Here is a 71,926-nt window from a genome sequence, read left to right as displayed (position 1 = left end):
TCAAGACAAAACACCGGTTTCTAAAAATTTTTTTCCTAGCAATGTTTTTTTGTTCTCTTTCACTGGAAAAGTCTTACGCAAACTTCCGTCAAACAGATTATCTTACCCGAAATCAAGCACTTTTCCTGTCTTTCTTTTGTGACCTACATGGTCTTGGACTCTTGGAGGACAGTAGCTTTGTTTCACCATTCTCCAATGTCAGCGGTCCTCCTGGGCCACCGACTTTGAATGTCACTATCAGTGGCCCGAGAGGCCAGTCACAGCTGGCCAGTACTGTCCCAAGCCACGTACGTTTTGGTGCTTCCCGCGCCCAGTGCAAATGTTGAGCGGGCACTCAAATTGCGCGTCGTCAACTGGAAGGAGCAGGCGGCAATGTCAGACACGAGCCTAGGAATGTATACATGCATGTACTACAATAATCAGGTGTGAGAGATTGTTTAAAAGATGTCAATCAAATTTGAACTGTTTTTTGTCTTCAGTGGTCATTTACATTCGTAATTTCTTCCCCCAATGATCACCGTATTTAGCATCTGCACGAAAGAATTCACAAAAAAGCACCAGTGTTTTGTTTTTTTTAAAAACTTGTTTATTTTATTTGAAGCAAGATTTGGCGCGTTATCAAAGAGAAGATTTTTTTCGGTAGGGCAAAAGTATGGAAAAGAGTGCGTAGAACGTCAATGACGCGTTTGGACATCGCGGCAGGCATCGTGTAAACTTCCAACCACTTAGAGTATGTATCGACCACGACTCCGCAGATGCGAATACGTTTTGCCACGCACCGACTGAATAGTGGATCGTTTTCAGTTTCTGTTCATGATGACGTTGGACTCAAGGAAGACTTCGAGTCTTTCCAGAAAGTTAGCCCAGGTGCCAGGACTTTTGTCGAAAGTGGTAAGTGTTCGAAACGTCGGTAGCCATGTGCTGTGCTTGACACTGGACGCTTACCATTTGCTGAGAAGAAACTTGCTTGTTCGCCTGCCACAAGTCGTCCGATATCAGGTCGTCACCACAACTCCACTCCCGACAAAACAGGTCTTCATTGTCCGCATGTCCATAGTTAGCAATCATGTGAACTTCTAAATTCCCGAACGCTCATAACTTGCCGTCTCTAAACGCCGTTCATTCATAGCGTCTTCATTGCAAATAAACTTCCTATTTCTTCTGATGGTTTTCATCATATTCCTCTTAAGCTGTACTTGCAACATTATGTGTGTCGGTACTTCCAAAAATATTTCAACGGCGTTTGTTTTCTGGAAACTATAATGTAACCTTTACAACATCTTCCAGATCCCGTGAAACACAATATTTCATGACATCACTTTTCAGTCATTATAATGGTGAGGTAAGTACCGTAAATCGCGAAGCAGTTTACTTGACATCTGCTTCCACTGGTGTCTTGGAAGATTGAGTCTACTGAGCGTGCATTCCAGCTGCAGAAGTTTTCATTGATAGAATATTGACACGTCAATCAACAATTGATTCCTTCTTGGTGAGATTTATTGCGAAAGCCCGTGACAACTGCCAACCACAATTTCTACCCAGCTTGACATTCTCGCATACATGAGTTTGCTGGGCCACGCTACTTGAGCCAACTGAGCACAGCTGGCAGCGGCACGAGCAAGGCCTCGAGGGGAACGTGATGGTGCTCAAGCCATCCCACCATGAACCAGTGTTTCGGCCACTCCGCGGGTGCATGTCGCCATCTATTGGTTGAACTAACGCCTTGTTCAAGATAACTTGCAATGGGAAGGAGCTGAGCTAGTTGGTTGTACATACTTAGATTGTGAAAACCAGCTGAACTTACAGAAAAGGGTGAGGAGAGAAAGGAGGAAAAAGCATCCGATCGCTGGACTACCAACTATTTATTAACCCTCGGCTTCTTCTACTGGTCTGGTGGCTGTCCTTTTTACGTCTTCTTCTTTTTCCTTTTTCTTGATCTTCCTCTATCTTCATGGGCATTTTCGTCTCGCAGGAACTTCTTTTCACTTGTTTGTAGGGCAATGGATGGTGAACTAACGCAGTTGTCTTTTTGTTGATCTATGGCTAAGGCCTCAAGTAGTTCTCGGGCGAACCGATCTTTGTGGTGAGCTAGGATGCTTACCGTTTCAAGCTTAGCCTCACACATGCATTCTCTACAATGAGCTGCTAGATGTCCAGGTGCAGCCAGGTTTCTTAAGTTTGCGGCATGTTCTCGCGTGCGGTCATTTATACAACGTCCCGTTTGCCCGATGTAGCTACGTCCACATGACAATGGTATGTTGTAAACTACTCCTTTGTCGCATGGAACGTATTCTGTCTTGTGTTTGGTGGTACACCTGCCTGTATTGTTAACCTGGGCTAGGTTGACCTTCCTGCACATTGCGTGTGCCTTGTTGGGTGCCGAGCATATGATATTTATGCTGCGTCTGCTTGTGATCTTTTTTAACCTGTGAGTTACCCCATGTATGTATGGGACCACCGCAAAAGGTGAACGGGAGATCTGCTTCGGTGGATCAAGGTCAGTGCGTTGACAAGTTCTTTTTATGTTGCGGCAAATCTTTTCACAAATGGAGGCCAGGAAGGGTTTCGGATATCCGGCCTCTTGAAGCCCGGACATTTGGGTTTCAAAACTTTTTACCATCTGATGGGGGCAGGTCTTCCTGAGGCTGGCTGAAAGAGCTGCAGTAGCGACCCCTTGTTTTACAATTTTGGAATGTTCGGATTCAAAGGGAAGGAACCCTTTCCCCGATCGCACTTCATATCTCCAACACAAATGTTCTGTTTGGAAGTTCAAGGCCAAATCAAGAAACCGTATGGAATTATCAACAGGGGGCTCGTAGGTGAATGTGAGCCCCATGCAGCTTGTCTGGAAATGCCTGAGGGTGGTGTGGAGGCATCCGTCTAGTGATTCATCAACTCCAGTTGTGCATAAAATAAGAAAATCGTCAGCATACCTGAAAATAGCGGCAACTCGCGGGTCTTTTAAAACTTGCTGTATGGCTACCCCACATGCAGCGAGAAAGATGTCGCACAAGTATGGGGCCACTTTTGAACCAATGCACACACCACTCTTCTGGACATACGTACGGCCGATTTTGATGGGTTACTACCGTTGCGGACAAATAATATCTTAAAACCTCCAAGAAGGTGTCTAGGCTAACACCTGCTGCATTTTGGAACTGCGCGAGCCCTTGGTTTTCGATGGAACTTCGGAGGACCGAAGTTCTCTAAACGCTGTTCATTCATAGCGTCTTCATTGCAAATAAACTTCCTATTTCTTCTGATGGTTTTCATCATATTCCTCTTAAGCTGTACTTGCAACATTATGTGTGTCGGTACTTCCAAAAATATTTCAACGGCGTTTGTTTTCTGGAAACTATAATGTAACCTTTACAACATCTTCCAGATCCCGTGAAACACAATATTTCATGACATCACTTTTCAGTCATTATAATGGTGAGGTAAGTACCGTAAATCGCGAAGCAGTTTACTTGACATCTGCTTCCACTGGTGTCTTGGAAGATTGAGTCTACTGAGCGTGCATTCCAGCTGCAGAAGTTTTCATTGATAGAATATTGACACATCAATCAACAATTGATTCCTTGGTGAGATTTATTGCGAAAGCCCGTGACAACTGCCAACCACAATTTCTGCCCAGCTTGACATTCTCGCATACATGAGTTTGCTGGGCCACGCTACTTGAGCCAACTGAGCACAGCTGGCAGCGGCACGAGCAAGGCCTCGAGGGGAACGTGATGGTGCTCAAGCCATCCCACCATGAACCAGTGTTTCGGCCACTCCGCGGGTGCATGTCGCCATCTATTGGTTGAACTAACGCCTTGTCCAAGATAACTTGCAATGGGAAGGAGCTGAGCTAGTTGGTTGCACATACTTAGATTGTGAAAACCAGCTGAACTTACAGAAAAGGGTGAGGAGAGAAAGGAGGAAAAAGCATCCGATCGCTGGACTACCAACTATTTATTAACCCTCGGCTTCTTCTACTGGTCTGGTGGCTGTCCTTTTTACGTCTTCTTCTTTTTCCTTTTTCTTGATCTTCCTCTATCTTCATGGGCATTTTCGTCTCGCAGGAACTTCTTTTCACTTGTTTGTAGGGCAATGGATGGTGAACTAACGCAGTTGTCTTTTTGTTGATCTATGGCTAAAGGCCCGTTCACACTCTTGCGACTGCTTGCGACCTCTTAAACCTGGGTTCCTTAAAATTTCTTAAACCAGAGAACACACTGGCGCCATCTATTGGGAAGCAGTGTAAACTCGGCGGTCCGGCATATCTTTTTTTTATTTCTCGCGCAATATCCTTTGTTTTTTGGCTCGAAAAACTTTTGTTAATGTTATAAACGAGGCTTTCTATGGGTATTACGCACATTTGACCTCGGAAATCCCGCAAAACCTTCGCTTTTGTGAAATGCAGTTCTAGGGTCACCGCATAGATGGCGCCACAATGTCAGTGTGTTCCCTCATTCTAGAAACATTTAAGAAGTTGTAAGAGATCTCGTCTCTCTCAGTCGTACTCGGTCGCAAGAGTGTGAACGGGCCTTAAGACCTCAAGTAGTTCTCGGGCGAACCGATCTTTGTGGTGAGCTAGGATGCTTACCGTTTCAAGCTTAGCCTCACACATGCATTCTCTACAATGAGCTGCTAGATGTCCAGGTGCAGCCAGGTTTCTTAAGTTTGCGGCATGTTCTCGCGTGCGGTCATTTATACAACGTCCCGTTTGCCCGATGTAGCTACGTCCACATGACAATGGTATGTTGTAAACTACTCCTTTGTCGCATGGAACGTATTCTGTCTTGTGTTTGGTGGTACACCTGCCTGTATTGTTAACCTGGGCTAGGTTGACCTTCCTGCACATTGCGTGTGCCTTGTTGGGTGCCGAGCATATGATATTTATGCCGTGTCTGCTTGCGATCTCTTTTAACCTGTGAGTTACCCCATGTATGTATGGGACCACCGCAAAAGGTGAACGGGAGATCTGCTTCGGTGGATCAAGGTCAGTGCATTGACAAGTTCTTTTTATGTTGCGGCAAATCTTTTCACAAATGGAGGCCAGGAAGGGTTTCGGATATCCGGCCTCTTGAAGCCTGGACATTTGGGTTTCAAAACTTTTTACCATCTGATGGGGTCAGGTCTTCTTGAGGCTGGCTGAAATTGCGAAGCAAAGATCTTAAGTTATGCGTCTCAGACAAAGAGGGAGGTTTTGTTGTTCTTGGTTCAGATGCATATGGAGAAAAGGCTCATCAAGCTGTCACCAAGAATTTTATAAATGTTGACGAACAACGAACCAAAACAGCAAAAAAACACATCTTAGACCTCTTTGAAAAAAATCAACAAACCAGCCTTTGCACCAAGATCAAAGCCGCAAAAAATGACAAACTTATGATGTTTTTCTCCGCCAAGACACACAAAGAAGGGGTACCTTTCCGGGTTATAGTGTCGGAAAGAACAACGTGGCAAGCATGTGTTTCAAGGTATTTGGCCTAACATCTTTCCACAATACACCCTGCGGACCCATTCCACATACCAAACTCTGAGCGAGTGATATCATATCTAGAGGAACAAGGAAACAACATCGTCTCGGGGTTTTCCTTGGACGTACAGGACATGTATTACTCCATCCCTCAAGCAAGGCTTCTACAGGTCCTCCGTAGTTCCATCGAAAACCAAGGGCTCGCGCAGTTCCAAAATGCAGCAGGTGTTAGCCTAGACACCTTCTTGGAGGTTTTAAGATATTATTTGTCTGCAACGGTAGTAACCCATCAAAATCGGCCGTATGTCCAGAAGAGTGGTGTGTGCATTGGTTCAAAAGTGGTCCCATACTTGTGCGACATCTTTCTCGCCGCATGTGGGGTAGCCATACAGCAAGTTTTAAACGACCCGCGAGTTGCCGCTATTTTCAGGTATGTTGACGATTTTCTTATTTTATGCACAACTGGAGTTGATGAATCACTAGACGGATGCCTCCACACCACCCTCAGGCATTTCCAGACAAGCTGCATGGGGCTCACATTCACCTACGAGCCCCCTGTTGATAATTCCATACGGTTTCTTGATTTGGCCTTGAACTTCCAAACAGAACATTTGTGTTGGAGATATGAAGTGCGATCGGGGAAAGGGTTCCTTCCCTTTGAATCCGAACATTCCAAAATTGTAAAACAAGGGGTCGCTACTACAGCTCTTTCAGCCAGCCTCAGGAAGACCTGCCCCCATCAGATGGTAAAAAGTTTTGAAACCCAAATGTCCAGGCTTCAAGAGGCCGGATATCCGAAACCCTTCCTGGCCTCCATTTGTGAAAAGATTTGCCGCAACATAAAAAGAACTTGTCAATGCACTGACCTTGATCCACCGAAGCAGATCTCCCGTTCACCTTTTGCGGTGGTCCCATACATACATGGGGTAACTCACAGGTTAAAAGAGATCGCAAGCAGACACGGCATAAATATCATATGCTCGGCACCCAACAAGGCACACGCAATGTGCAGGAAGGTCAACCTAGCCCAGGTTAACAATACAGGCAGGTGTACCACCAAACACAAGACAGAATACATTCCATGCGACAAAGGAGTAGTTTACAACATACCATTGTCATGTGGACGTTGCTACATCGGGCAAACGGGACGTTGTATAAATGACCGCACGCGAGAACATGCCGCAAACTTAAGAAACCTGGCTGCACCTGGACATCTAGCAGCTCATTGTAGAGAATGCATGTGTGAGGCTAAGCTTGAAACGGTAAGCATCCTAGCTCACCACAAAGATTGGTTCGCCCGAGAACTACTTGAGGCCTTAGCCATAGATCAACAAAAAGACAACTGCGTTAGTTCACCATCCATTGCCCTACAAACAAGTGAAAAGAAGTTCCTGCGAGACGAAAATGCCCATGAAGATAGAGGAAGATCAAGAAAAAGGAAAAAGAAGAAGACGTAAAAAGGACAGCCACCAGACCAGTAGAAGAAGAAGCCGAGGGTTAATAAATAGTTGGTAGTCCAGCGATCGGATGCTTTTTCCTCCTTTCTCTCCTCACCCTTTTCTGTAAGTTCAGCTGGTTTTCACAATCTAAGTTTGTTCAAGATGGTTGCCGCGGAACCGCAGCCTTAAAAGAGCCCTGCAATCCTATTTAAGCGACTACTTTCTGGCGGTTTCCACAGGTTACAGCGCTTGAAACGAGGAAACGACGCACACGAAGAGACGAACAAGCGCTATGCTTGTCTCTTGCTGTGTCTCGTTTTGTCGTCGTCTCGTGCGCTGTAACCTATTAAATAAGCCAAACAACCCAGAACACACTTTGCAGCTCGAGGTTTGTTTTCTTTCGCCTGAAAACAGCTGGCCATGAATGAACAATATGCAAAATAGCAGCGCGGCGCCTAGCAATTCAGGTGCACACTGAGAGCAGAAGACTGCCAACGGCTAGTTTCGGTTTATCCGGGTTGTGCATTACTATCGTCTCTGCACTGCATTGCTCACGTCGTAGAGGGTTGCTCTACACTTGCGCGCGAGGCAGCAAGTACCCTTTTCTTCTCGTCATCGACACAATATCAATTTTGCTGGCACTGAGACCGAGTGAAAACGCCGGATGGATGAATGCATGGGTTCTGGGGACGCCTCACCTATCCATTTATCAGTCCAAAGGACCCTCTTTCAGTGGTGCGCTTAGCGGCGAAACATTGCACTTGCGAGAACAGTGTTGCCAGGTGTACTGATTTATCAGTAGATCTACTGATTCACAGATAAAAATGAAAATCTGACTTTTTTTTTAGTAAACACATTAAAATTTATTATTTGGCCCTGTAATGTGACTTTATATACATTATGCACATAGCAAGCGTAGCGGTCCATAGCCGACCTGGCTGGGTCGGATCCACTAGAGTGTTCGAGAGCCCGAGCGCGTGCTCATGTCCCGCTTCGTGGCAGTCTTCACTGTTGCCAGCACATAACATCCCTCCCCCCTAGGTCACGTAGTCCTTAAGGTAGGATGTCGACGTTGTCGCTGGGGACGACTCGACCGTTCTTGCACGGGCACTGAAGTTGGCAACACTGCTTGGCGCCTTAATTCTGAAGCAGGCGGAAGTTGTGAAGAGGGTGTTGCCTCTGGTGTTTCTTCGAGAGTGGTTGGCTGCGCGGAAAAGTTTGCCCTACTCGCTGAGAGTGAACGCTCTTCCACTGGCTCATCCAAAAGTCGTGGCTCGCATGACAATAAGGGACGCTGCTGTTGTGGCAGCTCTGTTGCGGGCTCCTCCTCCAGATACGTGCTCCACTCCCGACTTCGGATTTGGTCTACGTGTCGCTTCCAAAAACGCCCGTCGATGGTGCGAACCTTGTACGACACCGGGCCAGTGATCTCAGTGACGACACCGGGCAGCCACTTGGGGCCTGCTAGATAATTGCGGATGAAGACGGTGTCTTGCGGTTCAAATTCGCGCACACCTTGTCTTCCCCGCAGCGCTTGTTTTTCTTGCTTGTCTACCATCTCTGTTTGTTGGTCCGGGTGAAGCCGGTCTAGAGCTGTATGGAGTCTTCGACCCATCAACCATTCTGCTAGACTTTTTCTGGTTGTAGAGTGCAGCAGAATATGTTGGCTCAAAAGGAAACGTGCCAGCTTGGTGGCCATGTCACCTCTTTCCATGCGCCTAAGAACCTGTTTGGTCTCTTGGACCATACGCTCTACTTGACCGTTAGATGACGGATGGTATGGCGCCACCTTGACGTGCCGGATTTGGTTTCTCAGCGTGAATTCTTCAAATTCTTGCGAGACGAACGCCGTTCCATTGTCGGAGACTATAGTGTCCGGAACATTATGCGTTGCAAACAACGCTCGAAGCTTTTGACACACTGTTGCTGAAGACATAGATGCCATCTGGATGACTTCCAGCCACTTTGAGTGTGCGTCCACCACCAAAAGGAAAACTTTTCCTTGGAATGGCCCTGCATAATCTATATGGATCCAGGACCAAGGGTTTCCGGCAAAGTCCTGCGGGTGCAGCTTTGCGCGTGCAAGTTCCGGCTTAGTCTTCTGGCAGGGTAGGCAGGTTTGGACCTTCCTTTCGATATCTTGATCGATGCCTGGCCACGAAACTGCTCCTAGCCAGCGCCTTCATGCGGACGATGCCGGGATGCATGGTATGCAACAACTCCAAGACCTGGTCTCTGGCTTGCCCCAGAACGATAACTCTACTCCCCCAGAGTAGGCAACCCCGATACTTTGACAACTCCGCTGCCCTCAAACGAAAGGCTTGAACTGGTCCGGCAGTTTCTTTTGAGGCCATCCGACCACCTTCCAATATAGAACTCTGGCCAAGGTTGGGTCTTTGCGGGTGCATCGTGCAATTTTTGGGCATCCCAAGGAATCTCCGGCGCAGTCTCTAGCATCCGGACTTCAAAAAGTTTCTGGCCAGGTGGGCTGTTCTTCTCAGTTAGAGGCAGTCGACTCAGTGCATCTGCGTTCCTGAGCTGGTGAGCAGGCCTGTACTTTAGCTCGTAGTCGTAAGCAGATAGCATTAACGACCAACGCAACATCCTCGGTGACAGGACCTGAGGCATTGGTTTTGTGTGATGCAAGAGTTCCAGAAGAGGTTTGTGATCTGTCCCAATCCGAAAATGCCGGCCATAGACAAACTTGTGGAACTTCCATATTCCGAAACCTATTGCCAAGGCTTCACGGTCTGTCTGTGCATAGTTCCGTTCGGCAGGTGTCATTGTTCGAGATCCATATGCTACTGGTACCTCTCGGCCTTCGCTGTCGACGTGGCTCAGCACCACCCCAAGTCTATACGGAGATGCATCACAGGCCATAACTAGTGGCTTGTGGACACTGTGGTGGCCGAGGACGTCCGAAGACTGCGGTAACTTCTTGGCCCGCTGAAAACCTGCTTCCCGCATTGTCCATTTCCACTTATGGCCGTCATCCAACAGCCTGTGCAAGGGCTCCAAAATGTGTGACAATCCCCGCAGGAACCTGTTGTAGAAGTTAAGTGCTCCTAGGAAAGCTTGCAACTCCATCTTACACTTCGGCTTGGGTGCTTCATGGATAGCCTTGACCTTGTCATCCGTCGGCTGTATTCCTGCCTTGCTGTCTCTATAACCCAGGAATACGACTTCATCCGCTCCCAAAGTACACTTGTCACGTTTCAGCCGGACACCGTCTTCTTTAATTCATTGAAGCACTGCTTGCAGACGGGTGTTGTGCTTGGCGTCATCTTGACCGCCTACGAGAATGTCATCTAGAAAAACTTGCACCCCTTCCAGTCCTCGCAGCAGCTGTTCCATGTATCTCTGAAAAATGGCGACGGCAACAGCTACTCCGAACGGCAGGCGCGTGACCCGGAAAAGTCCACGGTGTGTGGTGATGGTGAGAAGGTCAGCTGTCTCACTATCGACGGTCATTTGCAGGTAAGCTTGGTCTAAATCAAGCTTGGAAAACTTTGCACAGCCCGTGCCAGTTTCGCAAAAAGGCTTCAATTGTGAGCTGTGTGTGTGTAGGCGTTGTAAAGAGAGCTCCTCGGTGTGAACGCTCTTACCTTCACAGTGTGCAAACTCTTCGAATGGTTATTCAACAGGCGGCGCCAATGTAATGTATTTAGACTTCATATACATTATGTACATAGCAAGCGTAGTGGTCCATAGCCGACCTGGCAGGGCTGGAATATGAGAGTCCGTTCGAGAGCACGTGCTCGTGTCCCGCTTCGTGGCAGTCTTCACTGTTGCCAGCACATAACATGCCTCCCCCCTAGGCCTCTTCAGTCCCCAGGGTCACCCATCAAAGGAAACTCATATTCTCCCAGAATTAAAAATGAAGCACTGGCTAGATATGGCCCAGAAGCCCGTCGACGGCGACATCGGTGACATCCGGGCCAGAGCCATGGGCTCTGGGCAGGGTTCCAGAGAGCGCCACCGTCGGTTGATCATCAGCGCCACCGTGGCCAAATCAGTCAACACTAAGACGGCTAAAATCAACAGCGCCACCGATGTACCCTTGCGCCCTTGCGAGATTACGTTAGTACCAACTCCGAGCTTTGTGTTGTCGCGCTTTACACTACCGACTGTTTTAAGAAGCTATTTATGCGAGGTTGTGTCGTTCTAGCATTAGGAAGTTTTAGTAGGTGCCTTCCTTGATAGGAAGAGGCAACCCAAAGCGGGAGCTAGCAAAACAAAATTGAACGTCCTGATAATACGGCCAAATATTTTTTTGCTTGTTTTTTACGTTGTTTGCGTGCGGTTAAAGATAACAAAAGCGAAGATTTTGTCGAGCTTCCCACCTCCACAAAAGCGCACTGCAAAAGCGGAACTAAAAGTGCCCCCCCGCAATCCCTCTCACCCTTGCCCAACCTTTTTTCCCAAGTGAACTCTTTCCGCATGAATAGCTGACCTCATTTTTGTGATCAGCTTGTTTTCAGTTGCCTCGTCGCCGTGTTAAATACGAATTTGGTGTCCTGGGAATGTGTTTTTCGTGCACGCTGGCTCGTGCACGCTGTCGTTTGGACGGTGCCCTATGCAGTTGCTCGGCGCAAGCTGATGCTCGTTCTCATCGATTGAATATGCTGTTCACTTTTACGTAGAACAGATATAAACACCGCATAGATAACCATTTCTCGTGGGGTGAGTACATTTTTTTTATTATTGTTTCTTGGGTAGATGTTTCTAGCAGCTGGGACGAAGTTAGAACCATATAGACAGGGGTCGAAATAGAGCAACCATCTTGGGCAGCTACGCGATCATGCCAAAGGTGCAAACGACAGTTTGTTCTGCAATCGTCGAAGCGGAGAAAATGCTCGCTTCAGTTTTTGGTAACTACGATCAAATGTCCACAAAGCGTTGTTCGATCAAGATATGTCTGCGGAGCAGAGAGCAATGAGAGTGTCAAAAGACTGATCTGAATTCTAGAGTCATCGCATCGAATCCAAAGACAACGCCGGGCTTCGAGTGCAATAATTCCAAATATCGAGAAAAATAGCGCATTTAGAAATCTATCTCAGTGTAAACGGAATGCTTATGTTACACGTTTTACGGCATTTATTTGTCTCCGACGGCGTTGTATTTTCCACGGCCTCAACGGGAAGTTGCGGAGCTTCACGCCTGCTAAGCTTCCGGGGTTGCAACAGTCGGGTACGCAACAGCGCCTAAAGCTTCGGCGTTTACTCTTCTGCGACATCCGATATCAATGTTAATAAAATACCAAAAACGCACGCATCAACACCTTCAAATTGATGCGTGAACAGCCCCAAGAGCAAGCAGGCTGGCGAAAGGGCCTTCCCAGTATTGCAAATATTTTGAGCTAGATAGCGCAACGTGTCGCACCAAAAACGTTTATTAAGAGCTCCGATGACCGAAGTAATTACAACACGGTGACCGTGTGGGAGAGTTTCTCCCGAGTGAGCCAATCAGCCCGCGGCGCAAAGCGAGAGGCGTGAGCGCATGCGCGCGAACTCTCCGCTACTCCTAGCTGAGGGGGGAGGGCCGCCATTTTCATTCATTCGCCCAGCGGAATGCATGTGATCGACATCCAAATTTCGGTTCTTTACTTTTATTTGGCAGGCTTGGCAAGAAAATAATATAACATTGTTCCTCGGTGGCTTAAAAAGCTAACGAATTACTTTTCTCCACGTTTGAACGCCAACTTTGGGTAAGGCTAAAAAGAAATAAGCCTGTAACGGTCGACGCGTAGCCTGAACAGTGCTCCGCGCCTGCAGCGTTGCGTCAAATACCTTCCACAGCCCAATAAGGAAAGATGGCAGCTTGCAGAGGCCTTCCATTGGACATGTACGCGCGCACTTGCCAAAATGTCTTGTGTTGGTTTCGTTTCAATAATGTCGACAGGTGGATGTCGCACTGTCGCACTCATCTGTTGATCTCAAAAGTGGCTCAGTCTCGATTTCACAGAATAACCCTCGAAATCGCAACACTAACCAATGCTAATAAAAAAAAATTATTTACAGTGTTATTTTATTTTGTCCTCCATAAAACACGTAAACTTTTGCCAAGTCTCGAAAACTGTTTTTTTTTTTTTTTTTTTCATTTTTATTTGTGTATATTAAAAAGGTATTTGTTACTCTGCTCTTTCTTCAAGTGTGGTTTAATCGAAAAACCAAAACATGGCAATATATAGATTTCTTAGACTCTACTGATTTTTGTGCAAATCTCAACGTTGGCAAATCTACACCTCGTTGAAATCTACTGACTTTTTGGAGATCAATCTGCTGACTTTTTTTTTCTCCGTCTGGCAACACTGGCGAGAATGCTGGAGACGTTAGGGAGATCGGCACTAACAAGGAAATAATTATCCTGGGGGACATGAATGCACATTTGGAAGACTTTGATGGACGTACCGATACAACAGGAAGGAGATCTGCGAAGCTCTTGATCTGGTATTGGTTAACGCCCAGCTAAATGTGATGGAAAAATAATGTGGGAGAGAAAGAACTCTCACTCGACTATCGACTACTGTTTAATGTCACGGAAGATGTACAACAGACTTGGGGGTATGGAAATAGATGAGGAAAGCACAAAAAGTCTGGGGAGCGACCATAAGAGAATCAAGATCAGATTTGGCTCAGTAAAATCAGAAATGCAAAATCAAAAACAAGAGGGTAGAAATAACTTAAATGATAAACAATTACAGGAGGTATCTAAACGGATCGAGAACATAGTATCCAAGCAACCGGAAAGAGAATGGGCATATGAAGACTTAATAAGTGTTTTCAAAAAAAAATTAGAGAAACATCAAACCAGACAAGGAGGAAGAAAACATAAACGCGAGCCCAAAAGCTGGTGGGATAAAGAGGTTAAGGCAGCAATATTGAGACGCCAAGCGGCATCTAAAGAACACAGATGGGCAAAAAATAGGGGGGCCACACCAGCCGAAGTGACATCAAAATGGGGGGACTTTCAGGAACGAAAGCGGGAGGCATCAGCATTAGTACAGGCCAAAATTGGGAGGGCAGGGGTCCAGTGGATGATAGAGATAAACCAAAAGGATAGGAATGCGGCAAAAAGGTTCTGGGAACACATCAGTGCACAGGGAAAAAAGACCGAGGGGTACCAGCAGGCGCTAATCACACAGGAAGGGACAAAGGTAGAGGGGGAAGAGGCAAGGGAATACATTAGACATACAATCGAAGCAGCATTTTCGGAGTTAGAATCAGGTGAGGCCATAGGGAATAATAGCATCTACACAACACAAGAGGAGGATCATAGTGAAGGAGAGGAAATGACCATAGGGGAATGGAAGAAAGCAGAAGGAAGGGTTCCGTCTTGAACTGTGACAGGTCGAGACGCCATACCAATGAGACCGATAAAAGTTATAGGCCAAACAAGCAAATTGAAACTAAGGCAGGTAATTGACCAGATACTTATGGGAGGGGAGCTACCCAGTGACTGGAAATTGAGCAGGATGAGATTATTATATAAGAGCAGGGGAAACAAAGACGGTATCAAATCATACCGACTAATCACAGTAACTTCAGTAATATACAGACTAGCTATGCAAATCGTAAAATGAAGAATGGACAGAGAGAAAGCAGATTCTAGGGGAGCTCCAAAACGGTTTCAGGATGGATAGACGATTACCGTATTTACTCGCACAATGAACGCACTCGCGTAATGAACGCACCCCCCAAGTCGGCTCTCAAAATTACGACTTTTTTTTTCACTCGCGTAATAAACGCACCTCCAACTCGGACGTCAAAATTTTAACCCCCTCCCCCCACGCGTGCGAAATGAACGCACTTTTCTATCCTGGTGCAGCGAGGTCGCGAATGCATGGGCAGCGTGGGCGAACAAAACGCCTTGCGAAAGGCGTTAAAAAAATTCGCAAAGATCCAACAGAAGCAAAAAAAAAAAAACATGGAGCTTTTTTTTTTCTTTTTTTTTTTTGCACAGCGCAGTCTGGACTTTGGGTTCGCGCGCTGCCGCTCGCAAGGAGGTAAAAGAAAAGCGGAGAAGCGCTCTAAGCGAACGAAACAGCTTACGAAAGGCGGCAAAAAGAAAAAAAACACGAAACTAAGAAAAAACAAAAAGTGTTTTTTTTTTTTTTTTTGCATAGCGCAGTTTCGTTACGGAGGGTCGCGCGCCGCGCGCAAGGAGACAAGAAAGAGGAGCGGAGAAGCCCTCTAAGCAAACGAAACAGCTTGGGAAAGGCGGCAAAAAGAAAAAAAGACCCACGGAACTGAAAAAAAAAAAAAGATAACTTTTTTTTCTTTTGCACAGCGCAGTTTGGTTACGGGGGGTCGTGCGTCGCGCGCAAGGAGATAAGAAAGATAAGCGGAGAGCCCTCGCTTAAGCAACGCCTAAGCAAACAAAACAACTTGCGAAAGGCGGCAAGAAAAAAAAACCCCAAGAAATAAAGGAAAGTTGTTTTTTTTTTTTGCGCAGCTTAGTTTCGTTACGGGGTCGGGCGCCGCGCGCAAAGAGATAAGAAGTTACTTCGATTTTTCAGGATAAAAGGTCCGTTCATTATGCGAGTAAATACGGACGCAAAAATTTTACTTCGCGTAATGAACGCCCCCCCTAACTTTGCATGGATTTTTCGGAAAAAAAAGTGCGTTCATTCTGCGAGTAAATACGGTAGATGATAACTTATTCATAATCACTCAGTGCATAGAGATGGCAATGACAAGCCAAAGGCCATTATGGGTAGCATTTTTGGACATCAAAGGGGCATATGACAATGTGAATCAGGAAAAACTTTCGGACCAACTAAGAGGGTATGGCCTAGGGGGAACCACGGTTAAGTTCCTAGAACGGGTTTATACGGAGAATAGGGCGATTATAAAATGGGAAGCCGAAACTACAAAACCAGCAGCAATAAAAAGAGGACTTATACGGGGTTGCCCATTGTCTCCCTTGCTCTTTATGATATACCTCAGTGAGATGGAAAAAAGATTAGAGCAGTGCAACCTAGGTTTTGATCTGAATTACATGGAGGAAGGACGTAAAGTAAATCAACTATTGCCAGGGTTAATGTTTGCAGATGACATCTCGTATCAGAAAGCCATGAGACAATACAGGAACTGATTAGGATTTGCAGCAGGGAAGGGGACAGTTTAGGGCTAAAATTCAGTAAGGACAAGTCGGGTATAATAGTTTTCAACAATGAGAAGGGGAAACCCCTGGAGATACAGGACACAGTGATAGAACACGCAGAAAAGTACAAATATCTAGGGGTCTGTCTCAATGAGGGAAGGAAATATGTAGAGGAACACGAGGAGAATACAATTAGAAAAGCGAAAAGAAATTCATCTATTATGAAGCTCAAGGCACTATGGAACTTTAACAGATATGAAGTGGTCAGAGGTAGTGATGGTACCAGGACTGTGTTTTGGCAATGCAGTACTGTGCATGAAATCTGAGGTTCAATCAGGGTTAGAAATTGGACAAAGAAGCGTAGGCAGATTGGCACTGGGAGCACATAAAAAAAACACCAAATGAGGGCGTACAGGGGGACATGGGATGGTCGTCTTTTGAGAGCAGGGAGGCAATTAGTAAGTTGAAATTTGAACAAAGGTTGACTGAAATGGATGATATGCGGTGGACACGGAAGGTATTCAAGCGTATTTATACATGAAAAGTTTAAACATCTACACACTGGTGATGGGCTGAACAGACTACGTCGGTGAAAAAGAAGGTGAAAGAGGCAGAGAGGAGAATGTGGGAGGGGAGAATGCAGGAGAAATCAGCTTTAACAGTGTACAGGTCACGAAAGCAGGAGATAAGAAAGGAAAATCTATTTGACAATTCACTGGGAAGTGCTTTGCTGTTCGAGGCAAGAACGGGAGTTTTGAGGACGAGGACGTATAGGGCTAAATTTCAGGAGGCCGACACATTATGTGCCGCCTGCCATAATGATAGCGAGACACTGGAGCACTTGGTTTTGAAGTGCACGGGGCTTCGTCCTGCCCTCCCTGAAGGGGTAACGGATTTGGCCGGGGCCCTGGGTTTTACTGGCGACGATGGAAGGACGGTAGAGAAAAGAATTACAGTGACAAAGAGACGATTAGAGGATTGGTGGAAATTATCTAGGGAAAATTAAATGATGGACAACTGGGAACAGGCGGGACAGAGGAAAATTGGGACTCCCTCCCGCGTGGCTCCGGCCCAAAGTCTCAACCCTGTCTCCCAGTGGGTCCGGTGCTGGGGTAACGCCGAAAAGATCTGACCAGAGGAAAATTGGCGACTCCCTCGCCGGGAGGAAGAGGCAGGGGGGTGATTTTTTTTAGTTTTTTTTGCCCGATCCCCCGAAGGTCATCCTGGTGATATCCCACACTGCCTGGTGATAGTTAGGGGGAGAAAAATTGCTCTTAAAGGGGTACGGAAACAAAAATTTAAATATTCAGATTTCGTTCGGAAATGAGTCAAGCATGACGGGCAATAACCGTAAATGATAATCGCACATTTGTATTTTGAACGATTGGCCATATTTTTCGTTCTAAACGGGGCACTCGAGCAAGCGCTCGAAGAGAAGCGAACGGAGAGTGCGATGCGTCATGGGATATCCGGCGCAAGCAAAAACAGAAAGAAAAGTTTTCCCGCGGTCGTGGAGTAGCAAGGCAGGAGTGGTTAGGAGCTTTGCCCTTGGTGGCGTTGTCAGCGTTGTGGTGGTGTCCATAGCGTCAGCGCGTTACAACCGAGCCGTTCGAAGTGCCCGTGGGGTGACGAGCGTGTGGCTGGCTTAAGGAGCACGTAGCTTCCACAACGCTAGTCAGCTTAGTGCTGAACAGGGTGGGGAAAGCAACTTTTGTTCGAGTTTTGAGCGACAGGCTAATCTTCTAAGGGGAGAATGGCTGTGTCCAGTTGCACGGACAAGGGTCCGAGAAAGAGGGGAGTCCTTCCTTTCCGTCTTCTTGGACCGTTTGGTACAATGCGCGACTTGTGAGTTGAGCAGGAAAGCTAAGAGGGAAAATGTTGAAATGCCAAAGAGCGGCGCTGCTCCGAAGGAATCTGCTACGTCACGACTACGTAGCAGATTCCACAACTTTGCTAGACTACCTTCCAAATAGGCTCCGCATGCATCCACCAGGTGCATATTGAAAGATCGTTTATTTAGCTTTAAATTTAGATTTCTTGTGCCTTTCAACGGAAGACTGGTGTTTTTGAGGTTAGGGTGGAACATGCAACACATTCAAGCTAGAAAATGAGCGCTGAAATTTCGTTTCCCTACCTCTTTAAAAAAGCGGGAGGAATCACGTGTTTGTCTTTTTAGACTTAGGCTAGGTGGCGCAAGCTGCCGCCCGTTGCAAAGGGAATAGCCATTAACTGCCCATCCATCCATCCAGGTTTATTTTATTGTTATCCGACTCTTCACGACAACGAGTGTTGGGAGGTGAGATTGATTTCATGTTCTGAAACTTCGACACTTCTCTTTATTCAACAAGCGGGTGCCTTTCTTAGCAAGGTAAAACAGCGCTGTGCCTTCCTTGTTTCTTCCGTCACGTTTCTTCGCGCTGTTTTACCTTGATGATCCAGTGGTCAGCGGCACGACCTCCTGCAGCATGGGCAAACATTCGGGTGACGGTAGCCAAACGATGTCTGACACAGATGTCTGAAGCTGAGCCCGTGCTCAGTGGCTTGCCAACTTCAGCGCATGTCTGTGATGAACACTGTCCATAAATGATTAGCGTCAGACAATGTAGCCAGTGTAAGAGAACGAATGGGTGTTTTAGCCGTCAACGTTTTTGCGCTCCTCCGCCTTCTTGTTTGTACTGTGGGCATTCTCCAACTTCGTCGCCTCTCGCCCGTCACATCAGGAGACGGTGATTGCCTGGATTGTACCGGCGCCCGTGCTGTGTTGGTCGCACGGATCCCCGACGCCGCCTGTACTCGGGACTCGCTCGGTTACGGGGGGCTATGTTGCACGGTTTGGACTCCCAGGAGACTAGGGAGAAGGAAGTGACGTCAACGACACAGCAAACGCAGATTGGTCGTCTGCAAAACCTAACTGGTACCAATTGGAAATTCCACTTGGAATCTAATGGAAATTTTCAACTGGGGTTAACTGCGCTTTTGTGAGCGAGTGTGGTTCTCTTCAATATTTTTTTGCCTCAGGAATAAAAGGTCGACCAGTAATTTACGCAGCCCACTGCGCAAGTGATAAATGATGCGGTACATTCTGGATAACATGATTTTCATTTGACCCTTCCAATGATGCAACGAGGTACTTGAAACATTGGTCGTCTATTACTTTAAAGCACTCCTCATAATTATAACAATTCTGTTTACGGCTCAGAAGTAGTGTGTGCCAAAACAAAATAATATTGCTTTTTCAATTAGCGTTATTTCGCGATTTTCATGTGTCTGCATAAAACTATAAACACAGAACTATAATGCTCAACGTTGCACATCCGACATTCCCAACTCTCCCTGTCTTCCTAAATGTTTGTGCGTGTCGTAACACCAGAAACTGGTATTTTAAAGGTTAGAAACGAGACGTTGCGAATATGGGACGCACACTTTCACACGAAGCTGACGTCAAGTGACTCAAATCGAAAAACATGCATATTTACAATATCTCTTCTGGTGAAGGCCTAGCAACCGTTCCATTAGTTTTCGCGCACAAAACGGTGACTCACAAAAAAAAACAAGAACGCAGTGTTATTTCCTTCACTTTAACAATGTACACAGACGTGCAGGCTGGCGCTGATGATGCCTCAAAACCGAAACTCTCGTAGCGTGATTCGTGACTGCGCCACGCTCGCTTCTACCCAACCTCGTTGTCACGCCACTTCTGCAAGGAGTCGCGAAAATTTCAAGTAAACTCACAAAAATGACACCGATACAATTATCTTGTAGAACATCACCTTATTTAACGATAACTGTGTCAATATTGTCACGAATGACAAGTGATGAGGCAATAATAACTGAAGAAACTAAATGTTTAATGGAACGAACTTGTGCCCAAAAAGATAAAAGGAAAGAAAGATAACAGAGCGTTGCGGGTGTCGAAGGCGGCAAAGCAGCAGGATCGAATGCTGAGGCGAAAACTGACTGCAGATCGCCACACGGAGCCCCTTATGTACACGTGTGGGCTTCTGGAATAATCGGCGTAGAAGGTTCGGCGTGCAGAACATTTTGACCTCGAACAAGCAACATGGTTCTCAAATTTACCAGAACATTACTTTACAGAGTCAACAAAAATGCGCCTCCGCGGCCAGGAATCGAACCTTGGCTTTCCGCGTGGAAAGCACGCGCAATAACCGTTAGACCACAAGCGTGCTGCCTTCTTGGTCAGCTGCGCTCGTGGCAATATGCATTACATTTTGCATTTAAGTTAAGAAAAAAAAAAAAAAACTTTTTCGCGAGAAAAAACTAAATATCCATGTTCAGTGTGGTAACAATGTATTTTTGCCGAGTTCGGAGCCGAATCCTAAGATTCGGCCCCAAACTTTCGATTCGGCGAAAGTTTGGCCCATTGCTAAGTTTTTGGGTATAAAATAAAGGGAATGGAGGCTTACTGTTAAAAAGTGGCACAAATATATTTGTTGAAGTAACACACCCAAGCGGGAAAGGGAGTCCCCAAGGAATAAAAAAATATTTCTCTTTCTTTCTCTTCCTTTTGTGTGTGGGGACCTGTGTGACTGTTTTGCGGGTGCGCTGTTCCCCCTGTACATCATGAGTAGGGCTCCGTGTTTTCTGAGTTTATTTTTCGTCAAATTGGAGGGTGTTTTTTGGAGTTTATTTTTTGCCGAAGATTGGGAGTTTATATTTTTTTATTCTCAATTTTCCGAAATTCGGAGTTTAATTTCACTGTGTCTTCTGATAAAAATAAATAAAAAAATAATAACCGAATGTAAACGTATGCCAGATAAAGAATAAAACGCGCTTGCATCAGTTGAAATATCTTCAGTGGAATTTGATGTTCGTGCCATTGTCATTGGCAATACTAATTTATCCACGACAAAAGTCGAACACAAGTGGCGCTTCGATAAACGCCGATACCTTAAAATCGATAAACTCCCGGAGGTATACTCGGCGACAACTTTTCTTGGCAATGCAGTGGAAGGTACGTCCCGCGTCCCCTCTCCCATTTTGAGTGTACGCAGGCTCTCCTCCTCCCCCATTTCCGGGGAGAGGAGGAGAGCCTTCGTACACTCAAAATGGGAGAGGGGACGCGGGACGTACCTTCCACTGCATTGCCAAGAAAAGTTGTTGCCGAATATAGTCGCTAGGAGGCTCGTAGTCCCATTTTATTCCATCAATCAAGCCGGCGGCCGCGCGAGGTAATAGAGAGTTAGAACTGCCCCTCTTCCCAATTTTATACAATCCCTATAGTCCATAGCTTTCACTGTTACAAATACATAACCTCTCCTTTTTTTAAAAGCAGAAATCGCATGGCCCAAGCTGGAAACCAAAAGAGTGGCTTTTATCGTGACCCGAAAGTACAACGAACGACCTGTTGCCCTGAATCATCCTTGAAGAGACAAGCGGCAAGACCCCTATTGACAACGGTCCGAGATTTGAAAGATAATTATGGTGGAATTTTCCCAGGACCATTGGCTCTGTGCTGATCAAACTGTAAAAAAAAAAGTATTTTACCTTCTTTTTGTCCGGGGGGGGGGGGGGGGGGGGGGGGGGTGGCGTGGCGGCATTGACACATAAATATTCGGAGTTTATCGGTTAAATCCGAATTAACCAAAATTTTACCGGGGGGTTTTATCCGAAAAAATGGAGCCCTAATCATGAGCAACCAACTTGCCTGAATCTCCGTGTTGTACCATCGGATTTTATTTTCTCGGGAAGAACAAATTGCAGTGACCACCAGCATATATTGCAATGACATCATGTGCAAACCATGTCATGTGCAAACCAATCCAGTTTCCTTGTGAAATGCGATGTTTGCAACACTAACAAGAGTAGGTGTCGACATTGTAAAGTTGTGCAGTATATATATTAGTCTTGCAATGACATACAGCGTACTAATGAAATGTTAGAGTGCATGGCTGATGAACCTCATTGCCTAAGGTAAGGGCCCAAAACAACTAAAGTTACACCGAATATAACACCAACCTCCCGAGGCAGTATTTTGCAAAGTTTCGAGCTCGTGCAAGCTGATGCCCAAGTGTGAATTTACATTAGGATTATAAGAATCTTCATCTGTTCTTCCCTCTATTTATATTTAATTAGGAATATTATATTACATATCTATTTCTTTTTGCAGTAAGGCATCATGTATCAGATTCTTTTGAAGAATATCATTTACTATCTTTCTCGTTCTGCAGATGTCAAGTATTTGCCTTCAGATCTATCATGCGAGCACAAAGTCCTGTGACGGCCTGGAGCTGAGCCGGTTGGTTAGACATGCTTACTTGAATACCAGCTGATTGTTTAGGCAAAGCGACGGAGAGAAGAAAACAAAAAAAACCACACTGCTGGACTATCAACCTTTTAATAAAACTTCCTTTTCCTCAACACTATCCTAAAAGGTATCTTCTTCTTCATCAGTCAGAGCTTAGATCTTAGACAGAAACTTCTTTTTTCTCGACACTAACCGTGGAGTTTACCTCTTCTTTAGCTGTCGGATCTTACAAAACTTCCTTTTTTTTCTACTTTCGGTAGCGTCAACTTCTTTTTCCTCTGTCGGATCTTGGCATTCAAATAGTCCCAACTTGGTTGCTCCGAGGGGTCGCTTTCGGCAGATATACTTTTTCCTTGGGCAAAAGAGCGCAATGGAGGCGACACTTACGCATTCTTCCTCCCTCTCCTCAATGGCCAGCGACTCGAGGATCTCCCTTCCAAGCTGTTTCCGGTGTCGTGTGACGACGGTAATGTTTGAAATCAGGAGCACATTTGCAGTCCCGACAGTGTGCCGAAAGGTGGCCCGCCGACGTTAGTGCGGCCACAGAGGCTGCATGTTCTCTGGTGCGGTCGTTTATGCACCTCCCTGTTTGCCCTATGTAGCTTTTGCCACATGACATAGGGATATTGTATACGGCTCCTTTTTCGCATGGGGCGTAGGGTGTTCGATGCGCAGTGCCGCAGGTCGTCGTCCCGTTCTGGTCGGTCTCCCGGTTCATTATACGGCACATGGCGTAGGCCTTGTTGGGAGCAGAGTACACGACGTGGAAGCCTTGTCGGCCAGCTATCTTTTTTAAACGATGAGTGATGCCGTGTATATATGGTACCACTACGACAGGCTTTGGGGGTTTCTTTTTCGTCGGTTCGTTTTTCTCAGGATTATGTCGCACTTGCTTACAAAGCTTCTCATATACCGGTACGAGGAGGGTACTCGAGTACCCGGAATCCTGGAGTCTACAAAGCTGTCTTTGAAAGCTGCGCCCCACCTTATGAGGGCAGGATTCCTGGAGCGCCGATACGAGAGCTTTGGTGGCCAGCCCCCGTTTAAAATTTTTGGAATGCTCCAAGTTACTCGGAAGGAACCCCTTACATGAACGGGGTTCATAAACTGAGCATACGTGGAAAGTTTGAAACTCCAATTATCTGAAAGATGCTCTGCAACCCTTTTTTTTGCATTTTTATCCTCGATATGCACTTGTGTAAGTAAAGCATTTAAGAAATTTCTGATTTTGAAGCTGTTTTAAATAACTATGTGTTCCTGACTCTTGGGGATACGGGCCGTTTGTTAAAAAACAATTCGTGATAGGGCAACTCGTAGCAGGGCAGTTTGTCAGATAAGACAATTCATCATGGGGCGATTCGTCCCTGGGACAACTTGTCGAAAAACCGAAGATAATGTTTGAATATCTTGTTGCCCACGTACTAGCCTCTTTTACTTTCGGCCGCTTTTGCTATTCAGCTCCTGTGTAACGTCCTGTTTAGGAAGTTTAGTCTTCCGTTTCCTTTGAAGTTTATAAACATTTTACTTAATCTTGGAGGCATAGAATATAAAAATTTCAGGTGTCCTTTGCAATCCTCCTCCACATTTTCTCGGCGCATGTGCGACACAGAAAGAATGTAGCTCGTGTGTGTGCACGACACAGACACAGACTGCGCATGCATTACTGAAACGTTTGCCATCCACTTTTTGCATCAGTGACAGAGGTGCCAAGATTGTGGTGGACAAGACATAATTAGTCAGTGTCAGTGGCATAGCCAGGGTTTTTGTTTTGGGTGGGGGGTAGGGTTGGGGGCGGGCGAGTTGGTTGGGATGTCTATGACGGGGTGTGGAGAGGAGGAGGGAGGATCAAAACACATGTGTATATTATAGGGTCGTTTGGATTTCGGGGAGGGGGGGGGGGGGGGGGGGGGGGGGGCTGAAGCCCCATATGCCCCCCCCCCCCCCTTTCCCCACCCCCCAGCAATGCCCCTGGTCAGTGTCTATTAGATATTAGTAAGTCTAATTTCTTGTGTTGCGAAAAAGTGATTATATCAGAAAGGGGGTCGGACGTAATTGTACGCATTTGAAAGAACTATGATTGATAAGCATCAGAAATACTACAAAAGTAAGATTTATCTGTTAACAGTTCGACGAATTGTCATAGTGATGAACTGACCTACGACGAATTGCCCTGTGACGAATAACCCTGCTACCAGTTGACGTGTGACAAATTGTCATTCGACGAATGGTCCTACAGCCGTTCCTGACACATGAATAACTTTTCATACATATAGGAGTATGCTATTTTTTCTTATGTGATGAACCACAATTTTATGTGTGTGTGGGCCGGACAAAAACAACGTACACAGGGGCGTGTGGCAGAACAATGACAATTACGCACGCATACCGTGAGATTACGCACATATACCGTGAGAAAGTGACCAGTTAAGTAGCTGCTATGTTGAAAAGAGTTTAAAATACTTTGTCCTATTTGACAGAAAATCACGGATTAGCAAAGGTGATGCTAATTTGCGAATTGAATTGGCCAGCGTCTTGTTAGGCACAAACCTCAACAGCCAGGCTATGTTGTTCCTCTTGTATGAGATAATGTTCGCTTGGGCACACACTTTTTTAGGTCAGATTCGATCTGAGTGTGAAGGTGCGTATAGAATAGACAACCATTTGGATCACTCCTTTAACAATTTGGATCACTCCTTTCTGCACGATTCTTCTCCTGCGTAACATTGCTGAGCATGAAGAATGTTGGTCAGGAAAACGAGCGTGATGATTGCCGCTCACTGTTTCTATAAAAGGTAGACTGAAAGGGCTCGTCCTAAAAGTTTTGCAACATTTTGGAAATAATATTGCTTTTAACCCAACTGTGTCGTCGTCATGCATACTGTTAAGCTTATTTCATAAATTCACTATATGGCGACGAGGTGGCCTTTTCGTGATTTTATGCACATTGCTTAGTTCTAGAGCACAACTACGATCCAACTTCTAATACTGCGACGCAAAGTTGTACCAATCACTTGTATTTTAGGCAACCTACCATTCTTCGTGACAACCTTTCAATTCAGGTAAAATAGACGTGACTGAGGTAGACAAATGGATGTAGTATAAACATGTTTTGAATGTTAATCCTGATCTTTTTCGTTTTTTACTTTTGCGTAAAAGTAAATAACGGTATTTCTTATTTTTGATACCTGAAAATAAAACGATTTAGGAATGATAAAAATAAAACTATATAGATAGTTACTCGTTTCACAATGATAATAGTTTGCTGCCCGCGGAACTGAACCGAAAGCAGTCAACCCAAACCCAAAGCACCAAGAAGCATGCTATGAGTGTAGTTACATATGCTGCATGTGCTGCAGTCTGCAGCAGTAGCTGTTTTAGAGCAAAAGCCTAAAACAAATATGCCATCTTATTTGCGCATTCAGGAACGCCTTCTTTTGGTCATTTATGTCATATTTTTTATGGGGGAAAGGTGAGCGTGTGGGACGTGTTGACCTGCATTCCCAGCGTTCTCGTTGATGCTAGGGTAATTTAGCAATGAGGCTTTTACTATGCCTGGTGCCATCTATTTTGTGCTACATTGTCGAGGCTAGCATAGCTTCTACAGTACATGTCTGCTGCACTGTGGAAGCTATGCTAGGCTCTACAATGCAGCAGGAAATAGTTTATGCATAGTATATCTGCAGTGATAGGTCTCGTAAAGATTAGGCACTCAACCATCAAAGTATATGTCACTCTATTGTAAACTACTGCCTTGTACCGTGGAAAGGGTTTAGCAGAGCTTGAAACATTTGCAAGGTGGACGAACCAACAGCATGCAAACCTAATATGACGGCGGACATTGCGTTAAAAGTTGCCCTGGCTGACGTTTCTCCGAAAGTTTTATATTTGTCTAGTTTCCAGTGAGTTTTAGACCTGCCTTTTTTGTGTGTTTGCAGCTTGCCTTCAGCTTGGCGAGAAAGATTTCTCATCTAACGGTTCTGAACTTGATTCCAAGAGTGCAGGGGGGTCGATGACCGGACGTGTTAACACACCGCAGCTCAAATAGCGTAGATGAAAGCTCGTGCTGGAGTGGGGATCCGGGGTTTAATCCCCGCTTCTGCCAATTTTGATCCAGATGAGCGACATACCGACGTGTGGTTGTAAGTCTCCACTGTGCGACGCACGTTAAAGACCCCAGGCTAGGTGTCGTACTGCACTGGCAGAATTTCTGACTTGCGGTGAAGACGACAGACACCCATTGGAGATCACTAACCTCCCGCTGTCTAAACTTGCAGCACGATTAAAGTTGTGGGAGCCTCGTGGAAAACGGCTTGGCTTCTGTGAGACGGCGTTTGGCGGGTGTCTTGGAGCTTGACTCCATCCAACAGTTCCTATGGAACCAAATCAGTCTTCAAGTCTAGGTAAGTTCATCATATCCACCTCTTTAATTAACATAGAAGAGTGGCGGTGGCTCGACTATGGCCGGTTAAAGTCTAGATCAGCTCTTGTACAGACTCCTAGAAATCCGTGTTAACTCTGAAATCCTCAACCAGGGGGGTTTCCTCGGTAGAGTCCAAATAGAGTTAATGTATATGCTCCCTACGGGAACCAGAGTTGCACGCATGTTTTACATGTGCCGTCGCACCTCTATTCATTGAAATTGATCACATGAAAAACAAAAATCCTGCGTGATGCAGAAAAGTCGGTTTGCCGATGTGTCTCACATGCACGCTGGCGTGCGTGTGTGACTGGAGACGAAAGACGTACTGCTTTTGCCCCCTCTTTTCCTGTTTTCCAAGCGAGGCTGTCTGCGCAGCACCGCGCACGGAGCCTCGGTTGTACAGGAAGTCCAAATCCGAGGAAAAGGTTTGCATGGTGATAAGGGTTAGGCTTAGAGTAGACAAATGCGGCAAATTAGGAATTTTAAGGGAGGTTCATGGCAGTGGTAAGTGAATGTTAAGCAAGTTAAGTGTTCATTTCCTATACATGGTACTCCGGGCATTTCTGGCCACCTTGACAGGGGCCGAAAATCTTTTTCGATTCAGGTATTCGTTGCATGTTTTTAAAACGCAAGGTTTTGTGTTCTCACCCTTCCTGATACTCCTCCCCTCCTCCTCCTCATTCTCCTTCCTTCCTCTTCCCCGTCCTCCCCTCCTCCTCTTCTCTCTCCTCCTCCTCCCCACGTTCTCCTCCTTCCCGTGCGTTGCATTATGGAAAATGTCCCGTAATGCACTGTGCCGTTACGTCCCTTGTGACATCACGAGGGTCCTGCGCGGTGCATTTGGGACATTTCCCATAGTGCACCGCACAGTTACGCTGCTCAAGCCAAGACAAGCGCCTTTGCTCCAAATTACTCGCCCACATGGGAATTTTTCTTCGCGTGTGTGTTTATGACTGCAACTTGCATTGTTTTAGACAACAATATGACCTTTGGCGTGTCAGTGCCCTTTTAAAGAACACATGCAAAGGAAAAAGATCTTGAAAACAGCCTGGACGGGAAAACGGTGCCATAAAATGAATTTACAACAAAAGAAAATATAGTTGAGCTATATTTACGGCACGAAACAAATTTTTAGTTGTCGCCCACGAGAGCTGCCACTGGTCATGTAGACCTGTGCGCCGTTGCCACCGGAGCCGTTCAGCGCTGCCACTGAAGTCCCTTCAACCCCCACACGCACGCTGAGCGTGGCTTGCCACCGGTTGAACTGATTGAATGTGTTTCTCCATGCCACCGCTGCCGTAGGGGAACACTCCTGCATGCCACTGCTGTCAGTTTCTGAGTGGCACACAGGTCTATCACGTGGTGCTTGTGCTCTCTCGAGAGCTTCTTTTGGCCTCTAAAAGTTACTTATTGACCTTCATTGTTTAGTTGCATTTCAAACATAGTCAGTGATGTGATTGCTGTGCCAATTGTGCCAAACTGTGCCAAGTGGCTAACCCTGCTACATTTTGCCAAATAATGGGTGATCTGCGTGAAGCGTGGGCCAAAACGCCAATTTTGGTTGCCTTTCACAACCGAAACTAAACTGAGTAGTGTAATTGAGCATGTGTGTGTTATGTTCTTGCATGTTTTCTTTTTTTTTTGTTTTTTGTTTTGGCCGTATTGCGTTTTACGCTCTCCTCGTCTCGTAATTCGCGTCCCGCGTCTTCTTTGAACAAAAAAAATATTTTCAACGATAGGCGCTGGTGTGTAGACGCTCCGACGCTAGTGTGCCGGGTACCAGCCATGCCATCATGCTCTGAAACAAAACCACGTTTTTGCGCAGCGAGAGTTTCTTTTGTGACCTTAAAGGGCTAATGAAACGAAATTTGGGCTGATATAAATCACTTTAGATTGGGATTTTACTAATAGCACATCGGTTCAGTGGGCCAAAAGAAGAAAGATAGAAAGCCAAAAGCCTGACTTTCAGTGTGAAAATCTGAAAACACAGTGGACTATTTCGTACCTTCTCCCGTTCGTAAGCTCTCTGCCTTTTCACTGTGATACATCCGCGGTTCCCAAAGAGCGTCACCGGGTCCAAACACACTTCGCACGATACCGGACCTCTCTTATTTCCTTCACCCCTAAGCTGACATTGTGGTGGACGCTACGCGCTTGCCCGACCAATCAGCCGCCTCCCTTTCATCACCTGACCTCATTCTCTGCGCCTGGGTATGCGCGAGAGAGCGTGATCACGTGGCAAAAGTTTGGCTGGCCCTACGAGCACGTAGCTTCCACAGCACTGTCAGCTTCGGGGTGAGCGGGGTGGGGAAAGCAATTTTTGTCTGAATTTTGAGCGACGGGCTAATCTTCTAGGAGGACAATGGCTCTGTCCGGGTGTACAAACGAGATTCTGAGCAAGAGGGGACTCCCCTCTTTTCGTCTTCTTAAACTGTTTGGTAGAATGCGCGATCTATGAGTTGAGGAAGAAAGCTAAACAGGAAAAAGTTGGAAAAGCGTTTCATGACCCCTTTAAAGGGAAGCTACGGAGCTTCTTGGAAAAAATGGGTTAGAAGCGAATTCTAGTGCATTTTTACCCCGTGAACCCGAATACCCAAACCATTTGCTGCGTAAGTATTGTTAAACGCGAGAAAAACGCGAAAGACGGTCGCTGTCCGTGACATCATCGACGGATCTTTTGGCTGCCCAAGGCTAGGGGGGCGGGGCTTCAGCCCTATTTTGAAATTACTCTTGTGGCTCTCCGGCGCGTCGCATTGAAATATAATTTTGATATCTGTTATTCTAAAGGCCAAATGAACGCAGTTCAAGCGTTTTTTCTCAAAAGTAGAAGTGCCCCATCTTCCCTTTAAACACTCGCTCCTGAAAGCAGCGGCCCTGGGAAAACAATATTTGTTCCCTTCCTTCCAGACTTCGTGGTTGCGCGACGTCGTCAGGTTTTGCCGTCCCCACGTCGCGGTAAACATGGCGCTCTTTAAAATGAAACTAAGTACCACCGCAAGTTCATCAACATTCATGTTCTTGTTTAAACCGTACGTTACTATAAAAATCCTTCTTTAATTCAAAGACTGCTGTGTCCAAGTATTGATTACCTACGTTTCGCTTGGTGGGCTTTCTTTTGCGCTCAGTACGTGAAAAATCTGCCGTGAAAGAAAGTTGAAGAGAAGTGAGCTAAAACAAAGAAGCCAATGTATATACATTGCCTTCTTTGGTGACCTGAACCCGCACAGCGCGCTTGTTTATCTCGAGTTCAGTCATTGCACAAAGCGCCCCAAGAACTTTTTGACCCTGGCTCGTGATGTCTGCATCAATGCGCTCAGGTTCTTTTTTGTGTGTGTGTGTACTTTGTTTGCCGGCCTGGAAAGCACGCGTTGTTGGACTTTTTTTGTCGTATGCTCAACAGTTACATTTTGCATACAATTTTGGGAATCAGTTGGCGACGGAGCGGACTGGCATGGTTTCGGTTTCGGCTTCGATCAAACAGCGGTTGTCTCCGCTTGTGCGACAAAGCACACGCAACTGCAAGCCCGCCGAAGTTGCCCTCTTGTGCATGCAAACATCATTACACGACAAAGGCACCAGCTTGACGGTTGCAATCCACTGTTTCACGTTTGTTTAGTTTTGACGAAAGTCTGGCACGTCAAGAACTAGTATGACGGTGGCAAGCAGTTTTTCGGAATTGCTCGGCAATGCCTACAGTAATGCGCTGTACACTTGTGGGATGTCTCAGCAGCAAAACCGCAAGCAGCGAGTTCTGCCACAACAAGTCACATGAGAGCATGATACAACACAAAGTGCCCTTCGTTTGTGCAGCACTTAAAATGAAAATTTTTATTCTTCTAACAGTATCTGCTCCAAAAGCCACTTTTGCTGCTCCAAAACACTGTTTTGGTTGCTCCAAAGGCCACATTTGCTGCTCCAAAACACTCTTTTTTGCTGCTCCGAAAGGTGCTCCAAAATGGCTTAGGCCAATCACATCACTGATAAGTAAATTTTAGAGACCATAGGAAGTGCCCAAAAGAGCGTAAGCACCACGTTACCATAGCGGCCAGTCGCGTGACCATAGCAGCCACTTTTCTGCAGGCGCCAAGTACAAATTCGTTTTGCACCGTAAATAGAGCTCCAGAAATTTCTTTTTCTTGTTGAATATTTGTTTTAGGACATCCTTTTCCCGTTCAGGCTGCTTAAAAATTTTATTTTTCCTTTGCATGTGTACTTTGAGACTCCCGTCTTGGTCTGAGCCAGCCAGACCGAACTGATTCTTGAGCAAAACGTGGCTGCCTGTAAATCTGCATAGATGGAAGAGGCCATAAAAGCTAGGAAACTGGCCACATCTGAAGAGCATCTAAGATAAGGAGAGAAAGGCAGGTTACGCGTTTGGCTGGAAAGACCCGATAATGGAACCTTTGCTTGGTGCCAAGGTCATGCCTTCCGAAGGAAGCGCAATTGACAGCCGAAAGTAGTAAAACTCTTGGTGAACTCTGTAATCCAAGGTCTTAACTAAGCTCTTCATTTTACTAGTTGACCCTTTTTTTCGTAATAATGAGACAAACCTGCATGTATTTTTTCAGTTCCCATAACTAGCTGTTCATAGTCTGGACTGAGGCTTTTAATATTCACAAGGCTGAGTTGCATGGGGAGGAATTGGTCCCCCAAAATAGTGTGTATTAGCATTGCGTCTATATTAGCGAGACTTGACTGCATCACATGTCTTTTACTGATAACTTGAAGGAAGACTTTCGATCTGACCTGCCATAGTAAAAGTAATGGACCTTTTCCCAGTAAGCTTCTGCACATACGTACACTCCCGCTGCCGCCATTTTCGCAGGATATCGGGACGCGGTGCCCTGCAAAAATGGCGACAGTGACTTTGTCAGCATTTATCTTCATGCATATTTAGTCTATTTTGATGCTTTGTTTTTTGGTATCGGTAGTATGGGGTATAAAAAGCACCGAAGACTAATACAACGGCTTGATGCCATTGTGTTCTGACAGGTGGAGCCATGTTGGGCTGCTCTTCTATTGTAGTTAGCAGACAACTCCCCAGATGGCACTCATTGCTTGAAAAAGGTTCATTGGCCAATTAGAAGACATTACAGCTAACAGTTTTCGGAAATATTGTTTTTGTTGCACTCTTTCAATAATGAGGTATCCAGCCCACAAGTATTCAGTTTCACTTTTCAGGACTAGGACTTTCTTGTGACAAAAAAAAAATTCTGAGAAGACGGGGAATACTTTTCAAAGCGAGAAGATATGTAAAGTGTGATATAAAAATCAAAATATTAAAGTATAAATTTTGTTTCTAGGCTTTTATCTTATTAAGATTGAGGACTCTCCTTAATGGTGCCAGTCATGGGCGTACCAACCGGGGCGGCAAGGGGGGCGCTTGCCCGCCCAGTTCTCAGAGTGGGGGGGCAAGGCATGTGTTTTGCCCCCTCTGAAACAGCCGCCACTGGGCAGGGCAAACAGTGTCCGGCGGCGCCGAAGGGATACCAAGGAGTGCTTCAGTGAACCGAGTTTCGAAGTGCAGCAAAATATTGAACTGTACAGCTATGGCCAAATTGTGTTTTATGACTCTTCATGCTGAAGCTCTCCATGCTCGCTACCAGCTGCCTCCAAAAGACTAACGAAATGGCGGTGGTTTAGGGCTCTTGAACGAATGAAGTTTACTGCGCCATATACAATATTCATGACGGTCTTCATTTGCTGCGATTTGCTGCACTGTGACTCTTGATGATGAATGCAGTGAACCGCTGCAAACCGCATTGCGATACCAAGTTCTGCGCGTTTCTTCTTGAGCCGTCCGACAAGCCCGCTCTTGCTGCCCACTATTGATGGCACACCGTCGGTTGCAAGACAGACCAGCTTTTCCCACGGCAATTTGGTGCGATCAACTTTTTCTATGACGGAAATGATGTCGGCTCTTGTGGTCGTTCCCTTCATTGGCACGAAATCCAAGAGTTCCTCCGCATTGTTTAAATTTTTGTCTACATCCCCGACGAAAATGGCGCACCGAGCATTCTCCGTGACATCAGTGCTCTGCTTGACAGCGATTGAAAATGCGTTAAAAGCATGGTGGAGGGTCATCAATGATTTTTCAATGCCGTCACTGATCTCGTTAATCCTTTCAGGGACAATGTTTGGCGAAAGGCTTATTTTCTCAAAGGTCTTCGTCATGATTGCACATACAGCATTGGCAACTTCTAGCAGGCACTTTTTGATGAACTAGCCATCGCTGAATGGTTTCAGGGACTTGGCAATAAGCTCAGAGACAATAAAGCTCACTCTTACCGTTTCGTCGCTTGTCTGGCCGCCTTTCTGAAACAGGTCTTGCTGCTTCCCAGCGACGTCTTAAGTGGAAGAACTGCATTCTCACAGATTTGTCCAGCGAGCGCATCATACTTCTCGCCTTGGCACGACTTGAAGTGTTGTTTGACGTTATACTCCTTGGGCACAGAAATGGTCTGCTGGCAAATCAAACAGAATACTTTGTCCCGCGATACGGTAGGCAGGTTCCCACCGTTCTTGTAACAGTTGCGTTCAATTTTGCGCTCGTCTTAAATTTTGCACTTCGTGGATGGCATTACGAACGACATTGCAACATCCATACAGTTTGTTGCATACATGCATATGTGCACCGGACTGATTTTTGACCAAAACGAGGCTGCCTGTAAATTTGCATAGACTGAAGAGGCTAAACAAGCTAGAAAAGTCGCCACACATGACAAGCCTGAAGAACATCATAACATGAGGGAAGGTTACAGATTAGGCTGGAAAGCCCCAATAAATGAAGCCATTGTTCGGTGCCAAGGTCTTGTGCCTTTTGAAGGAAGTGCAACCAACAGTCAGCAATAGTGAAACTCTTGGTGAGCTCTGTAACCCAAGGTCTTCACTAACCTCTTTTTTTTCTATTAGTGGACCCTTTTGTGTCCGTAATAATGAAGCAAATCCAGTTTGTTTCCAAAACTAGCTGTCCATAGTCTGGATTGCCGGTTTTAATATTCACGAGGCAGAGCTGCATGGGGAGGAATAGGTCCCTCAAAATTGTGTCTATATACACTCCGTGCGACGCAACCAACGCGCCGTTGCACGCGGCCATTACCGATGGTAGGTAGCGAGAACCCCAGCGAAACGACACCACGTCGCATACATTGGTACGCTTTGAAGTTGGAGCGTGGTTGCTCTGAGTTTACAGCCTGAACTGCTGCATCGTTAAGAGCTCTAATAGTTATGCGTCGCATCTCATGGGGACAGTTTCACAGTTTTTCAACTCGCTGATGTTATGTGGGACAGCAACAACGATGGACCCGTGCTGCACGACGCGAGAAATTTTGTCTCCCGATCTTGTTTGCCACTGTGTAGGCACGGCTGACGTATTCTACACTGCCGCTTTGTGCTCTGCATTTGTTCTTGTACCAGTAACACCTTTATATGTTAGCGCAAAAGGGACAAACAGAAATGCCATCCCACACTCGCGGGTATGCAGTGCCAATTTCATTGGAGGAATGCCCTTCAAAAAAGTTTCGTCAACATTGTACGTTCTCAATGATATTTTTGACCAGTATGAGCATGCAGTCTGTACTTCATGAGGCAATAATCGGACAGTACTAAAGGTGATGAATATGAATCTAAGCAAAAATACAATGAAACTTGGAATCACTGAACAGTTGACGTTTGATTTGGCAGTATCTGGTGTGCCTTCTTTTCATTTCATTTATTTGTACCTGACAAGTGCCCCAAGGGGCATACATGAGGGGGGAAATTCAACAGTATACAAAGAAAACACAACAGTAAAAATATGAACAAACATCATGCAAAATATACGATAGAATGAAAACACGTGGAAAGCATAGATATCAATTTACGCAGTGTATAGCACACATAGTTTTGAAGTCGCTACATTTACCAAGGTCACAATGTTACCTGGCAGGTTGTTCCAGTCGGAAATTGCCAACTGTAAGGGTGATGTCTGGAAAAGTTTTGTATGTATGTTTTTAATAGTATCTTATGCTGATTATCAAATCGAGGAAAATATGATGTCGTGGCTTTAAAAGTTCAAGCTTGAGGAGTGGGTTATAATACATGTTATGGATGAAGGTTAGCCTAGAAAGTTTTCTTCTGGCAGAGAGGAGTGGCAAGTCTGCTTTCTCTTTCAGCTGAGATATGCTTGTGTGTTGAGAATAATCTTCGCAAATAAATTTGCTTGCCCTGTTTTGAATTGACTTGATTTTTTTATCAGCCTCCTTTTGGATGTGGAAATGCCAACATAGCTGACTACTTTTTTTTCTTGGCTTTGGAGCAACCTATTGCAAAATTATTTGAATCGAAAGTACCATCCACTGGTTCCTTCCTACCTGTAAAATGTCCACCTACCACGACGAGCGGGAAAGTCTTGACAGTCAGAACTGGTTCCCATTCAGTTACGCCGCCCGAACCAAATTTCCATCTCATTTCCCTATGCCACCTCTGTTTGGTATAATAAGTGTTGTGTCAAGTTACGGTCATGTCCAACTATCCGTGTGCCAAAAATCTGCACCTCGCACAGCCAAGTCATTACACAACATTTTGGGTCCAATATTGATATCCCTTACTTTTTATTCCTTTATTCGTTCGAAACATAACCTTCACACCTGGTGTCTTAATGAACCTTGGCACACACTTTCCTTTAGTGAACAACTGACTCGCCTCCAGATATCATCGTCCAAGCAGTCCTATTTTTCTGGCGACGAGTGAGACAAATTTCCTACTGGGACAGTGTTGAACAGCAGACCGAAACTTCTGTTTGTTGGTAACATAGGTTTCCCACCCACTGTGTCAGTGAAACATGGCACACACTGTCCTTTAATGTGCATATCACTTGCCTCCTATTATCATTGTCCCAGCGGTTTTTACAGCGACGAGCGAAACAAATTTCCTACGGAGACCAATTATAGTGGGGGCCACCTTGCTTTCTTGAAAAAGTACTCAAACTCCTTTTTCTACTGGAACTAGAGAAATTAAACCTATTAACGACTTAAGCTCAGTTTATATGAAGCGAAGAACAGCTAGATGACCTTTTAGGTCTGCTCTAGCCCTCATGCAATGTAACCCTCAACGTATCAGCTCAAAAAGCGAAAGTTTCGTCCGTGCGCGCTTCCTCCGCCGCACTTTTGCACGCGAAGTGGCGCCGCAGGCTGCTGAACGTGTCTCACTATCGAATGCCAGTTTCTCCGCTATCAGTGCTACGTGCGTTTTTCAAAGCACCCGATAGTTTCCGCACGGAGCGTATAGCATTGTGTCCATATTAGTGAGACATAAATGCATCACTTGTTGAAATTCTTTTTTACTGCTAACTTGAAGGAAGCCTTTCGGTTTGACCTGCCATAGTTGGAACAGTCATTAGCCAATTAGAAAACGTCATATCTAACAATCTCCAGAAATATTGTGTTTGTTTGTTCCACTCTTTGAATAATGATGTATCCAGACCACAAGAAGTATTGAGGTGCAGATTTTAATTTTTCAAGTCTAGAATTTTTTTGTGACAAAGAAAGTTCTTAGAAGTGAGGAATACTTTCCAAGGCGAGAAGAAGTGTAAAGTGTCATTTGGAAATCAAGATTTAAAAAATATTTTTTTTCTAGGATTTTCACTTTTCAAGAAAAGGAACTTCCCTTAATGGTGCCATTTGCATTTCAGTGCTTTCGTGAATGAAATCTTGGAAGCGCAGCTAAATATTGAACTGTACAGCTGCAGCAAAACTGCACTAATGACTACTCTTTTCCAAACTAACTGACTATCTTGGTTTGGCTCTCTTCGTGTATCAATAGATATGGTATTTTCTTCTAGGTGATGGAGCCACATTGTTGGGTGAGACAAGCTGCCCTTTGAAAGTCACTGAGGACATCTCGTTCAGGTGCTGTTTCTGCACCTATGTCACCAGAGATCAGCATCTAATTGTGAGCCACCTGGCTACCCATGGTGATGAACAATCTAAGTGGCAGCATCCTCCCATGTCTCATGTCCAAGTGCTCGGCAACACTAAAAAGCACAAGACTGAAGGGCCATATAAGTGCAAGCTTTGCCCTGAAGAGTTTGCTTATATTTCCCATTTGCGAAGCCATCTGCAAAGCCATATTCGGATGCGCATTGCTGAAAAGCCATTTAAGTGCACGCAATGCCCCAAAGTCTTTGCTTACAATTCTGATCTGCGACGCCATAATCGAAGCCACACTGGTGAAAAACCATTTAAGTGCAAGCAGTGCCCCAAAGCCTTTTCTCAAAATTACTGTCTGCGACGCCATAATCGAAGGCACACTGGTGAAAAGCCATTCGAGTGCAAACAGTGTCCCAAAGCCTTTGCTCAGAATAGCCACCTGATTCACCACAATCGAACACACACAGATGAAAAGTTATTTAAGTGCAAGCTGTGCCCCCGAGCCTTTGCTCAAAATTCCCATTTGAAAGATCACACCCGAACGCACACTGGTGAAAAGCCATTTCAGTGTAAGCAGTGCTCCCAAACCTTTGCTCATATTTCCAACCTCAGAAAGCATACTAGAATACACACTGGTGAAAAGCCATTTAAGTGCAAGCAGTGCCCCAAAGTCTTTGCTCGAGATTCCCATTTGAGAAATCATACCCGAACACACACTGGTGAAAAGCCATTTAAGTGTGAGCTGTGCCCCCAAGCCTTTGCTCAAAATTCCTATCTGAGAAAGCATAATCTAATGCACATGGGTGAAAGCCTATTAAGTGCAAGTAGTGCCCCCAAGCCTTTTCTCATGATACCAGCCTGATCTTCCATTATCAAAAACAGTGCTTGAAAACCTTACAATTGCAAACAATGCTCCAAAAGCTTTGCTCAGTATAGGAGTTTATCTGCCAGATTCAAATGCATTTGTGTGCAATGCCTTGTGGTTGACCTGTAAGCTGAGCCTGCCCCATGTGTAATCATTGAACTCATGCAAAACTTTATGCCCTTTCAATCAAAGTATGTATATACCTGACTGCAAGATAGGTCACATGGCCTTTGTTCAGATTAATAGTGAAACTCGCCACACTGAAGTGCTTATGCGTAATAAGCCTAACAAATTCCAGCAGCGTTCATGGCCATTTCTAAACGGTCTTGCCTCACTGGGCACATGCTAACACATGAGGTTACCAAATCTTAACGGCATTTGCATAAAGCCTGCAGCAGGTAGGCGTTTCAAATACCAGCGATATCCGAGAAACTTTGATCATAATTTCAGCTTGGTTAGCCCCACAGCCAGACTGTTTCATTGCTCTCCAACCTTTCGTCCAAATGCCATAATTGGTCATCACACAAATGTATTGGGAGAGTAGGAAATGATTCCTCTCCAGCTGTGATCTAAAGGCTGGGTCAATAAATAGGAGACATTGTTTAATGTTTTTTTAGAGCGGCTACTCTGTGTTGTGCACCTGAATGCACTCTGGATCATGATTCAACTCTTGTTTTAAACTCGCTTGAACTAGCTCAAGGTGCACTCCTTTGAGGTGAGGTCTAATATGTTTGTAAGAATGTCCCTCATTGTTTCTTAATACTACTTACTATCTATGAGGGAGATATGAACATGGCAAAGTTAATGTGTAACCAAAATTCACTCTTGCTATTAAAAAAAAGCTGTTTTATCTTTTACATTGTTTCTTTTAGCTGCTGTGAATTTTGGTACTGAAGTAACAGCTGGTTGGCACACTTGGGACTGCTCACGACCGGAGAGGTTAAAAGCCTATTTAGAGCGCAGCTCTTAGGCGCTCGTCTCCGTCTTGAGTGGTGTCGCCGTCGGCATAACCGCAACGACGTTTCGGCACCGTGCCGAAATGTCACGTGACCCCAATGACGTCATGTGCCCCTCTGAGGTCATGCGACGTCACGTGACCTCACGGTTACGCCGACGCTACTCGGAGGAAGCAGTAGCAGGCAGGATGAGAAGGTGAGGAGGAGGGAGGACGGGTATACCCTCCCCTGAGTACCCTTCCCTCCTCCTCCTCAAGAGCTGTGCTCTAATTCGGCACTACAGGGAGTTGTAAACGGCTTTCATTTTTTAAGCCTCTTGTGAAGGCTTACGACTCTGCAGTGCTGTGCATCTGGTCGCAAGCAGTCACAAGAGGCCTAAAAACCGGCCTTGTCTCAGTCAGTCATAATGAAACACAAGTGTGTGAATGGGCCTTAAAGAACACATGCAAAGGAAAAATACAATTTTTTTAAACAGCCTGGTTGGGAAAAGGAAGTCATAAATCGAATTTACAAGAAAAAATAAAAAAAAATGTTTTTTTCCTTTGCGTGTTTTCTTTAAGTAGTGTGAAGTAACTTTTTCCAAGATTTTTCTTTTGACGTCCTGTACCGTGCCAAGACCTCATTCTAGCAGTTTCCTCAGCAGGGGACTAATTGGGACTAATTGGCAAGTGAGTGTGTGCACTGCAGCACTTCCTGCTACTTGTTGGTACATTGCTAGTTGAATCCCTCGCACTGCCCTGAAGGTTTTGCTTTACATTGGCACTGTACCCATTTTAGATACTGCGTAGTGCCCCTTCGGGACTGCATTGACGAAAGTTTTGGAAAATGTTGGACTGACTAACATGCTCATACTCAAAATGCTTTTGCCTTCCCTCTTTCCACTGGCATCTTCATTTATGTATTTATATGACATCTGCTTGCAAATATCACTCACCTTTCTGTTAAGTGTTTCCAATGCTTTTTTTGCTCCATGTTATTTTCCTGGCAGTTGTTTCCACGTTGCCTGGCTGGCTGCCTCAGAATTTTCAAATCGTAGATGTCATTGTTTCCTGGAAAATTTCCTTTGCTTTTTTTTTTTTGTGTAACACAGGATGGTTTGTTTCTCTGCTTCTCTGATGGCTAACGTTCTTACATTTTTTTAAAAGAATAAAAAGGGTCAGTAAAGCCAAGTCTCAATGAATACTAACTCAGCCATGAATTTGCTTTGTTTACAGGATCCTTTGAATCGTTGCTTAATGTGTGATTATGTTTGCATGCGTAATTAATTTGCAAGCACATCTTTATTGTGGCAACATTTTTATTTTAATGTCGTTTGTCTTGAACAAAATTTGTGGATGATAAATATGTAATCAGACTTCTGTTTCACTGTTTCCCAGACATATAGGTTGACAGTCACAGTCCTGCAGTGTTGTCTTTTGTTTTTCTTCCATTACATATCTTAGCTGAAGCAAATGTGCTGCGGGCAGAATGGCTCTTTAGGAGGTTCCCACTTTGCCATCCTGCTTGATCCTGAGGTCCCACTGTAGCAGTTTTGTCGCCACGAAATTGACTACCAAGGGGAAGTCCGTAGCGCGGCACATAAGATAAAGTGGCGGCTTCTAATGTCAATTCTGACCGTAACCCACTTCCTGTCCTCCAGCAGGATTAAGGAGGAGGTGACACCATGTTTTTCGTGCTGTTTAATCCATGTGAAGGCATTGCACGGCATTCTCGTATGGTATGAAAAAGAGACGCTACGAGTCCCGGTTCCCATGCTTCCAGTGCTAGAAATGGCATGCACCATAGTGACCGTATCTCGCTGATTCATTTTCGCTCGAAAAGTAGCTCTGCTGTTTTACGTATTCACAAAGTTTTTACTGATCTGTGTTCATTTGCCCTCTGTTTAGCTTTATTTTTTGCTTTCCAGCTTTTTGTAATGTACAACAATTTCGCTACTAGGCTGCAAGCGCGAACTCTTCGTTGAAGGGTGCATCTCGGCTGCGCAAACCCTCGCTCAGAAGGAGCACCTGCCAAAAGATAAAGCTACGAGCTCGGGATTCTTGCCTTATCACCATTAAAAGACAAGTATTTTTTTCAGTGTTGCAATGAAAATCGCGAGGAAAGCAAGAACTGTCAAATTAACTGATTGCTGTTTAAAGACGTTTTGAGCTTAGATGATTCCCAATTGAAATTGAGCAACGGGAACGACATTGTACTTGCTCTCTTGTTTTATTAAAAATGCCAGCACGTTGGCAGTATGGTGTCATTCTTACCACATGAGGTCAGAGGCCCAAAGTAGTTATATAAACAAATCAATTCTAAAGATGTCACCGACAGAACTGAGTTTACAGAAAGAGGTCTCTTCCTTAAACAATCGGAAAAAATAAACACCAATTCGGAACGAAAACAGACGCATGCAACTCTTTTACCCCCCCCCCCCCCCCCCCCCCCCCGTCTAACGTTGGCACTTGGCCTTTCCAGTGTGGGCTACCTGGCCCCCTCACTTAAATGAGTTTGAGACCTCTGGCTCAAAGAGACCCTGCTACGACTTTTGACTGGTTCTTAATGTGCACCGAACCTGAGCGCGCTGAACGTAGTAACTTAAAGGGGTAGTGAAACGAAATTTTAGCGCCTATCTTGTTGCATAAATATGGGCTAGGGACAGGCACCACCTCGGAAATATAAATATTGCGCTGTAAAACACAGGAGAACTAATTTTAAACATAATTAAACGATTTCAAATTCTCATCTGGTGGATGGGGGGAAGTTCTCGTGACATCACTTGTGGCATAATAGCAGCGCCATTCTGCGGCAATACGGCGTGCCGGCAGAATTCGCCTAGGCCTGAACGCGTTTGCAAAGCCTTGGCGGAGAAAGCCAAAGCGTAGTTGGCCACAGTGAGCTCGTTCTCGTTGCGGCTCTTTGCACGACACGACCCGAGCATGCTTCTGGCACGGCCGGTATTAGTTGCTGCGAGTCGCGAGCTGCAAGCCGACGTTAAAAAGGATATGTTTGAACTACGAGGGTGTCAGCAAGAGCCACGCAAATACCTGTTCACACTCGGAGCGGACACGCGCGTTTGATCGAAGTGCTGGATTCGCTCTGTTAGACCGCGTTTCGGTAAGCGCTTCTGGACCGATCTTTTACGATTGCAACTCGATACTGACATGACACTCGGCAAAGAAAGGTTAGACTGACATCGCGGGGAGCTCGTCAGTGACAGAGCGTCGAGTCAGAATAAAAATGGCGTACTAATAACGGAGTGTACATACCGAGTTGCGAAGGTAATCCGTATGGCGTTTATTTGAGCTCTATATCACACAAAACAAGGAGATAGAATCAATGAGAGTCCCTTTTCGACGACAGCGTTCGTCACCGCTGTCTCGGAAAACAAGGAGATCGAGATGACAAGGGGAAAATATTGACCTCTGAAATTTAGTTCAGGGATCAAACTACTCATCCGGGAAGGGTCCACAAGGGTTGCGCGGGCATATTCTATTCAGCAGGCCAGCCGGTCATGGGCAGACGGTCTTGGCCAAGGACCGCCGGAGGAATGGTGCGCCGAGTCGATGTTGCTGCTAGGCCTACTATATTCTGCCGAGCTCGCTCGGTTGGCAGAATCGTGGCCGCTGTAGCTCTTCTCGTGTGTTTGTGGATCCTGCGTTCTTGATCGTCGTGGTCTTTTTGAAGTACTTCCTTTTTTCTTGCTGGTTGAAGTCGGGACGCACGAGAAGAGCACATAGAAAAATAAATGTCCGTTGGTGGCCGATACCAAGTAACTGAGCGACGCTGTCGGCCTTGTTGATTTGATCGTAAAAAGTGCGTAAGACAGCTTCGGAGCTGTCGTAGGATTCTGTCGTAACCTGCGCAAAGGTTACGACAATTTCGTTTCGAGAGAGTGGGTTTTCTCTCAAATTTGTCGTACACACTTTTTTCGTCGTGAGTTCGCTTTGAGAATCCGGCCTCATCAGAGCTGGTTTTGTCAGTTGTGCCGTGGTTGCCGACTTGCCGTGGTGCAGCGTGCGTGCAGCCCTTGCACATCTCAAACGGCCACGTTGTCACAGGTCGTAAATCGTCGACGCGCCACCAAGTGGCAACGGTCGTAACCACAACATTCACGCCGTAGCCTTTCCAGTCTGGCACAAGTGACGTCACGAATGCGCCCGATATCCCAAGACGCATCGCGCTCTCCGATGGCCGATTTTTGAGCGCGCGCCCATTCGGGCCCCTTAGGGTGAAAAATATAGCCATCCGTTCAAAATACAAACGCGCGATTATGATTTATGAATATCATTGATCATATTGAACCTATTTCTGACCATAATAGGTGTATTTCAAGTTTCGCTTCAGTATCCCTTTAATAAAAATTTTCTTTTCTTGAAATTCTCTTTATTTTAATGTGTTTAGGCCAATTAAAATTACAAAAGCAAACAAAAAATAACCTCCTTCATGATGTCCCTGGTCCTTCCTTGGGTGGTCAACGGTAGAAGCGAAGCAACTAGCCAATTGGCTGGGGCTTACGTTGACGGTCGCTTCCCCTGCAGCTGCATACACGTCGAACTGCTCGCTGCTTCCTTCGCTCCTCCGCGGCACTTGTTGGCATGAATTTACCGGGTCTGTCGGAGTCGGCGCTCCAAATCCTCGATAGAAGTGCGAAGCTGGGAGCAGTATCGTTCAAGGACACTCCAAGTAAGCGTTTGGAGTGCGCTGGCGAAGCCTCTCGGCCCCAATTCAACGACGCTCAAGTTCTGGGCAGATGCCTCAGCAGTTTGGAATCCGTCGATAGCATAGAAAATTATCGTTATTGCGGATGCAATGAAGAAAAAGCAGCAGGAGATGCAAAACTATTTCATTTTGTAAAATACCAGCAGAAAGTGGATTTTTGAGAGTCAAATTCATTAAAGTTGTTGTATCGAATTACACAATATATTGAACTAATTCCCGTTTTTTTGCGAGTTCGATATATGTGGGTTTGACTATATATATTATCGTTTTGTGGTTAACATAAATAAATAAATATATATATATATATATATATATATATATATATATATATTTATTTATTTATGTTAACCACAAAACGATTGGGATGCTAAATAGAAGGTTGTGAATTTAAACATTGCCTCTTTGATGCGCAGTTGTACGAGATATGTACGCAGATTTTCCAGTCAACTGCAAATTTTATGACATGGCATTCAGCTTCTATTTCTATATAAATCACGTGACATATATCATGAAAAGTAGCGGTGCCGTATTCTGTAATGTTGGGCGCAACCAACTAAATGTTACATGTGGCCTGATAGCTAATGCACTTTGAGAGGTGTTTTTTTTTCATTCCACATTATTTTAGAAGGTCATAAAAGCAGGCATAACATTTATTTTCAGAAAATGCGTGTTGAACCGCAACACTGCCTGCAAGCAAGGTAATCTTTTTTTGACTGCCACCTTCAATCGTTCTCCAGTCCGAACTCCGAAGCTCCAAAGTTCCAAGTTGGAGACATCAGTATAATTACAAGAATATTTTGACGGGGGACATCGTATGTTTTTTAAAATAGTTTCACGTCTCCACGAAGTGGCGTCACCGATGTCAAAATAATAAAAATTATTTTGAAAGTGGATGTCAAAACGTTCTCTAGCATTACTAGTCTCTCCATGCCGGGCTCGTCAAACCTGCTTATTTCGCTTGTGACACAGTTAACCGCTGGAAAAGACTCCTTTCTCAATGTTGCCTTTGCATCAAGAACTGCAGTACTTGCGAGGGTGCTAGTTTGTTCGAATCAGGCCGGTGGTTTTGCAGCCCTCGGTGGTTTGGCAGACGGTTGTTTCAAACCAAACTTCTCCGAAGCATCCTTCGACTCATCCCAGACGCTTTCAAAACCGACATCCAATCTTAGCATGTTAGGGTCTGTGTGAGGACCTTCGCAGTTTGTTTGGCCCCAGTGGCGCTGTAATGAACGCTTTGCAGTGACCTTGCGAGTCATGGCCCGAAAACTGTGATTGCCACGTTTACCGTATTTACTCGCACAGTGAACGCACTCGCGTAATGAACGCACCCCCCAAGTCGGCTCTCCAAATTTCGACTTTTTTTTCACTCGCATTATAGGCAGCCGGCAATGGCCAGGCGGCGCCACGATAGTACTGCATTCAGCGCCACAAGCGGCGGCGCCTCTGTTACTGGGGCGGCCTATCTGCCCGCCGGGCCGTTGCGAGCGGCGGCGACCCCGATTTCAGCAGTCCCCGTGTGCACCTGCGTGCGTCCCTGGTTTTTTTGTGCGGTTTTTTAAGACCATCGGGAGCCTTGATAGGTCCAAGTGTTTAGAGAATATTCTAGAGTCGTCATCTGGACACCAGTTTGAGTTGTCTTCACTACTTGTGGCCGCCCGATCGGTCTGTGCTTCGCTCGTCTCCCAAGAAGTGACACAATAGAACGAGAAGGCAGCGAATAGGTTTATTGTACATTCCGGTTGCCCGTCTTCGAGAGCCGGCAGTCCGGACCCGCCGACCCTAGTTGTCGCCCGTCGGTCAGAACTCGCAGTCGGAGCCCGTGTCCAGGCCTGCGGATCGTCCTTCCCACGCCAGTACGGCGTAGGCTAGCTGTTCCGGACTATCTCAATCAGTTTCGCTGCGGAACCACTACGGGATCGTCATGGCCCAGGCCGGTATGGCCAGGGCTCGCCGCTTCCGCCAGTCCTGACCGGAACTTCGCTGGTGGAATGCTCCCGGGAATCGCCATGGGCCAGACCAGCCAGAACAGCTCTATCGTTCCTGCCCGGTCCCAGCCTCGTGCAGCACGCTCTTCCTCTTTCCTCGCCGGCTGGCCCCGCTCGCGCTTTGCTCGGCCGTCCTCTCCTCCCGACGGCCACACACACTAGAATAAAATTTGGAACTCAGCATGCTACATAACCGTACGCACATCGCAAAGCCTGGTGTAAAAAGGCGACAGGCAACGAAGTGTATACGTGAAAGGATATTTACGCTTCGCACGACATTTTTCCAAACAAAAAACATTAGCAGCCTGTTTCTGCACGCCGTCACATTTGTTACTAGACTCAGCATTAAATTTGGTTGCTGAAACAAACAAAACTTTGTGCTACGAAAATCCACTCGCAGGTTTGGAAGGTTTTGGTTGCGACCACGCATGCCAAACGGCATTAGCGGTGCCGGAACGGGCCGACGGGCCTTTCGCTTGAAGACCTGATCGCCCAATCCTCGACGTCACAGCGAAGCAGCAATCGGCCCGATTGTTCCTATCGTATTTCCCTATGTGGCTGTCAAAGCGACTTGTAATATAACTTGTAATATGTTATTTTGCCGAGTAGTCTGCAAAACGAGTTCGTCCGACCACTTTCCGAGCCTGCACATATATTTTCGTTCACTTCCCCCCAAAGAGTTTCTGTAAAATTCACTTACTTGATGCGTCGCACTGCAGTAATCCACTTCTGTCGCCGTGTCGCTTCCCAAGATCTCGAAGGGAAGCGATGAAGTTTGACGCTTGAGTCACCTTCGCGACTGCATGTGGCCGTGTTTCACGCAGCAGTAGCAGCGTTTATTTTTTGGGGGGAACTCTTAAGAGGTAGGCGAGATGTTACAGGAACCCGGTGAGGTCGTAGAGACTTGAAGTTGGGACTTACTTTTACGAAAAACGGTTCCAAAAAAAGCTCACGCCGACTCGGAATGCAACGTTCACACGTGGTTTATGGATGCGCCCGCCCGCTGCACCCGCGACCCGCGCAGGCCTGGCCTACCCAGTTTCTTTATTTTGCAGCCGCTAGATGGCGCAACGTGTAGCGCCAAACTGCATTGCAGGTTGCCTATAAACGCACCCCTCACTCGAACGTCAAAATTTTGAACCCCTTCCCCCTCGCGCGCGAAATGAACGCACTTTTCTATCCTGGTGCAGCTAGGTCGCGGATGCATGGGCAGCGTGGATGAACAAAACGCCTTGCAAAAGACGTTAAAAAAATTCGCAAAGATCCAACGGAAGCAACAAAAAAAAAACATGGAGAGGAGCTGTTTTTTTTTTTTTTGCACAGCGCAGTCTGGACTTTGGGTTCGCGCGGAAGGTAAGAAAGAGAAGCGCTCTAAGCGAACAAAACAGCTTGCAAAAGGCGGCAAAAAAAAAAAAAAAAAACGCGGAACTAGCCCCGAGAGCGAACACAAGCGTCGCTGCGGTCGCCGCGCCCTGATTGGGTGAGGCGTACCATGACGTCAGGGGGAGTACTCCGCTCCGCGATCTCGCATCGGCTCGCTTCCCAGCACCGGTTTCTTGGTTTGGCGTTGTGTGCCGCAAGCTCTTCGAGGAGCTGGACTTCGTTTACCCGATATACAAGACGTTGAGTTAGGCCGATATTGACGTGCTTCCGTACATTTTATAAGCCTGCTCGTCCCTTTTACCTTTAAAATTGGGTTACAAATCCCGAAAGCTATCGGAGGAGGCAATTCCGCCGATGAACCTTCCCGCCCGTCCACACGACAGAAGGCAATCTTGCGAGGGGTCGGTGAAGCGGTGGCGCAAGTGTTTCAGACGCTGGAATTCTGTTCCTTGCCTGTTCATGATTTAGGACGATATTACATCCCGCTTTCAAGGCATTTGAAGTGGCATTTATATCATGGGCCTTTGAGTGGTCGGCAAATTAGTTCGTGACCCCCGACTCTGCGCTTCCACTCTGCATGCGCTGGTTCGCAGATGTTTTAAAGGCCCTGCGTCTGATTATCTTTGAAGTGCTCGTGAAACAGGGCTGTTTTACATAAATGTAGCTTCTTTGTGAATTAATTATATAGTTTATACACGTATGCAGGCATATTTCTTAGAAGATGCACAATTACTGAAAATTAGTTTGTATGGTAGCAGCAAAAACGGCCGAATCGCCCGCAGGTGCCTGTATGATATGTATTGAACTGCCCAAAATATGCACAGCAATAGTGCCGTAATTTGGAATGTTTATACTTTTTTCGCGACATTCTTTATTCCAGTCTTGGGTATTCGGAAAATACACCGTTTAGTCTGAATTGTCATTTCCAATTAAAAGAGACACTGCTGCAGGTCCCCAAAAGCTTCCTCAGCCTTCAAACTCCCTGCAGTTGGACTCTCTGACAACAGAGCGAAACAGGAGTAAAAGCAAGCATTTGAACGTCTGTCCAGCGGTAGATGCAGCACTAGTAGCAGAAAATGTGGAACCTGTGAAGGGCGACAGTCTGCGTGAGAAAAACTTCTGGTATTTTAGCTTCAGGACACTTCGATTTAAGTAAAATCTCAATTTTAGGGCTTAAGGGACTAATAACGAGCTAGACACCTTCGCTTACGTTTGTTATACATTACTTGAGGGTTGATATAAACAAGTCCACAAATATCACCCGTGTAGTCCTTTGAAATACTATCCGAATCCAGCAAAGGTTAAATGCGAGCAATGTATATATTAAATGTTCCTTGTTTTTTTTTTTTTTACTTTGCTCCTGCACTTGCGCTGTCTTACTTGTGATTCTCTCCCCATGGCCCAGATTGTATTTAGCATGTTGCTCGAGGAGCATGCAGCTTTTCTGCTTCGGAGATCTTGTTTAAAGACAGAGATACAAAAGAAAAATAGTATACATAACCTGCCAATTTATTCAGACCATCAACAGCATTTATTGTGCGAGATGTAAATCCATAATGATGCTCCTGCAATTGTGTCCATATTTCTTTATTTTCATATACCAGCTGCGATTCATACGTTGCCTGCCCTGTCAAGCATGCTTAAAATGTTGGTTGAAGTTTCGCCTGTAGCTACAGGCCATACCTAAATAAAGGCTCATATAAATATGTACACTTCCTATGGAAAACACGCCTAAAAAAAAATAAATAGAAACGAGCGCGCCGACAGCTAGCGTCGTCACAGCCTCCACAGGGCGAGCGGGGCGAGTCGGGGAAAAATTCTCTCCTCGCCGTGACGTCACCCCGGTTCGCCGTAAGGGGGCGCCACGCGAACTTCTCGGGGCTAATACGGAGAAAGCCTGGCACATCGACGACGGAGCCATAGAGCGCGCGGCCGCAGGAAAAAGGAGAGGAGGAGCGCGCCGAACGGTGACCAATATGGTAGCGCAGAGCAGAAAGGGCAGACCTAGACAGCGAGCGCTTGGGCCATGAGCGGCCGCTCCTCGAACCACGCTTGTTTTTGTGTTTTCGTCACCGTCGTTTTTGTACTCCGGGAGATACGGGCGCGGCGATTCGAAAGGGCGCAGGGAGAAACGGGAAAGGGTGGACGTTGAGTTTCTCCTCTCCACGATAGCGACAAGAAAAGAGAGAGAGAGAAAAAAAAAAAGATTGTTTCTGCGTTTGGCCGCTCGCTCTTTTGTGGCGCTAGCGGACAAGGTTCTCTCCGCTCCCGTTTCTCCGCCCCTCCTTTCCCATTTACGGCGGCCGTCTTTTCACGCGACGCGCCAGGCTTTCTCCGTATAGTTTGGTTACGGTGGGGGGGGGGGGGGGGGGGGGGGGGGGGGGGTCGCGCGCCGCGCGCAAGGAGGTAAGAAAGAGGAACGAAACAGCTTGCAAAAGCCGGCAAAAAAAAAAAAAAAAAACCACGGAACTGAGAAAGAAACTAATGAAAAAGAGCTTTTTTTTTTTTTTTTTTTTTTGCACAGCGCAGTTTGGTTACGGTGGGTCGTGCGCCGCGCGAAAGGAGATAAGAAAGATAGGCGGAGAGCCCTCGTCTAAGCAACGCCTAAGCAAACAAAACAGCTTGCGAAAGGCGGCAAGAGAAAAAAAAAACAAAGAGGAGTTTCTTTTTTTTTTTTTTTTTCTGCACAGCTATAGTTAAGTTACGGGGTCGGGCGCCGCGCGCAAAGAGGTGAGAAGTTACTTCGATTTTTCAGGATAAAAGGACCGTTCATTATGCGAGTAAATACACGGACGAAAAAATTTTACTTCACGTAATGAGCGCCCCCCCCCCCCCCCAATTTTGCATCGATTTTTCGGAAAAAAAGTGCGTTCATTCTCCGAGTAAATACGGTAATAAGACTATTTCTAGCTTACCCAGAATCTTCTCTTATACTCTCATAGCCGATTTTCGGTCATCTCGAACTGAACCTGGAGTCTGGAGGATTTTCGTAATTTTCGAGGAATCTTTGCACAGATTTCACGCAAACCATCCATTGTGTCAGACACAAAGAAAGCAGGGTGGCTGGTGTTGGACCACGTTACAATGTTTTCCCCACGGAAGGAAGAATGATGCTGGTGTAAACACCCTTCCTTCTTGCTGAATGCAGGATGATGTTTGAGACGTCTTTCACTGTTAGGGCATCTGCAACCAATTGCAGATGCGCTTGTCCGTGTCTACTCGCTTGTAATTGTCCCCTGTGTCGCGCAAAAAACCTCTATCCTGCATCATGAACCAACTAGGCCAACAACAAGTTTTAACCAATTCATTGCCACGGCCGACTTCTTGTAGGGCCAGACCAAGAGAGTGGTTGCTGCAATGAATGTAAACTGACTGGCTTGACATCAGCAATCCTTTTTTGCACTCCAGAAAAGCGACCCGACATGTTTCCAGCTCCATCGAAGCATATTCCTAGCATTTTGTCGAAGCTAAGCCCAAACGAACAGTCATGTCCTTCACAGCACGGAAAGGTATTTCCGACTTTGTGTCGGGTGGATTGTATACGCGGATAAAATCTTCATGCACTTTCATTGACTCTCTGTCCACCCAACGCAAACACAATGTGAACTGCTGGTCTCTCGTCACGTCGGTTGTATCATCAGCAATGATTTTGAAAAAGACACTCGTCTTTATTCCAGTGCTGAGGTCGTGCTGGAGCATTTGCGCCATGATTTCAATCATCTCGTTTTGGATTGCCCCACTTAGCCACTTGTCTCTTCGAGTCAGCCTCTTCTTTAGTGCAAGTACATATCGCCTCATCTTTCGTCCGGCAACTCGATCAAGTTATCTTCTTGTTTGGCGCGCCCTTGCAAAGCCTGATCAGTGGTACAAAGGTATCGCACCAAACTGACGATCACGTGCAGCGTAGCTTGTGCACCAAAAAAAAAAGCTCGGTACCTTGAATTAATTTTGTGGATGGGGCTAGTTGGTTTATGTGTTTAAAAACGTGAAAACCACACGGCCAAAGAAATTAAGAGTTAACAGCCATCTGTGTTGTACATGTTATTTGAGTATCTTTTGCGATTTTAAACCTTTTGAGGAACTCGATAACATCTTTGCGCTTTAGATCATTCGCTACCGTCTAGAAGCGTTTTGAAAAGACAGAATTTGCCTATAATAATAATTATCAATTTTGAAGGCTGTGCTCAATAAATTGCACAGGATAAACAACACAAACTTTAATAAATATGTTCTCTCAGTCGATTCGGGGCCATGTCGGTAACTGAAAAACGGTCGACAAAGGCCGCCATTGGTCTCGTATTAATGGGCGACAGCGTTTGTGATTATTGCTATCACGTTGAAGAATCTACTACATAGACTAATGCGAATGTAGCTCGCGCTATAAATGCGAGGCTGCAGCCCTCTACAATAATCTTTCCTGTTAAAGTAATGAATGAGCTTTATATTTTTTTTCTTCATTTGAGCGGTTAAAAATACGCCGAGGCAAGCGCGCAGTTATTTTTCTATGTCAAGATCGAGAAATGCAACTTTCTCTCGAACACGTCACCGCAATGCGGTGTTTTTTTTAAGTCCAAAAGTGAGCCGCCTCGGTGGCTCCTGAGCAAAGCGCCGGCCTACGGATTCCTCGGGGGTAGGTTCGAATCCCGGCAGAGGTGCACGTAGTCTGACGAAGGCAAATCGCGGAGAAGGCACCGTATAACCGAGATTTCAGTTGCACGTCAAGATCCCCGGGTGGTCTAAAGTAATCCTTGGTCCTCCGCTGGGGCGTGTCAAATGCCCGTTGATGGTTTGACTCGTAGAACCCCCAAATATGACTTGTAAAACCAAAAGCCCACCAAAAGCGGTCAGGGGGTCTGACATACTTTACGCGGAAGTTCACGTATAATGGTACATTAGCCTTCTGAAGGTGGTGGATTCATTATTGAAAAGAGATAATAAAAAAAACATTTTTTTTATGGGTAATTTTTTCCGGAATCTCTCTTTCGCGAAACTATCAAATATTATTCTGGGCAGCTGAGGCGTTTAATATGATTGAAAAAAAAATGGCTGGAATAAAAAGAAAATACAGTATTACATAATGTAGCCTTCATTTCGCCGGAATTAATGCCACTGTGGCCCAAAATATTATTTGGTATTTACACGCAAAATAAGAAAGAAAAAAAATTCGTTTTCTTTTTTGCTCACGTAAAATAACCTTACTAAAATTTTAATGGTTACTTTCATTATTTAACTACGTCTTTGTGCTAAATACCTTCGCAAATCTCTTACAAAACTGTTTTTTGCAGTTATTTCATAGGGCCAACGAAACCTTGTGAACTCACTGCAATGCAGTTCACGCGACCTAGGATTCTAGAATTCCCATCTTGCTTTGCTACGTATGCACACACACAACATTGAAACAAAACCTACCAGATTTGTTTTAGTTCTGGGTATGATACGGTCCGCTGCTGCCGTGCCGACGTTTTTGGATATTTCCGGCCCTGCAACCACGCATCAAGGATAGTCCTTTTTGTTGCCATAATGATGAAAGTGTAAAACTTTAAATATACTGTTCTTTTAGCGTTGCACACGTAAAAAAGGGGGAAAAAACGAAAAAAAGAACCCGTACATCTTCTGATGTTGAGATGTCCAAAGAAACCGTCTGCAGATTTTACAGTGGCAGATCTACAACTGCAGTTTCAGTGAAATGACGGGGCGAGAAGAAGGAAGGCTGGGGAAGAGGAAGCAGATGGACTGCTGGAGACGGGGAAATTACGTCCCTCTCGTTCCAGCACCTTCACTGGCGATGCCCTCTTTTATTTCAGCATGTTTTCTGTTTTTATGATCGCCTTTGAAAATAGGGTAAAACCGTCTGGGTGTATTATAGGGCTCCCGCCTGAACATACGTCGGGCTAGCTCGCCAAGAACCAAATGGTGTTTCGGAAACTAGACACAGAAATACATAAAAGGTTAAAACAGCGCAAAAGACAGCGGACAGGGTAAAGAAGGACACAGACAGCGCTCTGTCTGTGTCCTTCTTTACCCTGTCCGTTGTCTTTTGCGCTGTTTTAACCTTTTAAGTATGTCACACCAACTCGCCCAGGCTTCAACCTTAGCAACAGAAACACAGGCGACAATGCCGCGATTCTTTGATGTCTCCGAGGGCCACAGTGGTAGCGGCGCCTCAACGCAGACTGCAGTGCGATATCTCTCCTTACAACCTGTGTCGCCTGCTAAGTCCTCCTCTTGCCTTGCGAGTTAGGAAGCTTTTTCTCCCTCGACTTGCTTCATCTGTAGGCCATCCCCCGTTCAAGAATGGTTTTCTTTTTGCGCAGGCCGTCTCCCCTCCCCGGGATCGGCTCTCCACATGGAAGCAATCCCCAAAACAACAACAAAAACGCAGTTGAAAAAAAAAAAAAAAGAAAGAAGTTAGAAGAAATTTTTGTTTCTGTTTTGCTTCTGTAGTAGCAATCCATCGGGCTTATCCCAGAGTATAAGTTTGACCTTGATCAACATCTATCTCAAGTCGACCTTCGCTACTAGAGATCAACGACCCTACCTACAGAACCGCGGAGTCTGCATCAGATCGTGCATTGACCCTGTCCTCAGCGACCTCTATTTAGCGCACCACAACAGGAATTAAAAAAATAAAAAAAAAAAAAAAAACTATAGATACCTCCAAAGTTATAAGAGGGTTCCGGTATGTCGACGATTATTTAATTAATCTATTTCTGTATCTTCGACTTTTCGTGTTCACCACCATTTACGCTTGTCCTATGAGCCCAGGGGGAAAAATACCGCTATTACCATTCAACTCGGCGCATTCAAAACACTCAATAACTCACTTACAAAAGCTTGCTCCCATTCCATCGCAACGAGCTTGGACGGACAAGTCTCTAGACTAAAACGCGCAGGATATCCAATTTCTCTATTAACATCTGCGGCCGAAAAGCTCATCAATGAAAATAGGCAAGACGTCTGCGTTCAACAAAAGCAAAAAGAATAAAGAAGCCCATCATTGCGGAGTAAACTTGGAAGTCATTTTCTCAGCTCCAAACAAACTTCACAGCTTGTGCAAAAAAGTAAATACCCCCCCCCCCCCCCCCCCTTTCCAATTACAACTGTCAGCCACAAAAGAAGCACAAGAACACCTTTGTCCCCTGTACAGAGAAGGTTTCGTTTCGACTCAAAAGCGGCGCGCGTTCTGCAGGCGGCGACAGTCGCAGAAACAAAAAAACAGACGCGGTAGTAAAAAGGAACTGCAAAGCAGACGACATCAGTACACCCCCCCCCACCCAAAAAAAAAAAAAAAAAGTCAAAATATCTCGGCAAATTATATTTTTATCGGTTATCTATCCATTCAATATGTTCTTTTTTTTTTCTTTTTCAGTAAGGATGATAAAATAATGCATTGGCAACTGATATGAAAAAAGTTCGCGCCGCTTTTGAGCCGAAACGATTGTCTGTTAAAGACGCCGGCTCTCGGCGACGTATGCTCTTTCGTTGGCGGCAGTTGGCGTTGGGACCGCTTGCGCCATCTCTTGTCTCCCGTGCGAAGCGGCGCCGTATTGTTTGAAGACCGGTGGCTTCGCTGGATTTCCATAGGAGCTAAGCCTTTTTCTTTCTTTACGTTTTCCTCAGGTATCGCTCTTTGCAATTTTTACAAAAAAAAAAAAAATGTGGGCAACGCTGCACAAAGTCGTAGCGCAGAAACCGATTTCCGCGGTCGATTTAAAGAGCCTGGCCGCTCCTTGAATCACCCAGTAGTAGGCTGTATCGCGGATCGGGAACACGTCGGTGTCGCCACCGGCGGCCATTGCTTGACACCAGCCAATACAGTAAGAATATTGAAGCATGTATGCTGTGCTCGGGGGCTAGTATTTTATGGTGTACTACGATCCTTATTTCATTTATTATACTCTCAGGGCCCGAAGGGTGTTTGGAGATCGAATCGGATGTTTGGAGATCGAATCGGTATTTGTCAAACGTTGAAATGCCAATTAAAAAAAAAAAAAAATTACCGGAGCATTGTCGGCTGAGCAGCCTGAGCTGGCAAGCTTGCTCTCGTAGTGGAGAGAACGAAGGAAATTGCCGTCAATAGGGAGTTTTAGTAGACCGTGTTTCCCGCTCCGCTAAGTCCCTCCGCTACCCGGAACTCTACAGCCAAGGCCATCGGCGCGCAGGCGCAGTGGCGGTTTCTTCGTAGCGGAGGGCTGGCGGAGCGGGAAACACGGTCTACTAAAACTCGCTAATGAGACCGTCCTCGGGAAAGCCCAGAAGTTGATGACTGACAAAAACGTTCCATCTCGACAGTGGCTTTCCGGCAGTGAGCGAATTCCGCGTAGCAAAGCCATCGAGCTTGTCTGCTAAACCCACTGATCTGTATGTCTATTTGCTGGATCGCGTTTGACCAGCTCCGCCTATGGACCGGAATGCGGTCACTGGCGGCCATCTTTAGGTAGAGTTGGTAGAGTTATATCATCTCTAGCCATCATAGTAATATGGCGGACAGCGCAATGGCAGCAGGGTGCCATAAAATAGCCGTGGATCTAGTACACTCTATCGTGGGAGATATTTCGTGCTTGATTGAAGTTGTTCGACGACGCAGATTCTTGAAACCCGGCGTGAACGGTAGCCTCATCTTTGAGGACCCGGAGAAAGTTCTACGAAAGCGCAGCACCGGGGGAAAGCAGCGCAGCTCGCATCGAAAGCAGACTCCGTACCGGCGTCTGCTTTCGATGCTAATTTTGATGCGACTTTCGATGCGAGCTGTACTGCTTTTCCCCTGGTGCTGCGATTTCGTGAAACTTTCACCGGGTCCTCAAAGATCGGGCTTCCGTTCATGCTGAGTTTCAAAAACATGTTTCGTCAAACAATTTCAATCAAGCACGAAATATCATCCACCCTATTTTGACGGCAGCCTGCCACCACACCTGCCAAAACGCTGTCTGCCATAGATGGATGACAGTGACTGCAGGAGCTGTACCTTGGCTAGAGGTAATATAACTCTACCTAAAGATGGCCGCCAGTGACCGCATTCGCAAAGCGGGCAAACGCGATCCAGCAATTGTCATTGAGATCAGTGGCTAAAACCACACAGTGGCTAAACCCAACTCAACGAAACCGCCACTGACTCCGCGGTAACTCTAGGTCGCTCTCGTCTCATTGAGCTGCACGAGCTGCACTACATTTGTCGCCCAGCGGAGTCACTCTCGACCACAGAGTCCCATGCATTGGGACTCTGTGGTGGCCGCCAGTGGCGACACTCGGCCCCAGCTACCAAGGCCGCGGTCCACAATTCAGCTTATTAATACTAGAGAGTTGTTAGTCAGCGCTGTGTAAGGGTCTCTTTCCTTTGGGTGTGTGGACTTGGGCAACTGTTTTGCGGGTGCGCTGTTCCAACACCTGCTGTTCCCCCTGTACATCATGTCAACGGCAAGTTTCAGTTTCGGTTTTTCCGGGTTATACATTTATCGTCTACTATCGTCTCCGCACTGCATTGCTCGCGTCGTAGTGGATTAATCAGCACTTATTTCGCGCGATTCAGTAAGCACCTTTTTCTTCTCCTCATCAGACACAGCGAATAACGAAACAATATCGATTTTGTTGGGAATGCGGTAGAGTGAAAACTCCAAATGGATGAATGCAACGCACGCCCACGGCTCTGGGATCGCCGCACCTATCCATCCATCAGTCCAAAGGACCCAAAGGACCCTGTTTCAGTGGCGCGCCTAGCGGCAAAACTTTGCACTTGCGACAACGGTGGCGGTCGTGGTGGTATGGTGCCTCGATTGCGTCTTCGACTGGTGTGTTTAGCGCCATATCCCGCCCATACATCAAAAGTGGTCCCAATGTGGCAACAAATGACGCGAGTGTCATGCTGGTGCCTGTCGCGATCCTGGCGGTTGACCGTAGAAATGCAGGCGAAAAGCACGAGCGGACGCGAGTGTCGCTGTCGTCACGGCGTCGCTTTAGGTGTCCCAACTTCCAGCTGTCCTAGCTTCCGTGAACTGTCACAATGGAAAGCGACCTGCAGCAGAACAGGCGTCTGCCGTACTTACCACAACTGTTGGGACACCGCCAGGGTCGCAACCGGCGACAGCATGACACTTTTATGACGTCATCAGGCGGAAATCAAGGGACCACTTTTTTGGCCGCGGTAAACACACCAGTCGGAGACGCGTTCCAGCCCCAGGCACCATAGTGGTGGTTCATTGTTTTCCGAATCTCTTCACGACAGCGAGTTTTTGGAGGCGAGATTGATTTCATATTCTGAAACTTCTAGACCTCTCCTTACTCAGCAAGAGGGTACCTTTCTTTGCAAGGTAAAACAGCGCTGTGTCAGTGCCTTCCTTGTTTTTTATTCACGCTTTTTTGCGCTGTTTCACCTTGATACAGTAGCGTATCTCGGGTCAGCGGCACCCGATGCGGTGGCCCGCGTCGTTCCTGTAGCGTCGGCAAATATTCGGGTGATGATAGCCCAACTCTAAAGCTCAGCCCGTCAGCGCATGTCTATGAGCGTCAGATCACGCAGCCGCTTGTGGTTATTGCGAGTTGATGAGAACGAATGGGTGGTGCTTTTGCAAGTTGTCAACTTCAAGGATCAGTTTTCAATTATATGTGCTGAAAGTACAAACATGCACGACCGAAAGTTGTCCCCGAGAAGAGAAGCATTGAAAGGACTTAATTTGACTGATTTATAAGACGTTATTTAGAATTGTACAAGTTTGTATGGGAGCAATACCTGAAAAGCAAGATCCCATTGGCCTCGGAGGAGTGTCACCTCACAGGAGTGTCATTCTCTAGTTATTCCCCAAACTTCGACCGCCTCCATATCTTGTTTAAACTTCACAGTTTTTGAGTGCAAAACAAAAGCAGTGGAGGATTACTGTTTACGAGTGAGACAAATATACTTGTCAAAATAACACCCCAAAATGGCAGAGGGAGTCCCTCAGGAAAATAAAAAAAAAAGGGGGCGGGGGGGAGGAGGGGGGGGGGGGCGGAAGTGGGGGTAGTTTTATAAAATATTGTGTTGTAAAGGTTTCTCTGGCCTGCATATTTGGCTCAGACCAGGAAGCGTAGCCCTGAAAACTACTTTATTTTTCCTAAACACTTACCTCAAAGCGCACTTTCGTGGTTCCAGACACTTGTGCCGTTCCTCATGACGATGCACCAAGCACGAATAATTTGTGTTTTAAATATATGACTTGCGCTGTGGCGTGCATTTTGTATTAGCAGATTCGATTTTCTCAGCAAGAACAAATCGCAATGACTACCAGCATATAGTGCAATGACGTCACATGCAAACCATGTCTCGTGCAAATTAGTTCAGTTTCCTGGTGAAATGTGATGTTTGCAACACTAGCAAAAGTAGACGTCGAAATTGTAAAGTTGTGCAGTATCAATAGTGGTCTGGATAATATACAGCAGCCGTATCAAATGTTAGAGAGCCTGACTGCAGTGATGTGATTGCTGCACCAAGGGGCTAACCCTGCTACATCCTGCTACATTTGACCAAAATATGGGTAATCTGCGCCAAGCCTGCGCCAAAAAAACAATTTCGGTCGCCTTTCAAAACCAAAACTAAGCTGAGTACCGTAATTGAGCATGCCTGTGTTATGTGGCACAAGCGGCCGTCTGACACAAAGTACCCTGCATCAATTGGCCATCCGGTTTTGCATGGTTTTTCTGCCGTCTCGCGTTTCAAGCTCTCGTCGTCAAGTGGGTGTCAACTTGCCTCTTTTTCAAAAATATTTTCAACAATAGACGCGGGTGTGCCTGGACGCTCCGACACTAGCGAACCAGCCGGTTAACAGCCATGCCGTCATGTTGTGAAACGCGGCGGGAGTTACTTTGTGAGCTGAAGCACTCGCTCCTGAAAGCAACGGCCTTGGGAAAACTATATTTCGTCCTTGCCTCGCGCGATGTTGGGTGTTGCCGTCCCCAAGTTCCTGCAAATATGGCGCTTTCTAAAATGAAACTAAGTACCGCAGCATGTTTATCAACATTCCTGTTCTTGTTTAAATCATGCGTTACTATAAAAGTCCCTTTTTAACTCAAAGACTGCTGTGTGGAAGTACTGATTACCTAGGTTTCTCTCGGTGGGCTTTCTTTCGAGAGGTACCCTGATACATGAAAAATCTGCCGCGAAAGGAAGTCTGTGAAGGGATGTGAGCTAAACCAAGGCAATGTCTGCACGCTGAACCTGCACGGCGCCCATGTTTGTCTCGAGTTCAGTCGTTGCATTAAGTGCTCCAAGAAAGTGTTGACACTGGCTCGCAATGCCTTGCATCAATGCGATCAGGTTTTTTTTTTCTTCTTTTGTGCGTGTGTGTGTCTGTGTTTAGCTTGTATTTTGTTTGCCAGCGTGGCAAGCACGCGCCGCTGGACTGTTTTTTGTCTTATCCTTGACAGTTACATTTTGCATACAAATTTGGGAATCGGTTGGCGACGGAGCGGAGTGGCACGGTTTCGGTTTTGATCGAACTGCCATTGTCTTCGTTCGCGCGATGAAGCACGCACAACTGCAAGCCTGCAGAAGTTGCCCTCACGTGTATGCGAACACGATTGCACGACAGAGGTACCAGCCGGTGCACTTGCAGTCCATTGTTTCACGTTTGCTTACTTTTGACGAAAATCTGGCACGTCGGGAACCAGTAAAACGGTGGCAAGCGGTTTTTCGGAATTGCTCGGCAATGCCTACAGCACTGTACAGTTGTGTGATGTCTCAGCAGTAAAACCACAAGCAGCGAGTTCCGTCACAACAAGTCTAATGAGAATGCAATACAACACAACACAACACAAAGTGCCCTTCGTTTATACAGCACTGAAAATAAATATTTTTATTTTTATTCGGATATCTTCTCCAAAAGCGACTTTTGCTGCTCTGAAACATTGTCTTGACGGCTCCAAAAGCCACTTTACTGCTCCAAAACACTGTTTTGGTTGCTCCAAAGACCAGATTTGCTGCTCCAAAGCACTGTTTTGGTTGCTCCGAAAGGTGCTCCACAATGGCTTAGGCCAATCACATCACTGTGACTGATAAAGCACACAGCCGTAAAATGAGGGCCCAAAAGAAGTGCACGTAAAACCAAATATACCATCAACCTCTCGAGGCAGTATTCTGCGAAATTTTTAGCTTGTGCAAGCTGATGCCCAAGTGTGACTTGTGTGAGGATTATAAACCCTTTTTCTTCTTTTTTCACGAGTTTCCGTTTTTCAAAAAGTCTTAGTTTGTCCTTCGGGCTATGTATATGTAATTTGGAATATCATTGTACATATCTATGCATTTATTTTGCAGTAAGGCATCGTGCATCGGATTCTTTTTAAGATTATAATTTCTTATCTTTCTCTTCCTGCACATTTTGTGTCTTTCCCTTCAGACCTATCATGTGAGCACAAAATCCTTTTTGGCATACCCCGCAACCACTGTTTCACACTGCCAAACGGGGAACAAAAAACCATGCTTCAGGGAACTCAACGGCTAGCATATTTTTGAGTATCGTCCTCCCGTGTCGGTCTCAAGCAGTTATGTGAACTTCATACAGTCTAACTTATTGGTGATAATAAAAATATATTTAATTACTGACTAAAGATTTGGCAACATAGGCCAATCACCTTAATTATACACGTCACATGCAAATGAATTCCCAAATTATCTGAAAGACGTTCTGCAAATCTTCCTCGGCATTTTTATCCTTGATTGGCGCATGCATAAGTGATTTTGAGGGCCTTAAACAAAGCTTTGATTTTGAAGCTCATTTAAATAACTATGTGTTTCTGACACATGCATAGTGTCTCACACATATGGAAGTATACTATTGCTTTTATGTGATGAACAGCAATTTCATTTGTCTGTGTTCTGGACAAGAACAAAGTACACAGGGGTGCCTGGAGGAAGTATGACAATTACGCACGCATACCTACAGAAAGTGGCCAATTAAGTAGCTGTCATGCCGAGTAGAGCATGAAATACTACTTTTTTTTAAACAAAAATTGACCAATTAGCAAGCGTGATGCTTATTTGCAGATTGAATTGACCTGCGTCTCGTCAAGAACCAACCTCCACAGCCAGGCTGTGCTGTTCATCTTGTATAAGAAAATATTCGCTTGGGCACAACATTTTAGGTCAGATTCGATCTGAGTACAAATTGTGTACAGGTGTCACAAAAGAAAATTTGCAGTCTTTTTTGCCGCAAAAATAAACTAGGCATCGCCGAACGCTCTTTCTCCGCCCAAAGGTAGCGCTAAAGGTCACAACCAGATGCCAAAGTTTCAGCCCGTTTCATCCCAAAATTTCCATGGGAAAATGGCGGCCGACGGAGTTTTTGAACACATGGGGCTGTATGGCATCAGAAACTGAAAACGGGCGAAAATGGGCTCCATTTTCCGATTGAAATTTTCAGAAAATCACTTATAACTTTTGATTAAGTTATCGGATCGGGCTGAAACTTTGGCATCCGGTTTTGACCTCTAGCTATACCTTTGGCCGAAAAATGAGCGTTTGGCGATGCCTAGTTTATTTTAGCGATAAAAAAGACTGTAAATTTTCTTTTGTGACACCCTGTATATGTAGATTTGACTAAACAATTTCGATCACTCTTCTCTGCACGATTCTTTGCGTGCATCATGTTGCTGAGTGTAAACACGTCCGAAAATTTTGTAAGTAATAATGCTTTATGCCCAGTTTCATCGTCATCATATTTTGGAAACTATATTTCACAAGATATATGGCAGCAAGCTGCCCCTTCTGTGATTTTATGCACTAATTAATTGCTTATTTCACGTGCACAACTATGATTCAACTTTTAATACTGTGACAGAAAGTTGTATCAATCACGTGTATTTTAGGCAACCTACCACACTCTGTGGCAATCACGATTCAGGTAAAATGTATGACCGAGGTAAACAAATGGATGTTGAGTCATATAAACATGTTTCAAATGTTTATACCAATTTTGTTTCTTCTTTGACCGTTGCATAAAATTAAATAATGCAATTTTTTAATTTTTTTTGTACCTGAAAATTTAACTGGATTTTAGGTACGATAAGACGAAAGCTATATAGTTACTCCTCTCATTGCAAAAATAATGCCTGTTGCCGAAATAATGCGGAAAATAAATTCTTGATCTAGCAGTTCAAGTCGGTTCAAACTGGTTTGAATTTTTTGCTTTCCGGAACTGATTCGAAAGCCGTGACCCAGAACCCGAAATGAACTGATAAACATTTCGGTTCGACACTTTGGTCACATGCAAGCCGTGTATATTGCCACTGTCGTCCTTTCCCCTAAAGTATTCAAACACCAAGGAGCATGCTACGAGTGTAGTTACACGCACTGCATGTGCTGCAGCAGTAGCTTGTCTTAAAGAAACAACCTAAAACAAATGTGCCACCTTGCATTTCTGGATGCCTTCTTTTGGTCATTTACTTCAAATCTTCTATACGAAGAAGGCGAGTGCATGCGGCACGTTGACCTTCATTCCCAGCATTCTCGTTGATGCCTGGGCAATTTAGCAATAGGTCTATTACTTTACCAGGCGTCATCTATTTTGTGCTGTTTTTCAGGCTAACGTAGCTTGCGCTGGGTTCTAATTCTTTTTAAGCTGGTTGTGCATGTGAGAGGAAACGACGTGCTCACGCACTGTGGAAGCTACACCAAGCTCCACAATGTAGCACGAAATAGTTGACGCCGAGTATAACTGCAACCATTAGGGCTCGTAAATATTGAGCACTTAACCATCTAAGTATAGTTCACTTCATTGTGAATTAAATGATTGTACCGCGGAAAGGGTTTAGCAGCACTCAAAACATTTGCAAGGAGGACAAACCGACAGCTCCAAACCTAATTTGACAGCGAACATTGCTCTAAAACTTACCTTGGCCGACAACGTTGCTCCGAAGGTTATGTATTTGTTTACTTTCCAGCAAGTTCTAGACCTGCCTTTTTTGTGCATTTGCAGCTTGCCTTCAGCTTGGCGAGAAATATTTCTTATCCACCGGTTCTGCACTCGATTACAAAAGTGGAGGGGGGTCAGTGACCGCGGGTCTTAATGCACTGCAGCTCAAATAACGTGGATGAAAGCTTGTGCTTCAGAACCCGGAGATCCAAGGTTTAATCCCTGCCCTTTCCAGTTTCGATCTGGATGAGAGTCATACCGACATGAGGTCGCGTGTCGCCACTGCGCGATGCACGTTAAAGAGACACTGACAGTTTTTATGCTTGCTAAGGTTTTTGCTTGTATATGACATATAAGAGCCCAACTAACATGACGTATAAGATTCCGAACGAGAACTGGCCGGTTTGAGTCGCGCTCACTCTCGTCTCTGTGGTCACGTGCCGTTTTCTATGGTTTAGACACAACTACCAAAGACAATCCTTGTTGTGGGTCATTAAAAGCATGCACTCAATACTAAAAATAGACAGAAATATTATATCCATTTTTTGTAGCTCCTAAAAAGCTGCAAATATGTCGATTGAAAAAAAAAAAGAAGTTGCACAGCCACGTGACTTTTGGTAACTTGCTCCTCCACTATATTTCTTCTTCGTCCCCAGTTCAGTTTCGGTTTCAAGCAGTTGCATTTTCCAACATTATTAAGAATAAATGTGACACCTTAGAAAAATATTGATCGGGTAGTCTTCTGACACCGTTATAGATCGCCTGGCGATATATAAAAAATAAAATATGTTTACAAATCTCTGTAATGCCGAATTAGAGTGCAGCTCTTGAGGAGGAGGAGGGGAGGGTATGTCCCTGCTCCCTTTCCGTTCCCTCCTTCCCTCCTGCTCCCCTCTTATTTAGCGGGAAATTATTGCTCAAGTTTTTTTGCTAAATTTAGCGGAAAAATTTCCCCGCTAAATTTAGCGGGGAAATATTCCCCGCTAAATTCAGGAAAAGCAGGAAAATTCAGGAAAAGCAGGAAAATTCACCAACATTTTTCCTCTAAATTTAGCGGGGAAATTTAACGAAAGTTTTCATCCTAAATTTAGCGAAGAAGCTGAATTGGTTTTGAGGTCACGGGGCATCAATTTCCCCGGCGAATTTAGCGGAAAATTTCTTCTAAATTTAGCGTGACGTCACGTTTGCCATAATAATGTCACACGTGACAGCACGTGTGACGTCACGAGGGTAAAATTTCTCCGCTAAGTTTCGCGTAAAATTTCCCCCTCTAAATTTCGCAGGATAATTTTACCCTCGTGATGTCACACGTGATGTCACGTGCAACATCATTAGGGAAATGTCCCATAATGCAGCGGTGGTTATGTTGACGCTGACGCCGCTCAACCCGGAAACCAGCGCCTAAAAGCTGCGCTCTAAAAAAAAAAAAATAATAAATTTGGGAGGTGTCAATAGCCTTTTAAGGACCCCAGGCTAGCGGTCGTACTGCAGTGGCAGAATTTGATTTACAGTGGAGACGACAGACACCCATTGGGGCTCACTAACCTCCCGCTGTCTAAACTTGCTGTATGATTACAGTTCCGGGAGCCTCGTGGAAAACGGCTTGGCTTCTGTGAGACAGTGTTTGGCGAGTGCCATCGGACCCTGACCCCATCCCACAGTTCGTATGGAACCGAATCAGTCTTCATGTCATGGTAAGTTCATTGTTTCCACCTGTGGCTTTACTATGGCTGGTCATAGTTTAGAGCAACTCTTGTACGGCTGTCCCCATAGGCTCCCTACGGGAGCCAGAGTTGTGCGTCTGTTTTGAACGTGCCGCCGCATAATTATTATAAAAAATGCAAAATGGCAATTCCTTCAACATTAAAACCGTTGCACTGCCCCTTTAAGATTTCAAGATGGCTCGACACGCAACTCTGGCTCCTGTAGGGAGCCTTTACAAGAAGTGGAAATACCAGAAAAAGGTGTGCATGGTGATGAGGGTTGGGCTTAGTGAAGCCGAAAGCAGCAAACTAATGATTTTAAAGGAGGGTCATGGCAGCAGCGAGTAAATGTTGGGCTAGTTGAGTGTTGACTTCCTCTACGTGGTATTCTGGGCAGTTTTGGCCACCTTGACAGGGGCTGAAAATTCTTTCCAGTTCGGGTATTCGTTGCATGCTTTTAAGAGGCAACATCTTGGCAAAGTTTTGTGTTTTGTATTTCTATTGGTGGTTTTGTGATGTTCTGCATGCCTGATGGCTACGAAAATGCCATAGTATCGTGCAGTTGACTGCACGGCTTTGATTCGAGAGATCTCCATCAAATAAAAGACACTGCAGGCTGTGGCCGTCAAGCGTAGCCTGGGGCTCTGTTGTGGCCAGTCGCTTCAAATACGCATCGATTTCACGCAAGCACTTGGAATCCTCGCTTTATTTTTATATCAAGTTGGCACACACCGGAATCTTTCAGTGAGTCAAGACACTGGCATTTAAAGATTGATCGAAAGAATAATTTATGTCTGCCACTTTCAAACAAATCAAAGAAAAATATTACTAAATTTACATTTTAGTTTGAAGCATGTGTCCATATGGACCATACATGAAGAGTTGCTATTTTTTAGACATTAAATAATACAGTATTAATAATTTTTTTTTGGTAAAGCAAAATGCTTTTACTCACATTAAATTTTGGATGCTTCCAGGTTTGTGACCAGACAGCTTATATGAAGGTCTTGAACAGTCATCAGCTGAGAAACCACACAGAAAAAAAAAGTAAATTTTAAGAATGTGTCCGGAGAGCATTGAGGATTGGGATCGTTTGATGTAGTATTGAACCTGGGAATCCGCAAGCCGGCGCTTTGCCCGAGATAATCCAAGAGCCACAAAAGTTTTTTTTCTTTTTATTGTGCAATAAAGTGTCTCTTCATGAAGCAAGAAATGAGACATAGCATGAAACTATTGGTGCCATCCTCTCAATTTAATCATTTGTGCACGTCGTCATCCACGACGACGCATGTCCGCGCAGTATGTCCTAGGAGTTTTCAGTGATCGGCAGCAAGTTGGACACAAATCTTGTTTCCTTATCTTATCACCTGGGTTCTAGAATTTTGTACAGCCTTTTCAAGTCTGCATCTGAGACATCTCCGTGTGAATATCATTCATGAGATTGCCATGGTAGGTTGACGTTGCACTCGTGTTATCTCCACTCGTAGGAGAAAATGCACCGCTTGCTTTTTGGCGGACACAAGCACAAGCGGCACTATCCTCTGCACTCTTAAAGGGCCACTCGGGTACATGTTTTGAATTTTAGGGTTACGACGCTTTTTAGTGAAGGAAGTGTTCCTGAATTACGAGGTGTCCGTTTCAATGCATTTTGCAGTCTTGTAGATATCCTATCTCAAATATTTGTCTGGGGTGTCTACAGCGAAACAGAAACTACCGGCATGATGGCAACCTTTGTGATCAGCTGCATGGCCATCGTGTTACGTAAAGTTTGTACAGTCCTATTTTTCTAGCGATGAGCAAGACGAATTTCCTACTGAGAGCAATTATAGTGGTGGCCATCTTCCTTTTTTTCAAAAAGTGCTCAAACCCCTTTTTCTACTGCAACTAGAAAAATTAAACCTATTAACAAGTCAAACTCAATATATGAGAGGCAGAAAACAGCTAGATGACTTTAGGTCTGCCCCAGCCCTCGTGCAATGTTACCCTCAGGGTATCGGCTCAAAAAGTGAAAGTTCCATCAGTGCACGCTTCCTCCGCACACGGAAGGCGCCACAGGCTGCTGAAGGCACCTCACTCCAGCGCCAGTTCCTCCGCTAGCGGCGCTACGCGCGTTTTTCAAAGTGCCCCTATAGTTCCCGCATGGAGCATATAACATTGCCTCCATATTAGCGAGATATGACTGCATTACTTGTTGAAATTCTACTGCTAACTTGAAGGGAGACTTTCGATCCGACCTACCATAGTCGGAACAGTCATTGACCAATTAGAAAATGTCATATCTAACAATCTAAAGAAATATTGTTTTTGTTCCACTCTTTGAATAATGAGGTATCCAGGCCCCAAGAAGTATTCAGATCCAGATTTTGTTTTTCAAGTCTAGGATTTTCTTGCGGCACAAAAAGAAAGAAGAGAAAATTCTGATAAGTCAGGAATACTTTCGAAGGCAAGAAGATATGTAAAAGTCTCATCTAGAAATCGAGATTTAAAAAATATAATTTTTTCTAGGATTTTTACTTTTCAAGAAAAGGGACTCCCCTTAATGATGGCAGTTGCATTTGAGTGCTTCCGTGAATAGAATTTTGAAGCGCTGCAAAATATTGAACTACAGCTGCGGCAAAACTGTTAATGACAACTCTTCCAAACTAACTGGCTATCTTGGTTGGGTTTTCCTTGTGTATCAATACATATATTTTATTTTAGGTGATGGAGCCACATTGTTGGGAGAGACCAGCTACCCACTGAAAGTCACCAAGGACATTTGGTTCGCGTGCTGTTCCTGCACCTATGTCACCAGAAATCAGCATGTCATTGTGAGCCACCTGGCTGCCCATGGTGATGAACAATCCAGGTGCCAGCATCCCATGTCTGGCCCTAAGTCCCAAGTGCTCGGCAACACTCAAAAGCACAAGAGTGAAAAGCCATTTAAGTGCAAGCTCTGCCCCAAAGTCTTTGCTAAAGATTCCCATTTGAGAAATCATACCCGAACGCACACTGGTGAAAAGCCATTTGAGTGCAAGCTGTGCCCCCAAGCCTTTGCTCACAGTTCCAATCTTAGACAGCATAGTCGAAAGCACACTGGTGAAAAGCCATTTAAGTGCAAGCAGTGCCCCCAAGCCTTTTTTCAAAATTCTGATTTGAGAAAGCATAATCGAATGCACACTGGTGAAAAGCCATTTAAGTGCAAGCAGTGCCACCAAGCCTTTCCTCAAAATTATTATCTGCTACGCCATAATCGAATGCACACTGGTGAAAAGCCATTTAAGTGTAAGCAGTGTAACCAAGCCTTTGCTCACAGTTCTAATCTTAGACAGCATAGCCGAAAGCACACTGGTGAAAAGCCATTTAAGTGCAAGCAGTGCCCTCAAACCTTTTCTCAAAATTCCGATCTGAGAAAGCATAATCGAATTCACACTGGTGAAAAGCCATTTAAGTGCATGCAGTGCCCCCAAGCATTTGCTCTAAATTACTATCTGCGACGCCATAATCGAATGCACACTGGTGAAAAACCATTTAAGTGCAAGCAGTGCCCCGAAGCCTTTGCTCGAAATTCCTATCTAAGGAAGCATAATCTAACGCACACAGGTGAAAAGCCATTTAAGTGTAAGTAGTGTCCCCAAGCCTTTTCTCATAATACGAGTCTGAACTGCCATTATCGAAAACAGTGTTTAAAAGCCTTCCAAGTGCGAGCAATGCTCCAAGAGCTTTGCTCAGTGTAGGAGTTTATCCACCAGAACCAAATGCACACGTGCAGAATGCCTTGCGGTTGACCCGTAAGCTGAGCTTGCTCCGTGTGTAATGATTTAACTCGTGCAAAACTTAATGCCTTTTTATTCAAAGTATGTATATACCTGAGTGCAAGATTGGTCCAAGGCCTTTGTTCAGATTAATAACTCGCCGCACTGAAGCGCCTATGCGTAATAAGCCTCACACATTCCAGCAGCGTTCCAGGCCATTTTCTAAACGGTCTTGCCTCACCGGGCACATGCTAACACATGAGCTTACCAAACCCCAAGGGCATTTGCGTAAAGCCTGCACGACGTAGGCCTTTCAAATGCCAGCAATATCCGAGAAGCTTTGATCAAATTTCCTGCTTGGTTGGCCACACAACGCAAGTGTGTGAATAGGCCTTAAAGGACACATGCAAAGGAAAAATAACATTTTTTTAAACAGCCTGGTTAGGAAAAGGAAGTCATAAAATTAATTTACTACGAAAAATAAAAATTTTTAGAGCTATATTTATGGCACTATACGAATTTGTAGTTGGCGCCCGCTGGCGCCTCGTAAAAGTGGCCGCTATTTGTCATATGACCGGCCGCAATTTGTCACGTGATACTTGCACTCTTTTGGAAGCTTCCTATGGTCTCTAAAAGTTACATATTCATCTTTGTTTCAAGTGCAACAAGACATGAAGATTAATAAGTCACTTTTAGAGCCCAAAGGAAGCTCCTGAAAATGCACAAGCAGACATGGTAGGCCTGTGCGCCGGTCAGATGACAGCGGCGGCTCCGTGGAGCAGACAAACTTACGCGGCAACGGTGGTGTGGAGAAACATATTGAAACGGCGACGCACCACGCTCAGAGTGTGGCAGCGGCGTGACTTTGAGGCGGCAACGGCACAAAAGTGTACCACGTTACCCGCAGCGGCTCCCACGGGCGCCAACTACAAATTCGTTTTGCGCAGTAAATATAGCTCCAAAATTTTTTTTCTTCATTGGAAATTAATTTTATAACATTATTTTGCAATCTAGGCTGAACATTATTTTTCAGTCTAGGCTGTTTGAAAAAAATGTTTTTTTCCTTTGCATGTGTTCTTTAAGTTGTGAGACGTAACGCAGAAGTAACGCAAAAGTGTGAAGTAACGCAAAACTTCACAGCCTGTTATTGTGAAGTAACTTTTTCCAAGATTTTTCTTTTGACGTTCTGTACCGTGCCAAGACCTCATTCTAGCAGTTTCCTCAGAGGGGGACTGATTGGCAAGTGTGTGCACCGCAGCACTTCCTGCTACAGTCGAACCTCGATATATCGAACTGCGCGGTGATGGCAAAATAGTTTGATACAGCCAGAATTCAATATATTAAATCGCATCAAAAACGCGTTAGAAACTTGTTAAAAGCGCGTGGCCGTCGCGCTCCGCGAAGCACCGACCGACCGCAGAGGCGGGAGCAGCCGCATTAAATATCTGGTGCGGCTCGTACTTGGCGAGAACCTGCCTGAGGCCACTCTGGATCAAGCCACTTCTTCATTTCCACTTCATTGGCGTCCTCACTTTCCCCCGAGACTGTCTTCCCGACAATGTTAAAGCGGGCCTTAAAACGTTGCAGACAACCGCTACTGGCATTGAAGTTCTCGGCGCCGAGAATGAATGCAAAGGTCTTGGCCTTCTGTTGTAACATCCGTTCGGATACAGGAATATTCTGGGCCCTTGCGTCGATGAACCATTTGTGCAGCGACTTCTCAACAACTTCAAAGGCAGCTTTGCGTACACGCCGCGCGCCTGAGTGCTGGTTCTGTTCTGCCTTGGCCTTTGTGTGACTCTTGTTTTCCAGTAGAGTACTCAAAGTGCTTTTGGTAGGCCTAAAGCTTCGACGACGCTCTACTTTTTTTCTCCATTATCAACCCGCTGGATAGCTTCTAGTTTTGCAGCAAATGTCAGGGACGTCCGTTTTTTAGTGTTTGGAGCCATCACTCACGCAAGGCAACAGGACACACGAAAGAACTACGATCACACGCGTAGCACTACTGATAATACGGAGGAGGAGGAGTTGGTGCGACAAATGCAGTGCGTCGTTGGCGTTGCGACGAACTATCCAGGCAGCGGCGTGCGCGCGCCGCTACGTTCAAATGGCGCCCTCGGCGTGTGTGTAGGCATTCGGAAGCGCCCATTGCGCCACCGCTATTATCTTCGAGGGTGTTGCAGGAAAGCTCGCCGCCTGTCAAAAGAGTGCGGGCTATTTGGGGTGGCGGAGTTCGGTATATTCATTTTATGCCCTACCCCGTTTGAAATAAAAAATAAAAAATGCATGCGATTTTCTGCGTGATATAGAAAGCGTTCGATATAGGCAATAATTCTATATATCCGTGTTCGATATATCGAGGTTTGACTGTACTTGTTGGTACACCACTCCTTAAATCCCTCGTACTGCCCAGTAGGTTTTGCTTTACATTGGCACTGTATCCATTTTAAATACTGCATAATGCCCCTTCAGGACTGCATTGACAAACGTTTTGGAAAATTTTGAACTGACTAACATGCTCATACTCAAAGTGCTTCTGCCTTCTTACACTGGCATCTTCACAGTTATGTATTTATTTCACACCTGTGTTCAGATATCACTTTCCTTTGTGTTACGTGTTCCCAATATTTTCTTGCTCCGTGTTCATTTTCGTGGCAGTTGTTTCCGTGTTGCCTGGCTGTCTGCATCAGAATTTTCAAACCGTAGATGTCATTGGTTTGCTGGAAAATTCCCTTTGCTTCTTTTTTGTGTAACACAGGATAGTTTGTTTTTCTGCTTCACTGATGGCTAATGTTCTTACATTTTTTAAATAATGAAAAGGGTCTGTGAAGCTAAGCCTCAATGAATACTAACTCGGCCATGAATTTGCTTCGTTTACAGGATCCTTTGAATCGCTGCTTAATGTGGGATTGTTCACATGCGTAATTAATTTGCAAGTACAACTTTATTGTGGCAATACTTTTTTTTTTATTCTTATGTCGTTTGTCTTGAGCAAAATTTGGGGATGATAAATATGTAATCAGACTTCTGTTTCACTGTTTCTCAGAAATATAGGTTGACAGTCAAGCTCCCGGAGTGGTTTTTTTTTCTTTTCTTCCATTGCATATCTTAGCTGAAGCAAATGTGCTGCAGGCAGAGTAGCTCTTTACAAGGTTTCCCCTTTGCCATCCCGCTTGATGCTGGGATCCCACTGTAGCAGTTTTGTCGCCAAGAAATTGACTAAGTCTCGGCTTCTCGTGTCGATTCTGACCATAGCCCAATTCCTGCCCTCCAGCAGGTGGTTTACGTAGGAGGTGACGCAATGTTTTTTGTGCTGTTTTATGCATGTGAAGACATTGCACTGCATTCTCAAATGGTATGAAAAAGAAACGTGGCAGACTAGAGGAACTTCGTACCAATTTTATTGGGCTGATAGTCCTCAGCACGGGCATCTTTGTAAGTGCATATTGTTAAACGACAGTTGCTTGCTTTTGACCATCGCTATCTGGCACTTATGTGACCACAATATTTTGTTGCACCGGGCACTTGTTCTTGGAAGCTGTTGTTGTGGCTCCTGTCTCTCTTCACCAAAATTTATAGATTGGATGTCGTCGTACAAGTCTCAGTGTTTTTCGTCTCAGTGTTTTTTCATTTTCTTTTAGTTATGACTTTTTGACTGGTTTTCAATTTGCACCGAACCTGAGTGCACTGAACGTAGTAACTTGGCGAAACTTCTCGTTTCTCGAACTTTGCTTTATATTAAAAGTTACAGAGAAATTAAAATGACAAAATCATGCAAAAACTAACCTCCTTTATGACGTCCAAAGTCCTGGCTTGGGTGGTCAGTGGTAGAAGCGAAGTGATTACCGTAGCCATTTGGCTGTTGTTTACGTTAGTGGTCACTTCCCCTGCAGCTGCATGTGCGTCAATTGCTCGTTGCTTGCTACGGCCCTCCACAGCGTGTGCCGGCATGAATTTACCAGGTCTGTCAAATTTGGAGATCCGAATTCTCAACAGAAGTGCAGAGCTGGGAGTAGTACCGTTCAAGGACACTCCAAGTAAGCGTCGGGAGCGCGCTGGCGAAGCCTTTCGGCCCCAGCTCGACAATGCTCAAGTCCCAGGCAAGTTTTGGGTGGGCCTC

General features: G+C 45.4%; 1 protein-coding gene and 1 pseudogene across 2 annotated transcripts; one reads left to right on the top strand and one right to left on the bottom strand.

Moving 5' to 3' along the window:
* The first annotated feature begins 18,304 nt into the window (after nt 1–18,304).
* LOC115311604 (zinc finger protein 525-like) lies at nt 18,305–71,591 on the top strand. Of its 2 annotated transcripts, XM_042286602.1 has the most exons (4): nt 18,305–18,376; nt 26,548–26,673; nt 63,948–64,063; nt 66,773–71,591. In XM_042286602.1, exons 3-4 carry the CDS (start codon nt 64,036–64,038, stop codon nt 67,678–67,680), a joined length of 936 nt encoding a protein of 311 aa, XP_042142536.1. In that variant the 5' UTR covers nt 18,305–18,376; nt 26,548–26,673; nt 63,948–64,035; the 3' UTR covers nt 67,681–71,591. The 2 variants fall into 2 exon arrangements, 1 of the variants encoding a protein (XP_042142536.1); XR_006076664.1 differs by lacking the exons at nt 18,305–18,376; nt 26,548–26,673; nt 66,773–71,591 and adding exons at nt 56,683–56,798; nt 65,050–65,499.
* Nucleotides 36,618–37,388, bottom strand: LOC121833380 (annotated as a pseudogene).
* Nucleotides 71,592–71,926: the final 335 nt, after the last annotated feature.

The sequence above is a fragment of the Ixodes scapularis genome, unplaced genomic scaffold (assembly GCF_016920785.2).
Source record: "Ixodes scapularis isolate PalLabHiFi unplaced genomic scaffold, ASM1692078v2 PGA_scaffold8__174_contigs__length_109621045, whole genome shotgun sequence".
Classification (NCBI taxonomy): Eukaryota; Metazoa; Arthropoda; class Arachnida; order Ixodida; family Ixodidae; genus Ixodes; species Ixodes scapularis.
This window is presented reverse-complemented; position numbering and strand designations above follow the sequence as displayed.

Bases quoted from the DNA above. Each gene is read 5' to 3' on its own strand.
- LOC115311604 (XM_042286602.1), top strand. From the start codon at position 64,036: ATGGAACCGAATCAGTCTTCATGTCATG. The intron at 64,064-66,772 runs GTAAGTTCATTG...ATTTTATTTTAG, and splicing joins GAATCAGTCTTCATGTCATG to GTGATGGAGCCACATTGTTG.